Here is a 71,714-nt window from a genome sequence, read left to right as displayed (position 1 = left end):
ATCCTCGTTGTAGGGTTTGCAATATGTTTATGATTCGCTTATGGTGGGTGGCATGAGTGATAGAAGCACAGACCCGAGTAAGTAGGTTGTTTGCGTATGGGAATAAAGAGGACTTGATACCTTATAATGCTATGGTTGGGTTTTACCTTAATGATCTTTAGTAGTTGCGGATGCTTGCTAGAGTTCCAATCATAAGTGCATATGATCCAAGTACATAAATATGTTAGCTTATGTCTCTCCCTCATATAAAATTGTAATAATGATTTACCTGTCTAGTTATCGATTGCCTAGGGACAAATAACCTTCTTGTGACAAAAAGCTCTCTACTAAGACTAACTTAGTTATTTCTTTATATTAGCAGCCCCTACTTTTTATTTACGTGTTCTTTATTTTCTTGCAAACCTATCCTATCACACCTACAAAGAACTTCTAGTTTCATACTTGCTCTAGGTTAAGCGAACGTTAAGCGTGCGTAGAGTTGTATCAGTGGTCGATAGAGCTTGAGGGTATTTGTTCTACCTTTAGCTCCTCGTTAGGTTTGACACTCTTACTTATCGAGAAAGGCTACAATTGATCCCCTATACTTGTGGGTTATCATTCCTCGAGGGGCGGTCTGGCTAGTCGTTGTGAGTGCATCTGGGGAGTGTGGGCTCAAAGGTCTTGTCCTCGAACTCTGGCAATAACCGGCAACATGGGTAACTTTTCTTTTGTCCCCGTTGTTCCTTGCCGCACCCTTATTCGGCAAGGTAGGATTTGGGTCCATCTATCACTGATAGAGTCTTGTCCGACTTTGATTTGTTGTTATTTCATCTTGAGGCTCCGGTCAGTGGCTATTAGTTGCCGCTTGAATCTTTCCTGATCCAGCGGATCTTTGGGGACAATGAAATCCTTGTTTGCGAAACTACACTCCTCTTCGAAAGGAGTGATGTAGTTGCTATCCTCGGAATGGTCGAGGTCCTCGAACTTATCCAGATATGGGTGTCCGTCTAAATTGGCGAGCATGTGTTCGGGAGCAGGGGATCAATAGGTTTCTCTGGGTCATCCGGGGTAGTGTATTCATTGGTTACCGTATTGCTTTCCTTGCACTTATGTTCCTTAGGCTTTTTGCGATCCTCGCGCCTTTGGGGTTCATCGCCACTTTTTTTATTGTTGTGTCGTCATCACTCTTCCCTGTGGCACCATCATCCTTAGAGGTGTCCACCATGTACACATGATAAGTGGAGGTGGTCGTCCATCGTCCAGTCATGGGAGGAGCAGATCTGTCGACATCCGTAAATGTATCTTCGGCCTCATCCAAAGAGAAGTCCAGCATACAAGTTAAATCTTCAATAGTGGCTACTAAGTGGGTGGTGGGTGGGAAATAAAATTTTGTGTGACCAGGCTCAAAACCGACCTAATCATAGGTTGGGGCTGGGACGTCCAAAATTTCCATAGTCCGGGTCTGGGCCATCGTCTCGTTTGACAGCTAAGGATTGGCCGGACTAGTCATCGTAGGTTTGGCGGAGTTGATATTTGGTGCGTTAACACAGAGAGTGTGCTTGGACAAGGTTAACCCCTGGTTTCCTAATGCAATGGTCAGATCCATGCTTGAGGTCGGATCTGAAGCAGGCACAGTCCCAGACACGAAGTCAGGGAGGGGACCCGAAGTCAAGGCTTCAGGGTTTTCGGTCTCTTCGACCGAAGCTGAGAACCCAACGAGGACCAGATTGCCTTGGGCATCGGTGACGTAATCTAGGTCACCGAACTTGATTCCCTAGCCTTGGGCGAATCCGTCGATCTGGTCGTGCTGACGAGTTGCTTCAATATGCAGGGCAATGCTGCCAAACAGGGAGAGTTGGGCGGAGACGAGGATATCCCCGGTGCTAATGTCTTTGTTGGTGACCAAGCGAGCCATCGATCCTTTTCGTGATCCTTCAATGGAGCTCTCAATGAAAGCACCAATGTTGGTGTCAAAACCAGTAGATCTCGGGTAGGGGTCCCAAACTGTGGATCTTGGATTGATGGATGACAAGAGGCAAAGGAGATGATGTTTACCCAGGTTTGGGCGCTCTTGATGGAGGTAAGACCCTACGTCCTGCTCTTGTTTATACTGATGATGGATTATCAAGTACAGAGTTTATCTACCTCGAGATCGTATGTTGTGGTCTAAACCCTAGGAATAATGGTCTTAACTTGTCCTATGAACTAAAGCCCTCCGATTTATATAGATACCAGGGGTACTAGGGCTACACAATGTCGGTTACACAGAAGAGAAAACATGTCGATTAACACGTGGACGTGGGGTGCACGTCAAGTCTTTATAAGAGTCTGTCTTGGATACGACATTGCCTTATATGTCCGGATTCCAATAATAGTAGGACAGCTCAGAAGTTCAGCCCACAAAAATAGGTAAGCGGGCCAAGGACCCTTAGTCCCGGACTGCCTCACTTACCGTGTCCTTAACAAGTTCAATGGACTCAATGAGGATATGCATAACATGGAGTTTGATGAAAATAAGGGCTCCGAAGTGGAGCAAAGTAGTATTTGTGATGTAGGTCATGAAATTCCTCCCCACGCCATAAGAAGAATGGTTGTGGGACACTTCCTACCCATTGAGGAACCCCTTGTGGCCAAAGGAGAAGGACAATGTTCCACGCATGCGGAACTATCACCAATGCAAGATCCACATGCTTCTGAAGAAATATATGAAGGCCCTCAACCAAGTGAACAAGATCAAGGGCAAGATCAACCTCATGATGATGGTAATACACCAACTGGTGCCCAAGATCAAGTTCACACCCCTGAGAAAACTCAAGATCAAGGTCATGCTCAAGATCAAGATCAAGCTCATGACGGCGCTCAAGATAGTCAAGATAATGCTCCTCGACCTTCCATGGAGGAGATTTTAGAAAGACGAGCCACCAAGATTGCTTCCAAGCTTAAACATAAATAACATGTTTTGGAGAACCTCTATGGAAGCTTGAATAAAGGGGTAAGCACTCATAGTCAATTAACAAACTTTCATGCACATCACGCATTTGTTTCTTACATTAAACCCCTAAAGGTACAAGAGGCGTCCGAGGACATGGAATGGCTTGAAGCCATGCACGATGAACTCAAAAACTTCGAGTGAAACGAAATGTGGTGATTGGTACAAAGACCAAAGGAGAATCACAATGTTATTAGAACCAAATGGATCTCTAAGAACAAGCAAGATGTGAACAGTGTCATAATTCGCAATAAGGAAAGATTGGTGGCATAAGGCTACTCCCAAGTCGAGGGTATCGACTATGGTGAAACTTTTTCTCCCATTGCACAACTTTAATATATTCGCATGTGATGTCCCACAAGCGTATGGGATCGCAGCAGTTTTTGAGGGTAGAGTATTCAACCCAAATTTATTGATTCGCTCACCAGGGGAAGCTAAAGAATATTCTCAAGTACTAGCAGCTGAGTTGTCAATTCAACCACACCTGAAAGATTAGTGTCTGCAAGCAAAGTATCAGTAGCAAGGTAGTATGATAGCAACGACAAGTAACAACAGTAGTAAGGAACAGTAGTAGCGGCAGAAGCAAAGTAACAAGTAACAACAGTAGTAACAGCAGCAGCAAAGCGACAAGTAATAGCAGTAGTGACAGCAGCAGCAAAGTGGCCCAATCCCTTTTGTAGCAAGGGACAAGCCTAGGAAAAGTAACGTAGCGAGGACCAATAGTAAAAGACTCGTAGGTAGTGGATCGGTGATGGATGAGTGTGACGGATGTGATTCATCATGTAACAGCTATAACACGGAGAGATATGTAACTCGCTCCCGTTCATCAATCTAATGTAGGCATGTATTCCGTATGTAGTCATACGTGCTTAGGGAAAAGAACTTGCATGACATCTATTGTCCATCCCTCCAGTGGCAGCGGGGTCCTAATGGAAACTACAGGATATAAAGGTTCTCCTTTTAATAAAGAACCGGACCAACGCATTAACACGCGGTGAATACATGAACTCCTCATACTATGGTGATCTCCGGGAGTGGTTTCGACTATTGTCACTCCGGGGTTGCCGGGTCATAACACATAGTAGGTGACTACAACTTGCAAGATAGGATCTAAAACACACATATATTGGCGACAACATAATAGGTTCAGATCTGAAATCATGGCACTCGGGCCCTAGTGACAAGCATTAAGCATAGCCAAGTAGTAGCAACATCAATCTAGAACATAGAGGATACTAGGGATCAATCCCCGTCAAAAACTAACTCGATTACATGATAGATCTCATCCAACTCATCACTGTCCAGCAAGCCTACGATGAGATTACTCACGAACGATGAAGAGCATCATGGAATTATCGATGGAGAAAGGTTGATGATGACGATGGTGACAATTTCCCCTCTCCGGAGCCCGAAACGGACTCCAGATCTGCCCTCCAGATGAAGAACAGGATGTGGCGGCGCCTCCGTATCGCAAAACGCGATGAAACTTTCTCTCTGATTTTTTTTCAGGCGAAACGGAAGATATAGAGATGAGATTGGGGGCGATGGTGCCACGTGGGACCCACAAGCCTGCACGGTGCCTCACGTGGATCTTTGTGCAGGTATTTTTCTTTTATTCCAGAAAAAATCTCCATAAATTTTCCGGACATTTTGAGAACTTTTATTTCTGCACAAAAACAACACCATGGCAATTCTGCTGAAAACAACGTGAGTCCGGGTTAGTTCCATTCAAATCATGCAAATTAGAGTCCAAAACAAGGGCAAAAGAGTTCGTAAAAGTAGATACGACGGTGACGTATCAACTCCCCCAAGCTTAAAGTCTTGCTTGTCCTCAAGCAATTCAGTTGACAAACTAAGAGAGACAAAAGAAAATCTTTGACGAACTCTGTTTGATCTTGTTGTTGCAACTATGTCTAACTCATAACCAGAGTTTCAGCAAGATCACAAGCAAACCACAAAAGCAAATGACATCTAGGTCTCACGGTAAACTCATATCAATGGCATAATCAACTAGCGAGCAAATAATAATAAGCCTCAAATGTCAACACTTCAATCAAAACAACATGAAGCAGTATGAATAGATGGTATCTCGCTAGCTCTTTCTGAGACCACAAAACATAAAAGCAGAGCACCTTCAAAGACCAAGGGCTGACTAAACATTGTAATTCAAGGCAATGAAGATCCAGTCATAGTCACACTCAACACAGTTAAAAGCAAAGCATAAAAATGACAGAGGTGCTCTCTAATTGGTGCTTTTGTAAGAGGAGGATGACTCAATAGGAACATAAATACACAGGCCCTTCGCAGAGGGAAGCATCGATTTGCAGAGGTGCCAGAGCTCAAGCTTTGAAAACAGAGATCATAATTTTGGGTGGCATGCTTTTATTGTCAACGCAATGACTAAGAGTTCTCAACATCTTCCACGCTACACATGCTATAGGCGGTTCCCAAACAGAAAAGTAAAGTTTTGACTCCCCCACCACCAATCAATCACACTCCACGGCTAGCCGAATCCTCGGGTACCGTCCATACCAACATCAATCCTGGGGGAGTTTTGTTTGCAATTATCTTTTCGATTTGAGCATGGAACTGGGAATTCCAATTACCGACCCCTTTCTCATGAATGATAGTGAATAAATACATATCGAGGATAACACGCCTAGCATGGAAGATACCAATAGCCCCCTGTCACCACATGAGCGGTTTGGGCAAGCAAAACAGATTATTTCTTGAAGGTTTAGAGAGTGGCACATGCAAATTTACTTGGAACGGCAGGTAGATACCGCACATAGGTAGGTATGTGTCACGCCCAAGATGCGACACTATCCTCAATTTGGCACGAAGGCCTCGTCAGGGATAGAAGCGCATCTCGTCGTGTCGCAAGAATGGATATCGTTACAAGTACATGTACTGAAAAGAAGAGATATATAATAGAATTGGCTTACACTCGCCACAAGCTACATGAGAGTCACATCAGTACATTACATAATCATCAAGAGTAAGAGCAGGGTCCGACTACGGACGAAAACAAACGAGAAAAATAAGAACGACGTCCATCCTTGCTATCCCAGGCTGCCGGCCTGGAACCCATCCTAGATCGATGAAGAAGAAGAAGAAGAAGCAACTCCAAATGAACAATCAACGCGCTCGCGTCAAGTAATCTTTACCTATACCTGCAACTGGTGTTGTAGTAATCTGTGAGCCACAGGGGACTCAGCTATCTCATTTCCAAAGGTATCAATACTAGCAAAGCTTAATGGGTGAGGCATGGTTAAGTGGTGAGGTTGCAGCAGCGGCTACGCATATATATATGGTGGCTAACTTACGGGTACAAGTAATAAGAGGGGGGAGATCTACGCATAACGGACGTGTCTACTGATGATCAAATGAATGATCCTGAACACCTACCTACGTCAGACATAACCCCATCGTGTCCTCGATTAGAGAAGGAACTCACAAAAGAGACAGTCACGGTTACGCACACAGTTGGCATGTTTTAATTAAATTAACTTCAAGTTATCTAGAACTAGTGTTAAACAAAGCTTCCACGTTGCCACATAACTGCGGGCACGGCTTTCCGAAAGATTTAACCCTGCAGGGATGCTCCAACTAGTCCATCACAAATTACCACAAGCCTCATAGAAATCCTCAATCACGAAGCTCGCGATCTCGTCGGATTCCCTAGTGGAAAACCTCAACTCTGAGATTACCCAAAGCATCACCGGAATCCCGATGCACAAGATATTCCGTCAAAGGTAAAACTAATCCAGCAAGGCCGCCCGACGTGTCGACGATCCCGATAGGAGTCGCATACCTCGTTCTCAGGACACGACGGATGGGTCACACTAGGAGATACCAAACCTCGGGTTGCCCCGCAGTGGCCCGTAGTCTGCCAATTTGGACCAACACTCATGAGGAGCACTGGCCCGGGGGTTGATTAAATTATCCTCGGGTTAATTACTCCCTATGCAGTTATTTAGTTATTAGGCAAAAGTAGTACCAAAGTTGGGCCTTGCCAGACCAGCTTTAATCTAAAACGAATTATCAAGGGGGTCCCCATAACAACACCGATCGTGTTAGGAGCGCTCGTTTATGGAACATAATACCGGTAGCCGAAAACTAAGGGGGCAAAGGTGGAACAAAACACCAGGCTAGAAAGGTCGAGCCTTCCACCTTTTACCAAGTATATAGGTCCATTAAATTAAATAACATTTAAATAAGGTGATATGACAAGGAACCCATGTTATCACATGGAAGCAACTACTCCTGCAACTAGCAACGCTAACAACAGGGTTAAGCAAGCAGTAACATAGCCAATCAGTGGTTTGCTAGGTCGAACAGGTTGAAGGTAATCATGGCATTGTTGAGAGGCTGATATTTAACAGGTGGTAGGCAATGAGACATAAAATATAGAAACGGTAAAACTAGCATGGCAATGATAGTAATGGTATCTGGGGAAAAGATCATCTTGCCTGAGATCCCGCTTGGAAGAAGAACAACTCGGAGAAGTCGGCGAACCAACGTGGTCGAACGGGTCCTCACATTCCGACACGCTTGCGGAACTCTATCGAGACGGAGCAAACCGGAAACAAACATCAACACAAATATTCACCACACGATGCACAACATGATGCAAAACCTACCATGATGCATGATCAGATCAAAGATGCAAGGCATGGCATGGCAATTCACCTCACACAAACACTACACATTAAGTGAAGCTCGATATGCAACGGGTTGCATATCGACGATACTCCACGTTTAATTATTTAATTCACTCCCGATTATTTACACGGCAATATTAAATGTTGTTAACATGGCAAGGGGTGAGCGATGAACCTACATGAAAACCTAGTCGACAGCACGTCGGACTTAGAACGGAGCTACGGCACAAGAACATGCAACACAAGATGTATATGCCATGAATGCGTCATGCATGCGAGTATAAAAACGGCAAGAAGGGAGAGAAGCAGGTATCGCCACGGCGAGCTAAAGGGGAACTATGGTGGCAAAACGAAAACGATGCCACGGCAACGTTCCTATCACGATACTCGTCGAGATATCGTGCCAACATACTGGGAACGCGTGCGGGAACGGTAAGTAAAGATGGGGTGATCCCGGTTACCGGGTTCCCATGTGTCGGGCACAACAAAAGAGGAACACAACGTGCAACGGTCAACATACGACGCAAAACATACTTTCATCCCATACAACACATGTAAACGGTTCACGGCCACGTCTCATCGGTATACCTTCGACGCGTGCATATCGAAGCGGATCGGTTCGTAGCGGACGTCGTGGAAGTCATGGTCATCGTGGTACTCGGGTCTTGTCGACGGTAGTCATTCGCTCGGCGTCGTGGTTCACGGTCTTCGGCGACGGTAGTCGAACTCGTTTTTTCCGAAGATGGTCGGGGTCGTCGAGGACGACGTGGTACTCGCGGCGAACTTGTCGATTCCATGGAGGGGGTTGGTGCACGCGGCGACGCAAGCGGCAGCAACACGCAAGCAAGCAAAGCAAAGCAACATCTACAACACTAGCTATAGCAGCAGCGGCTAAGGCACATCAAGCAACCTAGCAACAATAGCTAGCAAAAACAGCTATCAGGCAACATCAACTAATCGGCGACATCGACAACGACACATGCATCACCAGGAGCATGCGGCAACAGCAAGCAGTAGCAAGGCGCAGCGAGGCAGAGCAAGCAAGCAGCAAAGCCACCCAAGCAACAACCAACAACATGGCACAACAACAACACATGTCCGCAGCAAGTAAAATGCAACAGGGCAGCAGGCAAGCAAGCTAGCTAGCGGCGCAACCGGCAAGCAGGGCAGCAGCAAAGCAACAGCTAGAGCAGCAACAACTAACGCAGGCAAGCGGGCAACGCCTAGCAACAGGCAGCAGCAGCGGCATGCGGCAACACGGAGCAACAGCGGCAACAAGCTACATCACTCGACAGCAACATCAAGCAAACGACAGCAACCCGACGCATCTCGGGGAGGCGGCGCGGGGAACGCGTCCGGCTTTGGCATGGCGAGCTCGCGAGGGGCGAGGCCGGCGAGAGGAGGCGGCCCTGGCGGGGCGGCGCCGACGAGAGGGCGCACGCTGCAGGGACCAGCAAGCCGGCGCGGGCATGGGGGCTCGCGGCAGCCCGGGCTGGTCGGGCGACGGGCGAGGTCAAGCGCGACGGGGCGCAGCACGGCGGGGCGGCACGCAGGGCCGTCGAGCGGGACGAGGGGAGGCATGCGGGTCCGGCGAGCTCGAGGGAAGAGCGGCCAAGGCCGAGGGCACAGGCGGCTCGGGCGACCCGGAATCGGCGTGGTGGCGGAGGACGGCACGGGGGTAGCGCGGGGAACGGCTGCGGCTCGGGGCTGGCGGCGCGGTCACCGAGGAGAGCACATCGGCGCTGGGAGGAGGACCTCCGGCGGGCGGCGACCGAAGGCGAGGCCAGGGCGGCTCGAGGCGGCGCGCGGGGGCGAGACCGAGGCCCTGGAGGCGGCTCGGCAGGATCGAGGGCGGCGCGTGGGGACAGAGGCGAGGGCTCGCGCGGCTCGGGAGGGAACTCCGGCGGCGGGGCGAGCCGGCGGGGCGCAGTGAGCACGGCGGCCTAGGGGGGGATCGGGCAGGAGATGCTCGGGAGGACGAGAGGACGATGACGGCGCGAGGAGGGGGAACAGGGGGATCGAGCGAGGGAAGGGTCCCCTGTCGCTAGGGTTGGGCCGGTTGGCCTCGGGCCTTTCTCTCCCTCTTAGCTTTTTTTCCTCTTTTAAAAAAACAGAAAAACTCCAACAAAAAATGGTAAAGGTTTTTTAAAAAAATAGAAAAATGCTTTTAGCTCCCTTTTTAAAAAATATACCCCAACTATAAAATAGCTTGGGCATTTTAAAACAAATAAAATGAAACCTTTTTAAGAATTAAAATAATACCCTTTCTTTTTAAATAATAAACAAACCCCCTTTTATAAATAAAAGGGTCTCTAGTTTTAAAAAAAATAACAAAGGAAAAAAATAAGGCAAAACCTAGGGGTTGCCCCCACGTTTAATAAAAGGACTTTTATTGAAAAGAAGAAGACGAACCCCTTTTGAATAGGGGTTTAGAACGGGAAACTTTAGCCAACCGCAAAAACGAAATAAGAGGGGAGAGGGGGAGTAAAGGTCTTAGGTCCTCGGTGCAAAAGGGTTTAGCGGTGGCTCTCACGCACGCATTCTCATCACGCTAACAAACGACGTCACACTCACAAAGCACTAACACCCAACAACACGGAGCAACAAGCAACACCGACAAAACACAGTTGACATGATGCCATGCATGATGCGACGATGCAAACTAAATGACGATGCAACAAATAAAACTAATCACACAACGGGAACGGAAATAAAGGGGGAACCTTCTGGAACGTCGGCATCGGGCTGTCACAGTATGGTGGACTCATATGGCACAACTTTGGGTTTATGGAAGTGGATGCACAAGCAGTATTCCCGCTTAGTACGAGTGAAGGCTAGCAAAAGACTGGGAAGCGACCAACTAGAGAGCGACAACAGTCATCAAAATGCATTGAGAGTAACTAACATTGAGTGCAAGCATGAGTAGGACATAAATCACCATGAACATGAACATCATAGAGGCTATGTTGATTTTGTTTCAACTACATGCGTGAACATGCGCCAAGTCAAGCCACTTGAAACATTCAAAGGAGGATACCATCCTATCATACTACATCATAGTCATCTCAACATTCATGTTGGCAACCAAGACAAACCATTATAAGCTCCTAGTTAAATAAGCATGGCATAAGCAACTATGATCTCTAAGTTGTCATTGCAAACATGTTTCTCTCACAACAAAGCTGAATCAGGGATGATGAGCTAGTCATATTTACAAAAACAAAATAGATCGAGTTCATACCAGCTTTTCCAGGCTCAGTCACTTCATCATATATCGTCATTATTGCCTTTCACTTGCACGACCGAACGATGTGAACAATAATAAGAGTGCTCGTGCATTGGACTAAAGCTGGAATCTGTAGGCAAACACAAAGGAGAAGACAAAGTAATATGGCTCTTTGAAAGCTAAACAGGTATGCATGCAAGAGCCACTAAACATTGTAACCAATATCTTCTACCTTGACCCAAAGAAAAAGAAAACTATTTACATGGGAAAGCTCCCAACAAGCAAAAGAAGAAAAAGAAATTTTTTTGGTTTTTCTCAAACTAGACAGACACACGAAAAGAAAACGAGAAAAACAAAATAAACTAGCATGGATGATACAGTGGCAAAGTGTGAACACCGACGAACAAAATGAAAGCATAAGCAAGAATGTAAAGTCGGTGAGAACACATACTCCCCCAAGCTTAGGCTTTTGGCCTAACTTGGTCTACTCCCAAGGAGGGAAATAACCAGCTCCTGGGTACTCCGGAGTGGACTGAGGATGCCACTGCTGTATGAGCACCTCTGGCTCCCACTGATAAACTGGCGTATGGTACTCGACTGGCGGCTCGGGCACGGGCACCTGTGGTTGGGCCAAGCCCCAATATGCGTAGATGTCCGAGGGAATAATAATGTACCTGCCTGCATGAAGATTGAACAAAGAAGGAGCAGGCAAAGTAATAGTCTCACGAGTACCCTGACTAAATACCAGGTTATAAATGATCCTTCTATTTATATCTCTATCAAGAAAGTCATGGCGAACCATGCTATCGTAATCTAGATATCTCTCGGGAAAAAGAATCTCTTCTTCCTCCTCCAGTCTGATAGGTATCTCAAAGTGTCTAGCAAGACGAGTAACGTAGATACCTCCATAGACAACACCCTTAGAACGGTTTAGGTTCAACCGTTGAGCTACTATAGCGCCCAAGCTATAAGTTTTATCATTATAAAGGGCTTCGCGCAAGACTGCAAGATCTGGGGAACTAACTGACCCAGCTTTCCCACGACCAATCAAACATTTTTCCACAAATAGTGAAAAGTACCGAAGCACGGGAAAATGAATGCTAGCAGCTCTAGCGCAAGACACTCCTCTCTCCTCTCCTATAGCAATTGTACTGATGAAAGCTTCCAAATCCCATGGACGAGGTTCATGAATATCCCCAATGTAAGGTAATTTGCAAACATTGCAAAAATCCTGGAGTGACATGCGCTGCGGGATATCATAAAGTTTAAAATCAACCATAGGAGGATTCTTCCTCGCATAGAAGTTAAAGCTTTGTATGAAGATATTAGTGAGGAGGAGGTATTGTGGACACTTATCTTCAACGAAGGCGGTAAGGCCTGCGTTCTCCACCAAGTGATAAAAGTCCTCATAAATTCCAGCGACGCGTAAGAACACGTCGCTTGGCCACTCACACGCTCGAACTTCTGCGACTCGAGGGACCAAATACTTGGGCTTCTTCTCACTCCCCTCATCCTTTGGGTCACGGCTTGACGAGCCTCTTAAGAACCTCCTCATCTTTTCCCTTTCTATCTCTGAAAAATTCTGAAATTTTTAGTGATTCTAAGGGAAGGTGAATAAGGCTCAACGAAACTTGTAGCAACTACTCCAACAAGTGCCTGGAGACCATATTACGCATCAAAAATACTTGGGACCAGCTAGAATTAGCATGCAAAGCTCAAGAACATGGTCACCAAGGCAGCAAAAATACGCGGAGTATAAGGCACTAGAGCAAAAACTAATTGGACCAATGGAGGAGTCACTTACCAAGGAGTAATTTCCCCAAAACAGTTCGGAGAACGGTGATTTGAGCAAAGAGATCAAAAATCCCGGCAAGAGGAGCAAGAACACGGGTTTGAGCTGCGAAATGATTTTTTCTGGAGGTAGGAGAACTGGATGGGAGCAAGAATGAGTGGAGGGGGTGCCTGTGGGCCCCACAAGCCTAGGTGGCACGGCCAGGGGGGTGCCCGCACCCCTAGGGCTTGTGGCCCACTAGTGTGGCCCCCAGACAAACTCTTTGTCCCAGTATTTTTCAAAAAATCAAGAAAAAACCATACTAGATTTTCACAGCGTTCGGAGAACTTTGATTTTCGAGGTACTTTTCTACCGGACGCTAAAACAGAAAACAGGGAAAACTAAACTAAACCTATCATTTTTATTCTAAGCAACGGAAGATGAAATCTTGGAACAGAGGTATGTGACTCCTCGATTCATCCATCTCGTGGTCATCGAAAGAAATCCGTCAATGGGGTTGATCAAATCCCCTCGACAAAACTTTTTCGAATCGCAAAAGAAGACGGAGAATTTCTGAATAGTCACTAGGTCACCTCAATGGGGATGTGTATCTCCCCAACAAGCAAATCATACTTCATCTTGACACGAGGAATAGGGCATTCAAAGCTCCCAATAAGAATCGATGAAGTTTTTTCGATAGCATTGATGCAATGTACTCGATATTGTTTCTTCGAAAAGTGCACCGTATGCTCATTGTCGTTGACATGGAAAGTGACATTGCCTTTGTTGCAATCTATAACAGCCCCTGCAGTGTTTAAAAAGGGTCTTCCGAGGATGACAGCCATGGCATCGTCCTCGGGAATGTCCAAGATAACAAAGTCTGTTAAGATAGTGGTGTTAGCAACCACAACAGGCACATCATCGCAAATGCCGATAGGGAAAGCAGTTGATTTGTCGGCCATTTGCAGAGAGATTTTAGTGGGTGTCAACTTATCCAGTTCAAGCCTACGATAAAGAGAGAGAGGCATAACACTAACACCGGCTCCAAGGTCGCACAACGCAGTTCTAACGTAGTTGCCTTTAATGGAGCAAGGTATAGTGGGCACACCGGGATCACCTAGTTTCTTCGGAGTTCCACCCTTGAAAGTGTAATTGGCGAGCATGGTGGAGATCTCATGATCAGGTATCCTCCTCTTATTAGTCACAATATCTTTCATGCACTTAGCATACGGAGACATCTTGAGCATATCAGTCAAACGCATCTGCAGAAAGATAGGTCTGATCATTTCAACGAAGCCCTCAAAATCTTCATCATCCTTTTTCTTGGATGGTTTGGGAGGAAAGGGCATAGGTTTCTGAACCCATGGCTCCCTTTCTTTACCGTGCTTCCTAGCAGCGAAGTCATTCTTATCGTATCTCCTATTCTTAGGCTGTGGGTTGTCAAGATCAACACTAGGTTCAATCTCCACATCCTTTTCATTGCTAGGTTGACCATCTTCATGAACATCACTATTGATATTATCATTAGGCTCATGTTCATCACCATATTGTGTTTCAGCATCAGAGACAGAGGCATCGTTTGGACTCTCAGGGGTAGCAGCAACAGGGTTGCTAGCGTGCAGGTTCCTATCGTCTTCCTTCTTCTTTCTAGGATGACTAGGTGCATCAGTGCTAACTCCTTGAGAATCTTGTTCAATTCTCTTCGGATGACCCTCAGGATACAAAGGTTCCTGGGTCATTCTACGGCCTCTAGTAACGACTCTGACGAAATTGTCATTCAACTCATTGAGCAAGTCATTTTGAGCTTTAAGTACTTGTTCTACCTGAGTAGTAACCATAGAAGCATGTTTACTCAGAAGCTTAAGATCATTGACGTTTCTGTCCACACAAGCACTTAAATAACTAAGCATACGAGCATTCTTTTCCAATTGTCTGCCAACATAATCATTGAAACTCTGTTGTTTGGCAACGAAGTTATCAAATTCATCCATGCATAAGCTAGCAGGTTTATCAAAAGGAATATCACTCTCATCAAACCTACGCAGAGAATTTACTTCTACTACCTGTATCGGGTTATCGAGACCATGGATCTCTTCGATAGGTGGTAGATTTTTGACATCTTCAGATTTAATGCCTTTCTCTTGCATAGATTTCTTGGCTTCTTGCATATCTTCAGGTTTGAGGAATAGAATACCTCTTTTCTTCGGAGTTGGCTTAGGAGGTGGTTCGGGAATAGTCCAAGCATTCTCATTGCACAAGATGTTATTCAGTAGAATCTCAGCTTGTTCTACAGTTCGTTCCCTAAAAACACTACCGGCACAACTATCTAGGTGGTCTTTGGAAGCATCGGTAAGTCCATTATAGAAGATATCAAGTATTTCATTCTTCTCAAGAGGGTGATCTGGCAAAGCATTTAGTAGCTGGATAAGCCTCCCCCAAGCTTGTGGGAGACTCTCTTCTTCAGCTTGAGCAAAGTTGTATATTTCCTGCAAGGCAGCTTGCTTCTTATGGGCAGGGAAATATTTTTCAGAGCATATCCTGGGGGCTACGCACACAACCAGGAGCAAGAGAAGTGAACCAGGTCTTAGCATCATCCTTTAGTGAGAAAGGAAACAGCTTGAGCATATAGTAGTGGCAGATCTTTTCCTCACTAGTGAATAGGGTGGCTATATCGTGCAATTTGGTAAGATGGGCTACAACCGTTTCAGACTCATAATCGTGAAAGGGATCAGATTCGACCAGAGTGATTAACTCAGGGTCGACAGAGAATTCATAATCCTTATCGGTCACAAAGATAGGCGAAGTGGCAAACTTCGGGTCGTATTTCATCCTAGCGTTCAGAGATTTTTTTTCCACTTGCGCAGTAATTTCTCAACATCATAGCTATCCTTACATGCAAGAAAATCCTCAGCTATCTCTCCCTCCATAACGTAGCGCGTATCAGGCATAACAGGCAATTCAGGCATAGTAGCAGGTTCTACTTCAATAGTATCAGCAATTTCAGAAGTATCATCACATCTAGCAGCAACTCTAGTAATATGTGCATCAAGGAATGCACCAAGTGGCAAAGCAGTATCAGGAATGCACCAAGTGGCAAAGCAGTATCAGGAATAGCATCATCAGGCATAGTATTAAGCATAGCATCATCAGGCATAGTATCTAGCATAGCATCATCAGGCATAGTATCAAGCATAGCATCATGGGCAGCAGAAGTAGCATCATCAAGCACAGGCGACATATCAAGATTTCTAGCAGGAGGCGAAGTCGCAAACTTACTCATAACTGAAGGCGAATCAAGTGCAGAGCTAGATGGTAGTTCCTTACCTCTCCTCGTAGTGGAAGGCGGGATTTTAGTTCTTGGATCTTTCGGATTCCTCATAGTGATCAGCAAACGTAAATCCCAAGTGACTCTGAGAATATAGTTGTGCTTCCTCGGCAACAGCGCCAGAAAAAGCCTTGATGTCCCACAGGCGTATGGGATCGCAGCAGTTTTCGAGGTAGAGTATTCAACCCAAATTTATTGATTCGCTCATAAGGGGAAGCTAAAGAATATTCTCAAGTATTAGCAGCTGAGTTGTCAATTCAACCACACCTGAAAGATTAGTGTCTGCAAGCAAAGTATCAGTAGCAAGGTAGTATGATAGCAACGACACCAGAAAAAGCTTTGACAATCCCCGACAACGGTGCCAGAAAAAGCCTTGTTGATGGGATGTTAGCGCCAACAAAGTCTTGCAACAAGTAACAGCGGAGTAGCAAGGAACAGTAGTAGCGGCAGAAGCAAAGTAACAAGTAACAACAGTAGTAACAGCAGCAGCAAAGCGACAAGTAATAGCAGTAGTGACAGCAGCAGCAAAGTGGCCCAATCTCTTTTGTAGCAAGGGACAAGCCTAGGAAAAGTAACGTAGCGAGGACCAATAGTAAAAGACTCGTAGGTAGGGGATCGGTGATGGATGAGTGTGACGGATGTGATTCATCATGTAACAACTATAACACAGATAGATATGTAACTAGCTCCTGTTCATCAATCTAATGTAGGCATGTATTTCGTATGTAGTCATACGTGTTTAGGGAAAAGAACTTGCATGACATCTATTGTCCATCCCTCCCGTGGCAGCGGGGTCCTAATGGAAACTACGGGATATTAAGGTTCTCCTTTTAATAAAGAACCAGACCAACGCATTAACACGCGGTGAATACATGAACTCCTCATACTATGGTCATCTTCGGGAGTGGTTCCGGCTATTGTCACTCCGGGGTTGCCGGGTCATAACACATAGTAGGTGACTACAACTTGCAAGATAGGATCTAAAACACACATATATTGGCGACAACATAATAGGTTCAGATCTAAAATCATGGCACTCGGGCCCTAGTGACAAGCATTAAGCATAGCCAAGTAGTAGCAACATCAATCTAGAACATAGTGGATACTAGGGATCAATCCCCGTCAAAAACTAACTCGATTACATGATAGATCTCATCCAACTCATCACCGTCCAGCAAGCCTACGATGAGATTACTCATGAACAATGAAGAGCATCATGGAATTGTCGATGGAGAAAGGTTGATGATGACAATGGTGACAATTTCCCATCTCCGGAGCCCGAAACGGACTCCAGATCTGCCCTCCAGATGAAGAACAGGATGTGGCGGCGCCTCCGTATCGCAAAACGCGATGAAACTTTCTCTCAGATTTTTTTTCAGGCGAAACAAAAGATATAGAGCTGAGATTGGGGGCAGTGGTGCCACGTGGTCCCCACAAGCCTGCACGGCGCGACCATAGGGGGTGGACGCGGCCTGTGGGCTTGTGGCCCACTGGCACGCCCCCTCACGTGGATCTTTGCGCAGGTATTTTTCTTTTATTCCGGAAAAAATCTCCGTAAATTTTCAGGACGTTCCGAGAACTTTTATTTCTGCACAAAATCAACACCATGGCAATTCTGCTGAAAACAGCGTCTGTCCGGGTTAGTTCCATTCAAATCATGCAAATTAGAGTCCAAAACAAGGGCAAAAGAGTTCGAAAAAGTAGATACGACAGAGACGTATCAGCATGTTACTTGTATATGCATCTCATCATGATTTCAAATTATATCAAATGGATGTGAAGAGTGCATTTCTTAATGGTCCACCTAAGATGTTGGTATATGTCAAGCAACCCACAGGGTTCGAGGATCCCAAGTTCCCAATCATGTATACAAACTCGATAAGGCACTCTATGGCCTTAAACAAGCCCCATGTGCATGGTATGAGTACCTTAGTGATATGTTGCGAGACCATGGGTTTGAAATTGGGAAAATTGATCCCACTCTTTTCACGAAGAGGGTTAAAGGTAGCTTGTTCATATGCCAACTATATGTTGATGATATTATCTTTGGTTCCTCTAACAAAGCTTTCAATGATGAGTTTGATGCACTAATGACCAAAGAGTTTGAGAAGTCTATGATGGGAGAGTTGAAGTTCCTGCTTGGATTAGAAGCTAGGGAACCTTCATCAACCAAGCAAAATACACTCAAGACATGCTCAAGAGGTTCAAGTTGGATGATGTCAAGCCGGCCAAGACCCCCATGCCACTTAAGTGCCAACTCGACATTGATCCCAATGGTAAAGCCGTGGATCAAAAGGTATATCGCTCCATGATTGGATCCTTCATTTATCTTTGTGCATATAGATCAGATATTATGTTGAATGTGGAAATTTGTGCACAATTTCAAGCCACACCTAAGGAATGCCACTATGTGGTGGCAAGCGAATCTTTTGATATTTGGCTCGTACCCCAAACTTTGGCTTATGGTATCCAAAAGGTGCTTCGTTTGATCTCATGGGATATTCGGACTCGGATTGGACGGGAGGTCGTGTGGAGAGGAAGTCAACTTCCGAAGGTTGCCAATGCCTTGGCAACTCTTTTGTAAGTTGGTGTTCAAAAAAGAAAATTGTGTTTCTCTCTTGTCCATCGAGGCCGAGTATGTAGTCGTCGCAAGTTGATGTTCACAGTTTTCTTTGGATGAGGCAAACTTTAAAGGATTATGGTGTCACTTGTGACAAAGTGCCTCTTTACTGTGACAACGAGAGTGTGATGCTTGTGATCTGCGTTGGGTTTTCTGTGAAGAGGAACGGGTGATGCAGCACAATATAGGTAAGTATTTCCCTCAGTAGAGAACCAAGGTTTATCGAACCAATAGGAGTAAAAACCATCCCCCGTCTTCAGTGATTGCACACAAAAGAACCAAACACTTGCACCCAACGCGGGCAAGAGGGTTGTCAATCCCCTTGTATTGTTATTTGCAAGCAAGTAAAGTGTGTATATAGATGTTGCAAAGTGAAAAGTAAATAAAATATAAACAAAGGTAGTGAGGAAATTATAATGTTTGTAAACTTATAAGTGAATAGAACCAGGGGGCATAGTTTTCCCTAGTGGCATCTTTCATGAAAGTAAGCATACGGTGGGTAAACAAATTACTGTTGGGAAATTGGTAGAAAAGCGCATAGTTATGTGATATTAACGACAATGCTCATGTGTATATAGGCATCACGTCCATAAGCAAGTAGGCTGACTCCTGCGTGCACCTATTAATATCACTCCACCAGCGAGCACTATCCACCATGCATCTAGAGTATTATGTAAAACGAAGTAATTCTTGGATAATGATGACATGATGTAGACAAATAGAATTCAATTAATATGAACTATCGACATCATTTTATCCTTAGTGTCAACAATACAAAGACGTATCTTGTCCCTTTCTGTCACTAGGATATAGGAAATTGTTAGATTGAACCCGCTACAACACACCCCTCTCACTAAAGAAAGATCAATCTACTTGGCCAACACAAATCAATAGATCGAAGAGATTTACGAAGCTATGTTGATCATGCACATAAGAATCATACTTAGAATTCAGAGAAGGCTCAAATATTTACCATGAATAATCTGAACACAAACTCACAATTCATCGGATCCCAACAAACGCATCGCACAAAAGACTTACATCGAATAGATCAAAGCGAAGTTGTGATGATCATTGTATTGAAGATCAAGAGAGATATAGATAGCCATATAGGCACTAACTACGGACCCGTAGGTCTATGGTGAACTACTCACACATCACCATGGGAGAAGCAAGGATCATGTAGAGGCCCTACGTGATCGACCCCCTCCGACAGGGCACCGAAAAAGGGCTCGAGATGGGCACATGGCGAAACAGAGACTTGCGGTGGCGGAAAAAGTGTTTTGGGTTGCTCTGTAGGGTTTTGGGGATATCTGTGAATTTATAGGACGAAGAGGTACGCGAGGAGGCAGCCCAGGGGAGCACTAGGCAAACAGGGCGCCCCTTACCCCCTGGTCGCGTCCTGTTGGCTCGTGCCTCCCTATGAGGCCTCTGGCCTCCTCCCGAAGCTTCCAGGTCTTCTTTTGATCCAGAAAAAATGACCAAAAAGTTTTGTGGCAATTGGACTTCGTTCAATACTGTAAACCTGAAAAGCCAAAAACATGTAGAAAACAACAACTAGCACTGGGCACTGGGTCCATAAGTTAGTGCTCAAAAATAATATTAATTGGTAAATATACTCCCAAAAGTATCCTAGAATGATAATATAATAGCTTGGAAGTATAAAAAATTATAGATACGTTGGAGACGTATCAGAGTGCTATCGAGATCTCCAACAACCCGGTTCAACACTACATGACGAAGCATATTGAGATTCGTCAGCACTTCATCCAGGAGCATATCAAGCGTGGGAAGATTGATCTTATTCATCTCAACACTAATGATCAACTTGCATATATATTCACGAAGCCATTGGATGAAGCACGATTTCGTGAGTTAAGGCATGAGCTAAATATCATTGATTTGAGGAATGTGGCTTGAAGTATTGCACACCCCACCACACTCATCATATTATCTTGTTTAGATGCAGACATGGGCATAGGGGTGTATTGTTCTCTCGATGAACTCTCCCTCCCCTTATTATGCATAAATCGATCAAGTCTTTCACATCATCCATTTTTTATGGTACTTGTGCCTCAAAGACGAGTATTGGTCATGGGCCCAAGGTTAAAATCTTCGCGGTAACATACCAGTTGGCTCAAACATACGTGGCTTCGGCACCCCCCTAGTGAGGCACTCTGTTTTGAGAGCTTATTTGTGTTTTATGTCACTCCAAGTTTGTTTTTCTTCGTTTTTGAGTCTTTAAACATGGAGTGTCCCTCCCATTTACTGGTTTCTGAGTCTCCAACTCTCATCTAAGCCTCATAAATTGCATAAGCCACCATTCATAGTGTGTATTTGCCTTGTGTTCATCTTAGGTGGTACTACCGGGGACTTGGGAGTTACTACCTCTTATCAGTGGTACTACTGCCCCACCGCGGTACTACCGCTTGGGCGGGTGCATGAGGGGGTTATGGGGCGGGCAGGGGAAGTTCACACTCCCTCATACCCATTCACCCATTTCCTCCATGTGCTTCTCTCTCCACGCGACCCAAGTGCTCTGGAGACCGCCGCCTGATCTCCGTTTCTGCTCGTTCTTCCGTAATTCTGACCGCTGGACTCAATCCCCACCTTCTCCTCTTGCCATTGATACCAGTGGTGGCAACTCTGCTCAACGGGAGCATAGGATGAACCCAAGTCATGAGAGCTCTAAGCGCTACTGCTCCTTAGAGGAGGACAGTTCCAATTAGCCACCTCCCAAGCAAAAGGCCAAATAGCATGCAACCAAGCCTAAGAAGTCTCAGTCAATGGCTCAGTTGCCCAGCAAAGAGATCTGGCTCATCCGCCATCGCAACTCGTCTGAGGAACCCCAAGATTAAACTATTCGCAACCGCCCCTTCTGGACCTGGCAACAGGTTTCTATCTATAATGATATACTCAAGCACAAGGAGAACCTGTATGTTCCAAATGTCAAGTCCATTGATGTGTACTATCTGGATAAGAATGCCTAATACTTTGGTGATGCTCTTAGCATGTGTGAGAATCTTGATATTACCAACCTTATGAAGTTCAACAAGGACTTTGATGCAGAGTTGGTGGGTGTGTTCTTTGCTATGGTCCATCTTGGAACCGATGAGGACAGGACTTTGACCTAGATGACAAATGAAGTTGTTGTCTACTACTTAGAAGGAGTTCATGTGTCTGCTAGGCTATGAGGATAAGGGGCTCCATAAACCAATTGGATTTCGCCCCCACAAGGAGACCACATCCATTCACAAGAACCATCTCTCGCCCTTCAGCATTGTGAAGATCTCCTCCACCACTGGCAAGTCAACCTATGTGCTTGAACCATTTCTTGACATTTTGCATCGCATCTTCACGCACACTCTCTTTCCCTGTGTTGGGAATCTGGACCACGTACACTCATATCTGGTGGATATGCTGCTCTGTCGTGAGTTTTGTGAGGAAAAATGATGAGGTGGAGGTTTTGGATGTGTAACATGTCGATTTGTAAAGACCTTTCCAGGCGTCATGTTTGAATGTGCTGAGTTGGTTCCCCACAAGATTGTGTAGCTGAGGCACAAAGACAAGTGGTCCACTCATGCGGCTCCTGAGATCGATCTGCATGAGGATGAGGATGACGAGGATGATGATGACTATGTGGCCGAGGGTGGCGCTGCTTCCAGTTTGGCGCCCTCTCATGCTGAGCCATCTTAGGCTAAGAAGCTCAAGGAGAAGATGAAGAAACTATTTTGCATGGAGGCACATGGTCAGTATAAGGCTCGTGTTGTAGAGAAGGAGGCTAGGAGCCGACACAAGGTGATTGGCAGGCAACCAGGGCTGAGATAAGGAGTGGGTCTCGGGACTCTATCACCAAGAACTGCAAGTGGTATTCCGATGTTGATCAGCCCAGCGCAAAGCTCCGTCTGGCACAATAGCTCCGCCCGGCACCACAACTTTCAGCCCAGAGTCCGGAGAATACTGAAGATGGTCCCATGAGTTGCTACCACCTCGGGTCATCTTACTTTTCTCTGCCCTTATAGTGTCTTGATGCCAAAGGAGGAGAGATTTTAGGGATTTTCCGAGTCACGAGTGCGTCTTAGTTGCTTGTGTTTTCTACAGTCGTGGACTCTTCTATCATTTGCTTTGTTTGGTTTATGTGTGTGAGACTTAAGTGACTGCATCATATGGTGCGATACATATGCTACCCTTTAATTATCTCTATATGTCTTAGTATGTGAGTTATGCTTATCTTGTGCCCTATGTTTATGCTCACATGTCACTTCTTGCACTTATATTTATCTTCTATTCTCTTAATGCAAGTAGTGCCTATCTATAGAATATAAGGGGAGTGTTGATCCTAGGTGTGTGCTTTGCATTCCAAAAGCATATCAAATATAGCGCACACATCTAGGGGGAGCCCGTCTATATTTTGTAGATGTTGGGATTTGCTTTATGTCTCATGATGTTATTTGTGCAAATCCCGTGTTGTCATCAATCCACCAAAAAGGGGGAGATTGTAAGGTTATTTCTACCCTAGTGGTTTTGGTGATTGATGACAATGCATTTGCGGACTAATCATGTGCATTAAGCCTTTCAGATATTTCATCATATGGCAGAAGACGATTCTTGCCCCCTCGGTGGATTAGAGTGAAGACGGTTTCTTTCCGCATTTCATTTTTGGTGGATTTTAGTCGTAGGAGAACCGTACTATTAAGAGGGGTTGGCATCGGAAAGGTTTGGTGGAATCACAACGTACACTCATTTGCACCCATGTTCCTTTCCCGCATTTTTGGAGCTCCGATTTTATCCTTATTCTAGTCTATAAGGAACCAAGCGGAAGTACCGCGCAAGGCATCGATACTACCCCTTATCTACGGTAGTACCGCTCTCGGCAGCGGTACTGCCCCTTATCTACGATAGTACCACTCCTGGCAGCGTTAGTACCGCCTATGGGCGGTAGTGCCCTTGCCTAATGTCGCGCGCTATACCGTTGGCTTCGGGGTCTCAATTTTTTTCGTGTCGGACTGAGTGATTTCTGGCTGATAGTACGGCGTGGAAATACCGCTCTCGAGCAGTAGTACCACCTGTTACTACGGCCCCACTTCTGCCCTTCTTTCTGAGCCAGGAATCCTCGATGGACTCTAGGCAGTACCAGGAAGCGGTACCACCTCTTATCTGTGGTAGTACCGCTCACGCGAAACTGCCTCGGCTTCTACTTCCTCTCTGTGTCTGTAGGGCTGCTTCACTACAACCCCAATGGTAATGTTGCGGGGGTGAGCGGTAGTACCGCTCTGATGACACTATCGTCCCATGGCCTCATGCCATTTTACTGTGTGGTTGGTTCTGCCGCTCTAGCGGTAGTATCGTTCTCAGGAGCGGTAGTACCGCTTATGTGCGGGTTGAGTGGGGATAACTGCTGGATTTGTCCCCCCCACTATATAAAGGAGGTCTTCTTCCCCAAGAAGATAACCTCTCCTAACCCTAAGCTCCATTGTTGCTCCAAGCTCCATTTTCGCCCGATCTCTCTCTCTAGCCAACACAACATGTTGATGTTCTAGGGTTTGCTTGAGAGGCCTTGATCTACACTTCCACCAAGAGAAATTTGGTTCCCCCACTAATCCCTTGTGGATCTTGTTACTCTTGGGCGTTTAAGCACCCTAGACGGTCGAGGTCACCTCATAGCCACAATTCATTATAGTGAAGATTCGTTCTGTTGTTGGGAGACTCCAATTAAGCTCTGGATGTTGCACTAACCTTGTTTGTAAAATATTCGGTCATCGCCTTCAAGTGCACCACTAGTGGAATCACGACATCTCGCGTTGTCTGGGGGCATGAGGAGACTACGGTGGCCCTAGTGGATTCTTAGGGAGCATTGTGACTTCACACCGCTCCAACAGAGACGTACTTCCCCTCAAAGGAAAGGAACTTCGGTAACACATCCTCGTCTACATCGGTTTCACTTGTGGTTACCTCTTACTTTTACTTTGCGCAAGCTTTACTTGTGTTGTATTACTTTACTTGCTTGTTGTGGTTGTTGTTAGCATCATATAGGTTGTTTACCTAGTTGCATATCTAGACAATCTATTTATTGCTAAACCTAATTTGTTAAAAAAAGCTAAAAATTGACAGTTGCCTATTCACCCTTTTTTAGTCAACCATATTGATCCTTTCAACAACCCATTTGGTTGCGCGTGATTAGAGGGAAGGAATACGAGTTTAAGGGTTCTCAGATATAAAATCACTTGTTTGGTTGGACTGATGGAAATTCATGAAAGATTAGACGCAAAGTTTAACTTTCACCATTTTATTACATATGAGAGGATGAGAATTGGGAGGAAGCTCAGATATGGAGAACATTTTAACCTTTCCACGTAACATAATTAGAAGATAGACGACCTTGCCGCTGGAATCAGTTGCCATATATTTCAATAAGATTTAGTTATGTTGAATATAAATATTTAGGTTAATAACATGTGGACTGATATTAAAATTACATACGACATATTATAGTTTATTATGTATGGTTGTAAAATATTTATCTAATATAAGTAAAATAATACTCCCTCCGTTCCAAAATATAAGATCTTTTAGGAATTTCACTAGAAGACTACATACAGAGCAAAATGAGTGAACCTATACTCGAAAATATGTGTACATACATCCGTATGTAGTTAATAGTACAATCTCTAAAAGGTCTTATATTTAGGAACGGAGGGAGTATAATGCAAAATATTTTTTCATGCACGATTACATGTGGTGGTGGTGGTTATTTTTTCATGCATGGTTGCATATTGAAGTGAGCCTTATCTATCCATAATTATATGACAATCTACATACTTTCATGTTGAGATAAATAAGTTAATGGGGATGCTAAAAAAATACAACCAAATAAAGGATGTATAAGAGATGTATCATCCTTCGGTCATCGGATGAATTCCTACTAATAACCAAATAAAGGAATTAGCATCTCCTTCAAATTCTCACATGTAATATTCTCTGATATCAAACAAGGGATTGAAAGTAAAATGTCATTTCCCATGTACGACCCCTTCTCTAAATTCCTATTCCCCTTCTAAAAAAATTACGAAACGCGTTAGGGTAATAATAGAGAAATGGAGGGAGTAGAGTACTACTCTGTGTTTATCGTGATGCGGTCAAATGTCATGGCAGGGAACGATCTGAACCATCAAAATACATGTTCCACTCGGCAGCCAGACTTTTCCCCCTCCACCATCCCGTACCTTTCCTCTTCCTTCCCGATCCACTCCTCTCCCACGCTGCTCTCATACTCTGACCTACCCAAGCCCAAGCTCCAATCCATCCAAACCCAACGAGCTCCTAAAATCTCCTCCCATACGCCACCGCCGCCGTGCCCTGGAGCTAAGCGTCACCGCCGGCGCCTCACCCACCCAACTCCTTCGCCCCCCACGCGCGTCGCCGCCATCGCCGCCCTCGTTTCTACCCCGTCGCGTCACCGCTGACTCCACCCCCGCCTGCATATCCGACATCGGTTCTTGAGGTACGAGCTCTTGTTCATACGGTGATTGCTCAGTCCCAAGCTAACCTCCACAAATTCCCGGTGCGCGCACCATCTAGATCCGCCCTGGCCTCCTCGGCGGCCGAGAGGAGCCGCTCCGGGCTCGGGTCAGGTTTCCGGTACCTCACCGGAGCCGCCACCGGGTGGTGGGACCGGTGGATGGTCATGGGAGCCAGCGGCTCCAAGCTCGAGAAGGCCCTCGGCGACCAGTTCCCTGAAGGCGAGCGCTACTTCGGACTCGAGAACTTTGGCAACACCTGTTACTGCAACAGTGTACTCCAGGTCTTCATATCCTATCCCGGGAACTTGTGGCCTATAGATTTTTTGCGCCTTGCATGCTAAGCGGTAATCTGTGCAGTATACATGTTTAAATGATTCTGTTAGGTGGCAGTTCGATAGCCTCTGAGGCGGAGGCGCCTTTGTTTTTTTGCGGTTGGGTTGAATGTGCTCCTTGTTATGTTGGCATAGTAGATGCTCACTAGATTCAGCGCCGTGTTGGTATAATGTGAAATATATATGACGATATGGGTGGGGGGAATTTTTCGACGGCGCAACTCCCCAAACTGAGCTATGTGACACATGGATGTTTGGTTATGATTGCACTGTGTTCACATAGTATGTCGTTAGCGTGTTTAAGAATTTATTACAGCCAGGTATAGTAACAACATCCTACCGTTTGGAATACCGGTATGAGCTTGTCTTTTACGAATACATTGATACCTCCAAAATCTTTTGAATTAAACACTGTACATCCGAAATAGATTTAAGTGCGCCTGGTCAATATCCGAAATTGATGCATTTATCCGAAACACACCTTTTTACAAAGATTAAATGCCTTCAGCAAGATTGCTTCATTGCTTGCAAGTTAGAGGCGTGTCAAAATGCCTCTATTTATCTGCTTCAAATTAAGAGTGTCCACTGGGTTGTTTGTTCTCTATTTTGATGATTTGCTGTGGTAACTTGTCTATCTCTAACCCAAGCTCCTAGTAGAGCACCCACATGCTCCCCCATTTATTGGTCAGTTGGCTTAGCCCCTACTCAAGCTATCTCATCTAAAAGGAGGTAACATGACAAATCGTCGAGAGATCACTATCCATTCTCAATTGCTGCCAGACCCTTGTTGTGTCTCATATACTTTTTTAGGCTCATTACAGACACACCAAGCAATTGTTCGCCAATGTGGTCTCTAACCTTCTTTATACAATTCTGCTCCCCCATGATTACATTAAAGTTACTTTTCATCACTAGGAGAAGGTTCAGTGTAAAACTGTAAGATGTGTTTTGGTGCATATTGTGGATATGCAGGCAGGCTAGATTATATTTTGTAGCTATCACTATCCTCATATTATCCATGACATAGAGAAGATCTAGGATAAAACTTTTTTCTCCCGAGATTGTGTTAGTTTTGTTTAATGCAGCAATGTTTTTTCATGCTTGGGAAATAAATCTTTTTGTGTATTCTCTATTCACTTGTACACGGTACACCTTTTAGCTGCCAATTTGCACAATGATGTAGCTATGATATAGGAGTAGCGTTTTCTGGCTTGGATGGACTTCCATGATGTGCTATCTTAGCTTTCATGTAGGTTTGTACTGTTTACATCCTACTACTGTTATCATTCTTATGCCATATTTTCTCCAGTTTAGTTATGTTCTGTCCTTTCTTTGTGACAAATGTTTTGCTCATATCCTGCTCTTATCAGATAGTTGTTTGCCATGCTGTGTAATCGACTGTTCTAACACATCTGAATTATTTACATGAACCTTACCCATACTTCTGTTTCAGGCACTTTATTTCTGCACTCCGTTCAGGGAGCAGTTACTCGAATATTATACGAATAACAAAAATCCTGGAGACGCAGAGGAAAACCTTTTGACTTGTTTGGCGGATCTTTTCATGCAGGTAAACCGGAGAAAAAGATAAGCTTAACCTAGTGATATGTAATTGTGTTTGAGCAATGGGCATGTTGTTACTTTTGCAAATTGACTTGGAATTGTATAGTGCTTTGGCCATGTTCTATCATTATTGATTGAGGTTTGAAAAATGAATCTACACAATCAGCCTTCAATGGTGATTGCTGTCAACAGATCTATATTACCGTTTTAGCTTCTCATTCTCGAGTTATTGGATGATGAACACCTAGTGACCAACATATATATAATGTCTTTGATACGAAGTTGTATACCAATGATGGCAAGGTGTCTTAACCACCAATTCATCCATGTGCATCATCGTTGCTCAATGGTCTTCTCTGTATGTTTTATGTGATATGAAACTTGTGGCAGGATATTTCCGTTTGTACTGAATTAATGAAAGCTCATAATATTTCCTGAAAGTATGACAGCTGATAATATTTCATGCAGGTAAGTCAATCCAAGAAAAAGACAGGCGTTATTGCTCCAAAACGTTTTGTCCAAAGAGTGAAGAAACAAAATGAATTATTTCGCAGCTACATGCACCAGGTAATTTGATACATATCATAGCAGTACATGTCAGTGGTTGTGCCATGATATCCTCATGATGATCTTATTGATGCAACTTTTAGGCAGCCTCTGTAAATATAGAGTTCTGAATGTTGGTTGCAGTGATGTATCCAAGTGATGGAGTGAGGGTAGTGTTTTAGATAATATTCTGTGATATTTCACACGGCAGACCCAGCCATGTTATATGTAGTAGTATTTGTCTTCTCAGGCATGTGCTTTTATCTGCCATTTTTCTTTAGTTTAACCGTGCTACCTTTGTAAAACAGTCTCTTAGGAATAACCTTCGAAGTAGTCATATTCTGTTATATTTCACACGGCAAACCCAGCCATGTTATACTCCCTCCGTCCCAAAATAAATGTCTTAAGCATAGTACAACTTTCTACTAGAACTAGTATAAAGTTGAGACAGTTATTTTGGGACGCAGGGAGTATGCAGCAGTCTTTGTCTTCTCAGGCATGTGCTTTTATCTGTTATCTTTCTTTAGTTTAACCGTGCTGCCTTTGTAAAACAGTCTCTTAGGGAATAACCTTCCAAGTAGTCATTGGTACAATTGAGAAAGCAGTACTTGTAATTACCTATCTTGAGTAACAAATGTGTTCATAATATTTCTGTAGGATGCTCATGAGTTCTTAAATTTTCTCCTGAATGAGCTTGTTGACATTCTGGAGAAAGAGTCCAGTGCTGCGAAGGACTCCCCCCAATCATCATCTCCTGAAAAGGTTCCAAATGGGCCAGTCCAACCATTGGCCAACGGAGTTAAAAAGGAGCCGCCTGTTACCTTGGTTCATAAGAATTTCCAGGTGACTGAACTTAATGAAAATGACTTGGACATAATGTTTACCTAGTTTCCTTTCTTCAAGTTCCTATTCGGTGTTATCTTTATATATTTATTATTACAACCTACACAGGGCATACTGACCAATGAAACCAAATGCTTAAGATGTGAGACAGTAACTGCAAGGGACGAAACGTTTTTTGATCTGAGTGTTGACATTGAGCAGAATAGTTCCATTACAAGCTGCCTGAAAAATTTCAGCTCCACTGAGACTTTAAATGCTGAGGACAAATTCTTCTGTGACAAATGCTGCAGGTTATTACTATTCCATATTTGCCTTCTACTTCCTCCGTTCCTAAATATAAGTCTTTTAAGAGATTTCGCTAAGGGACTACATACGAAGCAAAATGAGTGAATTTATACTCTAAAGTATGTCTATATACATCCGTATGTAGTTTTCTAGTGAAACCTCTAAAAAGACTTATATTTAGGAACGGAGGGGGTACTATTTTTCTTGTTGTCATCATGCAATATGGTTTGCTTTGACCTATTATTGGTTTGTGTTTCTACTAGACATCTCCATTTCATGCCTTGAGAGTACCCATTTTTCTGATATACGTAGGTAACATCATAAAGCCCCGAGTAATCTCCTTTTATTGTATATGCGGGCAAATATCATAAAGCCCCGAACGATCTCTTTTCTTCATCCTTGTGTCAAAACATATTTTGTGATGTGCATTTTGGCTGAAATGGAAAGAAATAATTTTTCTAGCTACCATGGGAGGAAACATCAGTTTAACTTAATTTGCTGAACTCAAGTATCTGGTCTTGTTCCAGTTTGCAAGAAGCACAGAAGAGAATGAAGATCAAGAAGGCTCCCCATATATTGGTGATCCACCTAAAGCGCTTTAAGTACATTGAGCAGCTTGGGCGGTATAAGAAGCTTTCATATCGGGTTGTATTCCCCATGGAGCTGAAGATGGGCAGTACATCTGATGATGTAGATACCGAGTATTCTCTCTTTGCTGTAGTGGTCCATGTTGGAAGCGGCCCCAACCATGGCCATTATGTTAGCCTCGTTAAAAGCCACAACCACTGGCTGTTCTTCGATGATGAAAACGTGGAGATGGTTGAAGAGTCGACCCTGCAAACATTCTTCGGTTCTTCGCATGAGTACTCAGGCAACACAGATCATGGATACATCTTGTTTTACGAGGGCCTTGGTGGGAAGAGTTTAGGTTGATTTTCCCGGTTGTTTTTCTTTTCTTTTTTCTTTGGAGCATGCAAGCTTACTGTTGTATGTACACAGCTATTTCATCACCTCCATGGTAAATTGTTAATCTCAGAGATTGTGAGTACGAACTGAGGAAAGCCAGATTTTTTGTGGTTCTAGTGTACAGCGGAAAATGGAACCTTGCTCCAGTGATGATGAAATAAGGCGCAAGTCATAAAGTACGCTCGACTATACTTTGCACCGACATTCTTACCAAGGAATGTAACAATGCATTGGGTTCTGTATGTTGGTTCTAATTTGAATTTTTTGTGCACTAGATGTAGCCATCTGATGTCCTAGCAGTGCCCTTCGAGGCTTGAAATCATATGCTCAGTTAGAATTACAATGTGGTGTATGCTTGACTTTGTGATGGTTGAATTGATTTAGTGAGTTCTGCTATTGAGGTTACTTTTGAATTCTCGTATCTCATGTGTTTCTCCAGTTACGTGGATGCAAAAACTATTTCATAGGAAATGTACGTCTCATTTGGGTTATCCCAACCTGCTCTCATGGGACAAGTTGCTACTTGTGCCAATGGCAATCAATGGGCATCTCAGGTTCGTTTATAGACACATTTGATGTAATAACACCTTATATTATGCGGCGGAGTGAGTACATGCCAATCTGTATGGAAGCTACGCTGCTTTCTGCTCTATTTATGGGGCGTCTAGGGCTTAAAATTGCAGTGGTCCTCGCTCCAAGGGTAGCAATACTTAGTGGGGCATCTCGTGATCTTAGTCCCCGCACATATGCTGCGTGCGTTTTCCACCGCATATATTCATAGCCCAGCGCCCATCGCCATCAAACAAAATTGCTTTCAATCCACATCACAGTTAGGTATAGCAGCACATGTAAGGTCAATATATACATTCTGATTGCACAAAACCGTCCAGGAGTAACCAAAGATTGCCAATCACACAGGGGAGTTTGCAGCTATATAGACATATAACACACCCCTACAAAAAATATAAGCATCCCCCACTAGGAAACCCTCAATTGTCTGATGATCAATAATACACATCCTTTTTTCGACCAACTCTAGCAAAGCTATATATAACGCATATATCCTTGCAGGTTCTAGAGGATTAGATTTACATAGCTATTATCACTCCCACGAAGACGCCTGCCTTGCATGCTCCTCCGACTATACATCCCAGTTTCGTGGATCTCCGCTCTGCGTCCGGAAAACTTGTTTTCTAACCGATGTAATTTGGCTGCACGGAGTTTTCCACGTCCCTGCCTGTTGTCCTGAAATTCAACATTCTTCATATATCAGATCGTATACGAGTGATAGCCGATTAGCCATGCATGTTGGTATCAATGTTGCAAAAGGCAATGCAACAGTGTTGCTGCAGCGATGCTACATTTTTGTGAGAACAGCTAGTTAGCATTCATTCATAAAAGAAAAAAAAAACTAGTTAGCATTCACACACATGAGTTGGCGACGGAGGAAATAACTGAAGACAAATAATGAGTAATTCACTGCTAAATGCAGAATCGGCGTTTGTGAGCATTATATAGTGTGAATCCTAGATGCGGAGTGGATGCAAGAACACAGAATGTTGTGATACACCCAGTCAACCCTACAGAAAATTGGCTAGCACTGATTTTTGTTTCTTATGTTTTGGCCAAGGTTGGCAAGAACCTTCAATTGTAATGGCCAAAAGGGCAGGGCCATGCCAAAAAGATTGGCAACCATCCAACGGAAAGCAAAATGTTGTACATGTTAAAAAAAATGGTAGGGCAGATTTGGGCGCTTGCCCTAAGATCTAAGCATCAGAAGAAAAAAAGCATACAAAAGTAGTTATTGGAGAGATCTGTCAAGTTCCAATTCCACCAACACAATAAACTGAAAACTCATGTGCAAACCGAGGTAGTAAAATAAATAGTTTGTTCCTCCTATTCAACTGATTTAGGAATTGAAACTGCATCAGATCATATGGCACTCTAGCACCTAGATTCTTGATCTTAAAAGAGCATGATTTTAGCCCTTATGCTGCTTCACATATAAAACCATTTTTTATATTTTTTTGTATTTCTTTTTATTTTTGGCAGACACTTTGCTGGCATAAAGTACCACTAACGTAATCTCATACTATCGTGAAAAACTTACAAAACTGCAATGCAAGGGCAACATCAATGTAGTTCACCGAGAATAATGAGTTACCGTGTGTGTGACTTACAGTGACTGTGATAGCTGATGCCAGTTCATTATCCGGTGCGACTGAGGATGCCTATCCAAATAACTCCTACTAGAAACATCAGCTTCATCGGCTCCATAAGTTTCAGAATGGCCTGATGCTGCAGGAGGCGACCAAACTGGGACCACGCCACCATCTCTCCCGGTCCAGCTACTTGATGCTTCAGACACAGATGGCGCAAAAATATTTCTCATACGGTGCTGAGGTTGCTGAAAGTTATTGTGATGGTGAATGCCATTAGTTCCAACTGCATTGCCCGTGCTTTGAATAATTTCCTCCCTCTCAGTCCGTGGCTCAAAATGCATGCGGAATGGCACCTCTGCTCTACTATCCACGCTATTCCCCAAATCAGCAGAAATTTCTGTTTCAACCCTGTTGAGTGAAGTTGTCATGGTAGGCACCATCTGATCCTGGCGTCTCTGTGCAGTTGTGAGCACATTGGGCGCTACCCGCGCTGGTTCCCAATGGACTTCCATCTGCAAATCTTGAGGAAATTCGATTGGTGGCACCTCCGAGGAGTCGCCCAGGCCTTCCTCCATTCCAGTGTCCATTGCGGCCCTGGATGCTGCCTCAAGCTGCCACATTTCTGACAGAGCTTCTTGCAGCCTGACTTGGGCTGTATCTAGCTCAACTATGGGGAGAGGATAGTTGGAGCCTAACTCAACTCCTGCAGCTTGCAGCACAGACGCAGGTGCATCCCATGGGTGGTGTATCCATTCTGTTGGCAGCCTTGCAAGTTCAGGAAGCCACCGTCGGACATATTCCCCATGTGGATCAAACTTGTAGCCTTCGAGCTGATATAATTCATAAAGATTCACATGAGAAGCATCAGTATTCAGTACTATTCGTCATTGCCAAGTTGTCTCGTTTTATATAGAATTAGTACTTGCACGTACCTGAGGGTTGTCAATGTGGTCGAGCTCCCGGCTATCAGGGAGAGAGCCAGAGATGTACTGCCAACCAAGTGCATCACTCTCAAGATCAGCATCCAGTAAAGTGTCCCAAAAATATTTCATCCCCCATCGCCATGGTAGTTGAAGGACCTTGACGAAAAAACTTGAAACCACCACACGTATCCGATCATGCAGCCACCCAGTCGCCCACAACTCCCTCATGCCAGCATCAACAAGAGGGTAACCAGTCCTTCCCTGGCGCCAAAACTTGAAGGTGCTTTCGTCGACAACCCAAGGGAAGAATCTGAGGTGTGCAAGGAGGGGCTTCTCATGGCTGCATGGATGGTTGAAGCAAAGATACCGGGAGTACTCCCGGAGACCGACGGATCGGAGGAACAGGGTGCAGCTCTCCTCAGCTGCGTGGTTGCCCTCATTGCTCCACACGAGTTGCTTCATTCGAACAAGGTGGAAAACCTTGCGCACACTCAGCTCACCAAAATGCAGGTAAGGTGAAAGGAGGGAGGTGTTTGCGCTGTCCGCCTTCTTGCGGTTCACCGAGTAGTCAATCAAAGGGCCGTTCAGGAAGGCAGATAGCGCCTTATCCGCGTTCTGCCAGCCTGGTGACCATGCTCGTGCCAGAAGGGCATTGCTTCCCCTCTCTGACTCATCCTCGAAGATCAGATCGTCTGACGGGCACATCGATAGGTCACCTGTTGAATATATTTTTTGCCAGTGAATCAACTGAAGAATACATTCCAGCCTCAACTTGTGGTGCAGTGCTTGTTATAAAAACATTATGCTTTAAACACAGAAGGTTGAAACCTTTTATTCTGCAGAATAAGTCTATCACTTTGTCTACTTATCATGGCTATAAAAATATAGTACTCTATCATGATTCATGAACCCAAGAAGTGACTGGAAACACTTTCCTGAGCTGCTATTAGTATAGTACTTATAATGTTTCAGTTGGGCAAGCACCTGAATTGATTCTCTTAGGGGGCAGCAGTGGCGCGGGGGGATCATACGGCATGCTGAGGCACCTATTCCAGAACGGCATGAACATGTTGAACGGTTGGCCGTCATCATCGTTGACCTCCCATGGATCATACAACAGGTCTGCGTTGAAAGACTGCACGACGATGCCCTCTGACGTCAGCATCTCCTTGAGCCGGTGGTCCCTGACCAGCGAGATCGGGTCTGAAAAAACATGGCCAAGACACAGTGATTGACTGATTGTTGAGTTAGATAATGGACGAGGGTTCTCAGCACAAGCAATTAACCGAGACTGTAGTAGAAAGTGCAAGTGCCTAGACAGAGAACATAGCTAAATACTGTTACTGCCTCGTTGGATCGGCAGGTTGGTGTGCCCACAAAAAGGAAAAAAATGATTTGGTTGGTGGGTGGAATCAAGAACTTTTGGCAATTAAGGACGGAGTTGCTGGAAATGTTCATAGTTTAGACTTAGTTAATATGGAAAGCGTAGACGCAAGATTGCTGAACTGGGACTCGCTACTCCAATTGACTCACCATGAGTTGTACCATATCACCGGAGCGGAAAGCATAATAAATTGAGATGTGATATGACATGATAACATGGTACTACTGTGTACTGTAGTATAGTATAACAGATCTGGTTCAACTTGAGAAAATCAGATGCAAGCCCAAAAACAATAAGAACAACAAATTAAATTTAAAGAATCTGCTTCGTATCATCTAGCCAAGGTAAAGAAGTTGAAGCAAAACAGCGTTAATAAACCACAAACTTGGGCCCATCAACGTCTACAAAGAGAAGGAGATCTCGGCCGACAAGAGTAGCAGTGTATTTTCTTGTGTTGTTTATTCAGATAGAAAACGCGCGCACGAGCAGACACAAGCAAGGCATATGTTGAACCGAAAAAAAAGGGGAGCAAACCGTAGAGATGGTTGAAGAAGAGGTGCGTGGCGCCGGTGTCGCGGACGAGCTGGAGCAGCGCGGCGACGGAGTCGGCCGACCTCCGGGTGACGAGCTTGCCTGCGCCGAGGCGGTGGAGCGAGGCCTCCAGGTGCTTGAGGCTCTGGCTGAGCCACCAGCGCGACACGCGGCCGGGGAAGTAGGGCCCGTCCTCCTCCGGCGACCACACGTAGGCCGGCACCACCTCCCCGGCGGTGCGCGCCGCCGCCGCCAGCGCCGGGTTGTCCTCCACCCTGAGGTCCCTCCGGAACCACACCACGCACTTCATCCCGGCGTCCCCGCCGCACATAGACGAGGACGACACCGACATGGCCGGCCAACCCACAACCCTATCCTCTCTCCTCTCCCCTCCTATCCTATCCAAGAACCACCACCACCTATCCAAGAAAGCCTCCTCGTCCTCGGATCAAAGGCACGTCGGAGAAACCATGGAGCCAGCCAAGAACCGGGCAGCTCAGGCTCCCTCTCGAATCCCAGGAACAGCAGCGCTGCGCTGCGCTGGATTGGATTGGGTGAGGCGATTTTTCTTTTCTCGGAGTGAGCGCAGGCGCACGAGCCAGAGGAGTGGCCTGTTTTTCCTCCTGCTATTTTCTTGGTGCGTAACTTTCTCGAGTGGTGATTGGTTTTTTGTTTGGTGCCTGGGCTTGGTGCGGCGGGAGGGGAGGGGAGGGGAGGGACGGGTCTTGGCCGTGCGCTTCTGGTCCAATGGAATGGAGGGGGAGGTTGAGGATATCCGGATTGCTTGGCTGGATTTGATCTAACCTTTCGCCCCCTCCATTTATCTTGGCGACCCAATAATATTCCCTCTGGTATTTGTACCCATCTTGTTTTCCCCGCGAAAGATCAACTGATGATGAGCATGAAAGATTCCAGATGACACCCGGCCTTCCGCCATCCACCATCCACCATCCACCGGATGCGCCCAATACCAGGCTTTTCATCTTGATACCATGGCATACTTACTCCTACTTGGTTTGCTTATGTGACCCTAAGATCTTGGAAGCCCATGCTAATTCTCTTCTTAGTTGGAATCGATCTGAAATTCATTTTGAGGGCGGGTTACTTCTTTTAGTTGAAAAAAAATCGATTTGAAATTTCAGAGGGACGGAAAATTGCCCACACAAGTAAAAATCATTTCCTCCAAAATAAGTGGCCATGCCATAATGTTGTCTCTTCTGTTGTTAGATAAACTTATGTTTCCTATAGGCCGATAAGTACCGCCCTCTACCCACCATCCCACCAAACAAAATATACAGCTAATTCCTTGTCGCTTCTTACAACCGCTCTTTATAACGGTGGTCGGCATACGGTGACGACCCATGTCCGCTTCTTCATGCGTACACTTTTGTAATGTCATGGGAGCTTGCATCCTTTTGCCCTCCGGGGCTCCTATACGTGTGCCTAGCACCCTTGAATTGGTGCACCAAGGTACTTCCATGCCATATTATCCTCTTCCTTGCACCGATACCTTATCTGAAACGTAAACTTTATGTGAGTGACATGGAAGAAAGAAGGAAAATATATAATTTGCACCGAGGCATCCAACATGTGAAGCTAGCAGAGTTCAAAAAGTTATAGAGGTAGCCAAATCATTTCCCTCCATCACTTATTTTACTTGACACACATGGTGGATGGACTTATGTCCCTTCATGTTTGGTGATGCCGAGGACAACAAATCTAAATCATAATTATTGGGTACCCAAAAATAGAGTCAGCCCAACCGCCGATGAAAGAGAGGGAAAATTTGTTGGCAACCACTTTTTATAATGAGAATTTGTTAGTTTTTTTTGAGCTGGAGAATTTCCCTGCTTAGGTAGATGCTTAGGTAAAAGATTACCAACTCATGTCTATTTTTTGATAGTCAACTTCTGATGCTATTATGAACGGGACATTTGTATTAATAAAGTAAGTTCTCGTCACAAAAATAAAATTAAGTAATTGATATACTAATTAGTATACATAAATAAAACATCATGTAAACACAAAACAAAGAAACATCTAAAAGCTCGGTTGTTCAAAAAAAAAACCATTTAAAAGCTCGGAGCATCTTCTAAAAGACCCGAGCAAGACACTTACAACCTGTTTGATAAACTTTGGACAGTGGAATAAAAATTCAACATGCTATCCTTTGTTACCGGGGCAAGGGAAGTACATAGAGCCAGAAATTATACGATTTGTTGCCCAGCTTCTCATAAGATCATTCCTTGTTGTGTGTGGCATATAAGTATATACTCCCTCCATTTTTAAACACAAGTCTTTTTTAAATATTTTTACTAAAAACTACACACGGATGTATATAGACATATTTTAGAACGTAGGTTCATCTATTTTGTTCCATATGCAGTTCGTAGTAGAATCTTTAAAAAACTTATATTTAAGAATGAAGGGAGTAGTAAGCTACAATATTTATCAATGCTACTATATAGTGTATGAGTTTTGAATTGTTGCTACAACATCAATCCTAGCCGTTGGTCCCATAAATCTAACGGTTGAGGCTTGAAGGATTCGCAATGAACAGTAGGCAGCAGCTGCATCTGCATGTTTCTAGAACCATCGCGTGTTTGCATCACACCTCCTGTCTTCTCCGCATGTTCCATGTGCCAGGGCAAACAGCTACGGAAGAAGTATTGTAGGAGAAAGAAAACTAAATAATTTGCGAGTTCCATCACGTACATCCTTATATTTTTCCTATGGAAATTTCTGGATGTCACTATGCCGCAGGCGAATTATGTCATACCAATTATCAAAAAAAAAACTTTTCATTTATAAATAGAAAAAAATCTCTTCATTTATGCATGCATACATGGCAATGTTCTTTTTCTATGAAATCCATTGCAAATTACTATACGTCTTTTTTCTTTTACCATAATCATCATCGGAACAATATTGTTAATACGGTGATTTTGTAAATCTCAAAATGATATGTCGGCTCTGTCTTTCAAACGTGTCCATAGGGATAGAGTGTGTGTCTGTGCGTTTATAGAGGTAAGTGTATGGACGTATATATGAGCACTTGCGTCTGTATTGTATTAAAAAATCATGCATTACACGTGTATACATACTAGTATAGACAGGTATATATGATACCGGTTCGAAATTTCTTTACCGTGAGAGTTGTGTTCTTTTACGAGACATGCCAAATAGTCCATTTTGTCCGTCCGCGAGTAATGATTTACGCGAGAAAGAATAATCCATGCCAAATTCAACATCTGCCTACCGTTGCAAAATGCCGCGTTTTTACATTATTACAACGAAGAGGGGGGAAATCCGTAAAAAGGAAAAAAAAGAATACGAAAAAGAAGCAGTGAAATTTGTCCTCCCGTCGCCGCGTCATGTGTTCTGTTTTTTTTTGCTGTTGTTGTTGTGAGGAATAGCTCAGTGCACAAGTTATAGGAAAGTCATGTTTAAGCCTTTTTGGCCACTGCTCGTAAACACCACACCTTGCAACAGTGAGCTAAAAAACCTTGGCACGCATGATAACATGATGAATCATTGGGTGCTCCTCCTTTGGATCAAGCGACACCGCACTGAGCCAGGATGCGGAAAAGCCGCGGAGCTTTTTCACATGGGTGCATGCCGTGGCATGGGCGCACCGCGCCATCCCTGTAACGCGGGACGAATATATTCCGGCGCGGCGTGGACGGCAGGAGAGCCACACGATCGGTTGCAGGCAGCATGTCAAGCAAGAGCCCCCCTGCGCATCATCCGGCGGGCCCAAACTGAAGCAGAGCTCGCCGTCCGATCGAACGGGGGTGCGCACGCGGTGGCGCCGGCGCGTGTTTAATTTGCTGGGGCTCTGAAGGGGAAGGAGAAGGGGATCGTTGCTGCTGCTTGCTGGTGGTGTCAGGCGTGGGCGTGGGCGTGGGCGTGGGCGTGGATGCCACTTGCGCTCGGGGGAGCCGGGCCGGGGCCGGGGCCGTCGCCGTCGCCTCCCCGTGGGCTCTGGCATGGGGCGTGGGCGCGGGCGCGGGCGAGCGCGACGGCTTCGGCTGCGTCCCCCGGGCGCCACTCGCCGGATGTGGACCGGGTGCTCATCTACAGCTCCCTCGTGACGTGCCCCCTCCCCTCTGCTGTGGGATTCTTTGGGTCCTTCTCCTCATCCGGCATAGTCATCGGCAGGTTTCGAGACAAGTTTTTTTCTTTTCTTTTTCGAGACAAGCTATTAGCAGCTCTCACATTTGGGCTGCATGGCCCGATAGGGAAGTGGCCCGGTGGGCGGGCGTGCTGGAAGACCCTGATGGTCATTTGCTGGGAGCCCAAGCCCAAGCACGGCCTGGATGGAAGTGGACTCTGCTTTTCCTTGGCTTCTTTTTATCTGGTCCTCTCGTAAATTCGGCAAAGAACCTCATGCCATGCGATGCCACCATGTAATGTAATGGAGCATATAAATATGTTTACTCAAAAGAAACCCAGGCGAATACCGATTTGAGTTCCGCTGACAACAACGCGCCAACCTTACTCGTACGATGAGTGAGAATCGTACTAGCAATATGCCGGCTTCTTCTCACCTAAAGTACTACTAGAGTACTTCCGTGGATGGAGGGAGCATTCACAGTGCTTTCCTAAACTCTTTTAAACAACACCTAGAGGACTCCCCTTTGAACAAAACTAATTTAGGCATATTTTCTACTTACCGGCAAAGCATCGCGGTTCAGAACCTCTCCTCCTTTATTTTTTTTGCTGGGAGGAGCAAAAGCCGTGCATAAAACCTATGAATTGCGTAAAAGCTCGCCGAGTTCCTTTATTTTAATTTTGAAGAAACGACTAGTTTTTTCCACACACGGTATGGCGTGCAACGACCCTAAAAAAAAAGAAATATAGGGAGCAACGGACTGAAGCGCAAGCAATCAACGGTCCTGTTTGGATACTCTAACCTGGTTAGAGTTAGAGCTCTAAAGGTGTTTGGATGGGAGGGTTAGATGGACAATAAATGCTCTTTTTTAATCATTTGAATACTTTGGACCTCTCTCTTTCCCTGGACCCCACATACTCTAACCCAAAAAAGCACCTCTTGGGTGGGTTAGAGTTTTTGAATGGGTTAGATGCATCTAACCAACTCTAACTCATCTGTTTGGATCTTTGAGGGTTAGGGCATCTTCAATAGTCGTATGATCATTGTTGGTAAAATTGTCACATAGACGATTTTAATGACATGGCACATAATAAAAGAAGAGAGAGAATGAAATCGTATGAACTTGAAGCAACGGTTGAGGCACAAGCTCCGAGGTAAGCATGGTCATTTCTTCAACATTTAGTGGACCCGCTTAGTTATTTTACATACTGTTAACATACACTTCATTGAAGAGCGTGTATGATGTGCTGTTGGTTGCTGACATGGACATTTATACCAACGATTGAACATACAGACTGTTGGAGATACTCTTAAATGGCTTAAATCTAACCCACTCTAACTTTAACCATTCAAACAGGGCCAATTAATTGTCCACCTCATTATTCTCTCGGTCTAACTTCCCAGTCGTCGCCTGCGTCTGCCTGCCGCCGAATTAAATTTCCCGCAGCGCCGAGCAGAACATGGTCCACAGGACCCAAGCCCCAACGCCGCGCACCCGTCCGCCACCGGTCCATAGACCCTGTTCCCTGAGAAACCCAAGCGCTTGTTTTGTCTCGTCTCTGCCCCTGGACAGGCAAGTCAAACCGGCGCGCCCCGCTCCCTCCGCCCAAGTCTTTAATTCCCGCGCCTGTGCCCTACCTCCACGGAACAGCAGCACATGACGAGCAGGCCCCACGCATCCAGGCCCACACGTCGGCGTGTGGAGCTGGATTTTTCTCGCTTGGACCCGTCAATTACGACCGTTTCTGCTCCCCTGTCGTCCCCACGACGCAAGCCCGTTCGCACACACCTGGTCTTCAGATGGAAGCATCCCCACCGTCGATTCAGCTTGCGGAGTGCGGCCACGGGCGGTACGATTGATCTGGTGTATGAACCAGGTCTATGTCAGCGTGGGCCCGCCGTCTGTACCCTGCCGAGTGTTGACCCCCGGAAAGGCATAGACTTCCTCGTCCCCACGCGCAAACCTGACGGAAGAAAAAATACCCAAACCCGGAGCTCCCCCCGACCCTGAGAGAGAGAGAGAGAGAGCGGCTCATCTCAGCTCAGCTCCTTCGCTTCCATCGCTCAAGGCCTCGAGCTCTCCTCCACCTCCGCCCCCTGGGAATCTCCGAGCTCGTCCACCGCTGGATCGATCGGTGAGTCGACCGACCCGCTTCGCCGGAGAAAAAATCATGATTTTCTTTTCTTCTTTTCTGTGGCCCTTGTTTAATTCTGCTTGTGTCCACGCTACCGGATCTGAGGTGATCGAATTCTCTGGCTATCCTTTTTTTTGCTTGCCGTCAGGGTGCAGAGTTCCATGAAAGAGGCGCGGTTTTGGGAGGCCGTTGCAACCGAAGCCGGGCCGCGTGGTGTCCCGAGACGGGTCTCGCTGGCGGCGGGGGCTTCCTATTATTCTTCGCCCTTCGGCTGCTCTATCTTGTTCTAGCTCACGGGTGGGAGCTGGTAGGGAGTTCACGAGAGAATATGGCGAGGTTTTGCTGCTTCGGCGCTGGCTGCTCCGAGGTAAGCTTTGTTTTCCTTGTCCCGGTATTTTCTTTGCTAATTGCATCATTTTTTTCTGTATAGATTTTCTATTTTTACTGTGAGGTTATCTGTACGGAATATCATGTAACAGTTCGGCAAATTAGGTACTCTTAAGAATTACGATGATATTTACAGCACATGGTTCCTAGTGAGCAAAGCTGTACTTTCTTCATGAATTGCACTGCCTTTGATAATGATATGGTACAAATTTCACTGCCGGTGACATATGCTTCGTGGTAATAATGTTTTAATTGACTAAAGTTGACTTACTGGACACAAAAGTACACCAGCCCTCATCCTTTTTGTCTTCTGAAACTAGCCCTCATCTTCTGATGACATGATTTTCGTTAGTTGTTGACTGGACTATACCTGCTCTGTGTTTCCTTTCAAAAAGGAGAAAGAAGAACTACACCTGCTCTAATATACTTTTTATAGTAATCCCAGCCAGAAGTAAATTGGTACATACTCGAGCTTTTTAAACTAAAAATTGTTAGAAGCTCGTCAAATGCATTGGTTAGAAGCTATATTGGTTAATTTATTACTCTTGCTGACTGCTCTGTTTCAATATAGCTGACAGGGCATGCATCGGCCTCCTCTGGTAAAGGGAAAGGCTGTCAGGGCCAAGTCAAGGTTAGCTACGGGTTTAGCCTTGTAAGAGGAAAGACAAACCATCCGATGGAGGATTTTCATGTCGCAGAGCTTGCTGAAGTGAAAGGAAACGAGCTTGGTCTTTTTGCTATTTATGATGGTCATTTAGGTGACACTGTTCCTGCATACCTACAGAAAAATTTGTTTCCTAATATTTTGAACGAGGCAAGTTTTTGGCATTTGTTTCAATACAAAAATGCCACATTCACTAGTATTTTTGGTGATCTTATTTTTATTCTGTCATTTCAGGAAGAGTTTTGGACACATCCAGACAGAGCAATCACAAAGGCTTATGAAAAGACAGACCAGGCTATTCTGTCACATACTCCAGATCTGGGACAAGGTGGCTCCACTGCTGTAACTGCCATCCTTATAAATGGCAGGAAGTTGTGGGTAGCTAATGTTGGGGATTCACGGGCTGTTCTTCTGAAAGGAGGCGAGGCCATACAGATGTCAATTGACCATGATCCAAATGCCGAGCGTGGCGCTATTGAAAACAGGGGTGGTTTTGTTTCAAATATGCCAGGTGAGACACTGATTTCTCTATTTTAACATTATTATTTTTGATTGAAATCATCGTTACAGACTTGCAGCCAGTTGTTCATCTGTTATTTCATTCACCCATCTTGTTCCGGAGTATCAGGATACCACAAACACAGAATATTAGTAAAATATTTGTCCTAGTGAAAAGTTCTTAGCGATGTCAAAATGAAAAAGGTATCTGCTACTGAATACTTAGATTAGTGATATGCTTGCTACATTCTTGTTTGCCATTCTTTATTGTTAAATTATATGAAAATTTTGACCTGCGATGTAAAGTACTCCCTCCGTTCCTAAATATAATTCCTTTTAGAGATTCCACTATGAACTACATACGGATGTATATACACATACTTTAGAGTGTAAGTTCACTCATTTTACTCCGTATGTAGTCCATAGTGAAATCTATAAAAAGTCTTATATTTAGGAACGGAGGGAGTAGTTAGCTATTAAATTATCCAGAAAATGTTATAATTTCTTTACTTTTTAAAATTTATACACATTTGTAGCAAGTGGATACTAAGCCCCATGGTCAATATTGAATCACATAAATGATAAAACAACGTGTAAATGTTAAGTATTGTGATTCTAATACAATTAATACTATTATATGCATGCCGCAATTATTTTCCGACTACTTTAAGGTTTTCTTTGAATTTGATAATATTATTACAGCACTGCTCTGTATTTAGCTAATCTTAAAGTGTCTGAACAAATGAGAAGTACTAGTGTTACAACCAATGCAAAAATAGCGCGTTATTGCGTTCTGAGCAATTTCTCGCTAAATGAAATCAGTGTACAATTGTTCACTATAGCTGATTTTAAGGGCCGCACTATTTTGTCATAGCATGCTATTTTTTTCTTAGTTACAACTCAGAAGGCAGAAGGCTTTGTAAATCCATCCTTGTCGATTCATTTTTTTAAAACTCTTGTTGATTCATTCTTGAGAAAGTGGCAACAGTACACCATCCCTAGCCTTATGTATTATTTTTCACGTAAGTTCCACATGGCCCTAGCAAGAAAAGCCAACAGAATATCTGCTCTCCGCCATATATTAAAGTACCAGTATGTTCATCGTTGTTGCCCTTTTCCACCACCGCCATACGGGGAATGAGAGCAACTATAGGGATGATCGAGATTTCCTTGTTGCTTGAATCTTGTCAATTACATGCCATCCTTTAATATTAAGCTTGGGTGGCATCCACTGTTGTTTCTATACAATTGCCTGTTAACTCTATGCATGAGTGTGTGTTCTCCTAACTGCCTAGATTTTTTGTGTGTGTGTTTGTGCCTAAATATGATGCTGTAATTTACAGGAGATGTTCCTAGAGTCTGTGGTCAGTTGGCCGTGTCCAGAGCTTTTGGGGACAGGAACCTAAAATCACTTTTGAAATCAGAGCCTGATGTGAAAGTCGAAGATATTGATCACACTGCTGAGCTAGTTGTCCTTGCAAGCGATGGAGTTTGGAAGGTGTGGTTTGTTATCTATCTATTGGATTGCTGGGATAAAACCTAGTACTAAAATTACTTGTCTGTGACAGGTAATTTGGGATGGAGGGAGTAGTATATTTGGTTGATATATGCTTACACTTGTTTATGTCAATCAGGTAATGAACAACCGGGAAGCAGTTGATGTGGTGAAAAAATACAAGGACCCACAAACAGCTGCCAAGCAATTAATCGCCGAAGCGGTGAAAAGAGACAGTAAAGATGATATATCATGCGTAGTTGTTCGGTTCAAGATGTAAATTTGTTGCAGGTAACTCGTGAAGAATTGTCACCGAGAGCAGAAGGAATTATAACAGCAAAACATCGCCTGCCTGACAAGGATAGTGGTAATGCAAAAGAATAATACTCTGGAATGCTGGCTGTAAATGATGTGTTAGTTCGATTGTAAGTTGATATATAAATATGCTAGAATTCTTTGTTTTGCGATTCCAGGGTACATGCGAGTGGGTCCAGATAGCTTTATTCTGTAAATAATGGTTTTCGGATATTCAAAGTTCACGGTGCTCTGTTGTGAGAGTAGCCATTTGGTTGGTTATCTTCATCTTCCAACTTGGAGTTTACCCAAATTTGGGTAAAATTGATTTTAAAATGGGCTATTTTCCTGCTTAAAATCAAGGGCAACTAATTGCTTCTGGAAAATGCACAAGTACGCAAATGGTGATTGTGATTTCGTGTACTTCCTCCATTTATAAATACTCCTTCCGTCCCAAAATTCTTGTCTAGATATGAATGCATTTAGATACTAAAACGTGACTAGATACATCCATATCTAGACAAATTCAAGACAATAATTTTGGGACGGAGGAAATATAAGTTTTTTTAAAGATTCCACTAGGGGAGTACATATGGAGTAAAATGAATGAATCTACACTCTAATGTATACTTATATACGACTTATATTTAGGAACTGAGGGGTATGATATAATGCGAATAACTCCCTAATTTTATGAGCATGTACATTATTTGATAAAAATGTGAACCTGAAATTTTTAGGCAAAACTATATACACAGACACGATAGAAGAAACCGTGCACACTGTTTTATACCCTCTTCGTTTCCTACAATGAAAGTTTTAGGCAAAACAATGTACACTGTCTTTTGGTACAGCATTTCACAGGTTCATAGTTGGGCGGACACGTGCATTCATAAAGCTTCTTAGGATAGATTTTCTTTTTCAAAAGGGAGGCAAAAGATTTGCTTCATCTCATTAATAAAGAAAGGGTTTGAAACATAGTTTCTAGGTCCATTGTCCACAAATGGCCGAAAACACAAAAGCACACTCATGGAACTCAATTTCTTTACCCCGACAATCGTTCAATTCTCGAGTCGCTCCCCATCCGCTCCCACACCGGAGTCACTCCAGCGGGCGGGCGGGGCAGGCCAACCCTAGCCACCGGCAAGGCCCCCTCCTCTCCATTCCCTCTCCTCACCGCCATCGGGGCACGCCGCCGGGCAAAGCCCGATCAGGGTCGGCGGCTGCGGGAGCTCCTCTCCCCATGACTGGTGGGTCCACCGCGGGCGGGCATCTTCAGCATATGGCACCGCGCTGGCGGCGGGGTGTGACAGCGCGGCCATGGGCGTCGGTGGCGGGGTCACGTGCGTGCCGCACGCCCGCATCGGCTCCTGGTGGTGGCATGGGGGACCGTCCGTTGCACGCCCGTGGTGGCTGTCGTTGTCCGATCTGGTGCAGTCGTATCTGGACACCGGCACCTCGGGTGGCGCTGGGCTCCCCACTAATGGTAGTGGCGACCCCTGGATGGGCTTTCCTTCCAGTGATGGGTGCTGGCTCCGACTGGGTCTTCCTGTGCTTCGGTTCGGCGCGATGGTGGCATCTCATGGGGGCTGCACGGTCGTCGACAGGGGCGCGACACGTCGTTTGATGCTGAACGACAGGATGCGGGCGGTTGTGACCTCCCTTCTACTGGGTACAGGTCGACGACACATGCTTCGCGCTCGTCAAGGTGGCTACTAGCTAGGGTTTGTGCTCGGCGGACCATATCTAGGCCCGAGCAGATCGGAGCTTGTGCTACTCCGGGTAGGTGAGGTTGGCTGCGGTCCGGATGGTGCTCGCAGGAGGTGCCCGTGCTCTTCTCGCGGGTGCATGGTTGGTGGTGGTGGTCGTGATTCCGTTGCGTCGTTACACGAGTCAGTGCCGCGACCGCGGACATGGCGTCGTGTGAGCTCGCCCGACCAGACTTAAGGCCTGCTCACCGACGGTCGTAGGGAGTCATGGAGTCGTGCCCCCTTAGTCCACGGCGACTGGCTGGGCCGCATTCATGGGTGCCTCCTACGGTGGAGGCGCTTATCCAGACTCGGTGGCTAATGCCGGGCATAGAGTATGTGGTGTGCATAGATAGTGTGCCTCTGCTTTCCCGATCATGGTCAAGTGTGTTGTGAAGTGTGCGATGTACGGTGTCTTGTGACAGGGATGTCGGGGCGGCGGCCCCGGATGGCGGTCCGCATGGCTTGTTCTCCGGCGGGCAACATCGCGGCGGTGGTGGCTCTTCTTCCGGGCCGTGTGGGCGACAGGGGGTGTAGTGGTGGATGGCTCGAGTGTGCCCTCTTTCTCGCATGGGTGATGCACTGATCCAGATATGGGGTTCTGTCCTTGTCGCGCTTGTCTTGGAGACCTCGTGGTGTGATGGGTGAGTTGCCGAGCAATACTTTGCACCTTGTGTCGGTGACAAAACCGGCTGATCTTGAATAGGGGGTCCGCAATGTGGATCTTGGATTGATGGATAACAAGGGACGAAGGAGACGATGTTTACCCAGGTTTGGGCCCATTTGATAGAGGTAGACCCCTACGTCCTACTCTTGTTGTATTGATGAAGTAGTACACAGTACAAAGTTGATCTATCTCGAGATCAGATGTTGTGGTCTAAAACCCTAACAATAATGAACTTAATCTGTCCTACTAACTATGCCCCCGTGGTTTATATAGATACCAGGAATGCTAGGGTTACACAAAGTCGGTTCATCAGGAAAGGAATATGCCGATTACTACGCCGCCTTGGATTGCACACCAAGTCTTCGGAAGAGACCATCTTGATTTTAATACCACCAATGATGATCGAACTATGCGGGAGTCCCGCCCATGGGAATAGATAAGCGGCCCGAGGACCCCTTAGTCCTGGACTCCCTTAGTAGCCCGTGAACTGGCCTCCAACACCGAAACCTTTAACCTCCGACTGCTTCATATACATAAATTCTTCGGCTTGCGAGGCGAGTTCCCCTCTTCCTTTGATCAACGATAGTTCGATTGTCGATAACCTTCCTTCCTTCAAACATATAGATACATATATACATAAATGAATTTCAATTTCGAGGCTGACCATTCGACCGCAAATAGTGTTTTTTCCTCTACTCGAAAGGTCGCGACTGGTCAAGGCCTATAACCCTTTATGAAAGAGCGGTTCTAGACCATTTTTACTCACATGTTCCATCACGGAGATCGTGCCCCTCTTTTCCAGGGACATGGGTCCTAATTCGGGTTATCCCATGCACCCATAACTGCACGATTTTATCGGGAAATGTCGAAGTTCACGACGCAGTGGTGGGGCTTTTGGTATTTCAGCGAGTCATAAAAGGTAGAACCACCATCATAGCCCCCTCACACATTCCGGATTTCGCACCGTTGTTGCCATTCCCTACCTCCAAAGCTCGAGTGCTCAAGCCCTCTGTTAGGGCATATTTCTCCCTAAGTGGTTTTAGTGATTGATGACAATGCATGTGCGGACTAATTGTGTGCATTGAGCATTTCAGATAATTCATATCTAGGCACAATATGATTTGATGCCCCTCGGAATCTCTCGAAGACGGTTTTCTACGTTTCTCTTTGGTGGATTTGAGTCGTAGGAAAGCCGTACTATTAAGAGGGGATCCGCGTCAGAAAGGTTTGGGTGGAATCATCACACACACATTTAGTGCACCACCTTTTTCCTAGCTACAATGGAGCTCCATACTGATACGTCTCAAACGTATCTATAATTTTTGATGGTTTCATGCTGTTATCTTGTCAACTTTGGATGTTTTATATACCTTTTATATCTTTTTTGGGACTAACTTATTAATTCAGTACCAAGTGCCAGTTCCTGTTTGTTCTCTGTTTTTGACTCTTTTCAGATCTGATTTTGGAACGGAGTCCAAACGGAATAAAATCCCCGAAATAATTTTTTCCAGACCAGAAGAAGATCGGGAGGCTTGAGGGCCAAGGCAGGGGGCCCACAGGGAGCCCACAAGCCCTGTTGCCGCGGCCAGGGGGGCCCGCGGCAACCAGGCTTGTGGCCTCCCTGGCGCTCCCCCGCCCTAGCTCTTTGGCCTATAAATTCCCTAAAATCGCAGAAAAAATCAGGGCATCCACGAAAACACTTTTCCGCCGCCGCAAGCTTCCGTTTCCGCGAGATCTCATCTGGAGACCCTTCCCGGTGCCCTGCCGGAGGGGATTTGGAGTTGGAGGGCTTCTACATCAACATCATCGCCTCTCCAATGACTCGTGAGTAGTCCACTTCAGACCTACGGGTCCATAGTTAGTAGCTAGATGACTTCTTCTCTCTCTCTCTTGGATCTTCAATACAAAGTTCTCCATGATCTTCATGGAGATCTATCCGATGTAATCCTCTTTGGCGGTGTGTTTGTCGAGATCCGATGAATTGTGGATTTGTGATCAGATTATCTATGAATTATATTTGAGTCTTTGCTGATTTCTTATATGCATGATTTGATATCCTTGTAAGTCTCTCCGAGTCTTGGGTTTTGTTTGGCCAACTAGATCTATGATTCTTGCAATGGGAGAAGTGCTTGGTTTTGGGTTCATACCGTGCGGTGACCTTTCCCAGTGACAGAAGGGGCAGCAAGGCACGCATCGTGTTGTTGCCATCAAGGGTAACAAGATGGGCTTTCATCATAAATTTGAGATTGTTCATCTACATCATGTCATCTTTCTTAAGGTGTTACTCTGTTCTTTTGAACTTAATACACTAGATGCATGCTGGATAGCGGTCGACGTGTGGAGTAATAGTAGTAGATGCAGAAAGTATCGGTCTACTTGTTTTGGACGTGATGCCTATAGATATAATCATTGCCATAGATAACGTCACGACTTTGCGCGGTTCTATCAATTGCTCGACAGTAATTCGTTCACCCACCGTATACTTGCTTTCATGAGAGAAGCCACTAGTGAACACTACGGCCCCCGGGTCTATTCACAACTATCGTCTCCACTTTCACTTTTACTTTGCTTTGTTTACCTTTTGCTTTCAGTTCTCACTTTGCAAACAATCTATAAGGGATTGACAACCCCTTCATAGCGTTGGGTGCAAGCTCTTTGTGTTTGTGCAGGTACTTGTGACTTGACGCGATCCTCCCACTGGATCGATACCTTGGTTCTCAAAACTGAGGGAAATACTTACCGCCGCTGTGCTACATCACCCTTTCCTCTTCAAGGGAACACCAACGCAAGGCTCCAAGGCCGCGAGGAAATCCTTTGCATATTTGCCAAGGAAGTCCCTATAGGCGTAGCCGTAGCAGCAGGATTCCTGGCGCCGTTACTAGGGAAGGTCTGTTGTCGCAGTAGCACATACCCATCTTTATTGTCTATGCAAAAAAGGCGAGCGGTAGTACCGCTGGTGTCAGCGATAGTATCGCTGGCACAGCGGTAGTAGCGCTCTCAGAGCAGTAGTAATTTTTTACTACCGCTCCAAGAGCGGTACTACCACCCTCAGAGTGGTAGTAATTTTTACTATCGCTCCGACGGACTTTTTCGCATACTTTTCCCCCCGCAGTAGTAGACAAGGTAGTAATTTATTACTACCGTGGTTGGTGAGATGCAGAGCGGTAGTACCGCTTGGCTATTCCTGTGGTGGGTGGGTAACGGTTGGATATGACCCCCACTATATAAAGGTGTCTTCTTCTTCGAGGAGCTAACCTTTAACCTCTCCAAGATCCATTGTTGCTCCATAAGCTTATTCTTGCCCGATCTCTCTCCCTAGACAATCAAACTTGTTGATTTTCTAGGGATTGCTTGAGAGGGCCCTGATCTACACTTCCACCAAGAGATATTTGATTCCCCCACTAATCCCTTGCGGATCTTGTTACTCTTGTGTGTTTGAGCACTCTAGACGGTTGAGCTCACCTCGGAACCACATTCCATTGTGGTGAAGCTTCGTGGTCTTGTTGGGAGCCTCCAAGCTTTGTGTGGAGATAGCCCCTACCTTGTTTGTAAAGGTCCGGTCGCCGCCTTCAAGGGCACCAATAGTGGAATCACGACACCTCGCATTGTGTGAGGGCGTGAGGAGAATACGGTGGCCCTAGTGGCTTCTTGGGGAGCATTGTGCCTCCACACCGCTCCAACGGAGACGTACTTCCTGTCAAAGGGAAGGAACTTCGATAACACATCCTCGTCTCCACCAGTTCCACTTGCGGTTATCTCTTACCTTTACTTTGTACTTGTTGTTGTTGTGGTGTATTCTTTGATCAGACTTATTATCCTTGTAGTTAGCATCATATAGGTTGCTCACCTAGTCGTTCATATAGAGAAGCTTTTGTTGCTAACGCTAATTTGTTAAGATAAGCTAAAAATTGGTAGTTGCCTATTCACCCCCCTCTAGTCAACCATATCGATCCTTTCAATTGGTATCAGAGCTATGTCTCTTTATTAAGGGTTTCACCACCCGAAGAGTGTGGTTGACGATGGTGAGGTTCGGCCCGAAGGGTCGGAGGCCGTGGAGGTGGTTTCGGTCACACCGGACGACTTGAATGAGGCCATGGCTTCACTCAAGACGTCCGTGACTACCGAAGTCAAATCCATGCTTAAAGATTTCTTGAGGGGATGAGAAATTCACCCGACCCGTTGCTTGTGGTTAAACCCACCTCATCGGTGTCGGAGGCCAATTCCAATAAGGAAGCGGTTAAAGGTACTCAAACCTCCTCCTCTCTTGACAAGAATGGGAAGGGGGCTTTTGCCTCGGTTCCCCTCCCCCGGTCTATGGAGGACCGGTTCCTACCCCGCATATTAATAACCTAGGACCTCCTCCAAAACTTGTTAAAGGTGATTTCGCTAATTGAGTTTTTTCTATCAAGTCTCATTTGAATCACAGCTCAACAAATCTTTGGAGGATAATTGATCAAGGTTATTATTCTCATGATCCAAGGAACCTTACTCCGAGAGAAGAGTCGGACAACCAATACAATCATTCCGCATTGTTCATCCTTCAATCCGCAGTTCCACCAGAAGATCCTCCACACCTGCGGCCCTTCACTCATGCAAAGGAGTGTTGGGAGCACATCATGGTGCTATACAAGGGAAGCTCAAGCATTCAACTGTCAAACTTTGAAGTGGTCCTTGATCAGGCTGATGAGTTTGTGATGCTAGAAGATGAGGACCCCCGTGATATCTATTGGAGGGTGACTGCCCTCGCTGTTTCTCTCCAAGATCATGGGAGCAAAGATACATATGACACATGGATCAAGCGCAAGTTTCTCATGGCCATCATGCCTTTCAACAAAGCCATGTCTTCCGTCATTCGACAAATACCAGATTTTCACTCCTTGTCCTCAGGCGAAGTGTTGGATGAGTTCATTGCTATAAATATTATGAACAAGACCGCCGACAATGCACTTTCTCGTCTTCGGTCAAAAACAACATCACCCAACCTTGCCTTAAAGACCAAGGTCATTGTTGATGAAGAAGAAGAGGAAGAAGATGGCTGCCCCGAAGACACAAAATACGCTTATCATGAGCACATGGCTCTTGTTTCAAGGTAGTTTTGGGGAAACAAAAGAAACTAAAGACCCAACTTCTCCAAGGACAACTCAAGTGGGTCCAAGAACAAACAACGAGTACGGACATGCTACAACTGCGGCAATGTGAGTCACTTTGTCGCAGATTTTCCCTATGAGAAGAGGGAGGACAACGGGGGCAAGCTCATTCGCAAGGATAGGCCCAAGTCCTTCCCTAACAAGAACACCTTCACCAAGAAGACTCATCCAAGGGGCTTGGTGGCCCACGAAGAGTATAACTCCGATGATGATGAATACGATACAGGGCGTGAGGGGATGACAACGACCACCGTCGCCATTGCCACTTCCTCCCCCAAGGTATCTCTATTCGGTGCCACCAACTAGAACCGTATCGCCAAGTGCCTCATGGCCAAATGTATCAATAAGGTAACCCCTAGCACCAAGACCACTTTCACTACCTCTCCTTCATTATTAGACTGTGTTGATAATAGTGAGGTAGTAGAACTTGATGAAAATGAATTTGATAAATTCTTGTGTAAGATCAAGGGTGAAACCAAAAGACACTTTGTTGCTCTTTTGGAACAACTTGGTGAAGCCAATGATCTCATTGAGACTCATGAGGATACTATCTCCAAGATGCAAGAACATAGTCATGATTACGCCGATGAGATAACAGAACTATCCATTCCTCTAGAAGAAGTGCTCACTCCTCCCTTAAGGAGTCTCATGATCAACTCCAAGTAAAACTAACCAAGGAGATTTCTAATTGTCATCCGTTTGTTTTAATTGATAATGCTTGTGATACTAAACCTTGTTGTGAGCATGTGCATCTTGTGGAGGAGAATGCCAAGTTGAAAGAACAGCTTGAGAAGGGCCTCGTTACGTGCATCTAAGGAGAGAAAAATCTAAATGATCTTTTGAGTAATCAAAAGGAAGTTGCAGGAAAGAAAGGACTTGGGTTTGCAACCAAGTCTAAGAAGAGAAGGAAAAACAAGACCAAGCCATCTTCCTCTCTTAAGGACATCCTTGTCAAAGAACAAGGAAGGGGGTGACAATGTCAAGAAGTGCAAAACCACTCCCACCAACACTGCCGGCGATTTTAACCCCTCTTATGTTTTATGCCGTGCTAGTGATGGGCATGTTTATGCCAAATTTGTTGGTTCTTATTATGAGTACATCGAGTAGGATATTTGGGTTCCTAAGACCCTTGTTTCTAACATCAAAGGACCCATTCAAAAATGGGTACCTAAATCCAAGCATTGATCTCTTGCAGGGGTTTGCTTCCGGTGGAGTGTCATGGTTGCTCGATAGTGGAGCAACAAATCATATGACCGAGAGCAAGGACTTGGTGGTGGATGTGCATCCAATTCCATCTATGCCCACCCATGTACAATTTGTTGATGCCTCAACATCTAAGGTAATGGGATTTGGTAAGGTGGTCAACTCTCAAGATTTATCTATAGAGAAGGTCATGCTTGTTGAGTCCCTTGCATACAATTTGCTTTTCGTTCGTCATCTTGCAATTATGGGCTTTGTCACATTATTTAATCTTGATACCGTGGCCCTTTTGTGGAGCAAGACTCCTAAAGTAGACTTTGTTGGATATGTCGAGAATGGTCTCTATGTAGTGAACTTTTTGGAGCGACCTACTAAGACCGCGATTTGTCTAATGGTTAAGGTTGATGTGGGTTGGCTATGGCATCGCCGACTAGCCCATGTCAATATGAGATCTTTGCAGAGACTCCTCAAAATGGACCATGTTCGTGGACTAACAAATGTGAGTTTTGCCAGAGACCGTGCTTGCAGTGCTTGTATTTAAGGAAAGCTTCATGAAACAACTCACCGTCCCACAACTGTCATCTACTCTAAAAGGCCTTTGGAGCTCCTTCACATGGATCTCTTTGGACCTCCCTCTTTTGATAGTCTTGGGGGAATAAAGTATTGCTTGGTGATCGTGGATGACTACTCAAGATACACTTGGGTATATTTCTTCAAGAATAAGAGTGAGACTCAACAAACTGTCATCGATTTTGCTAATGAAGCTCAAGATCAACATGAAGCAAAGATACTGATGATTAGAAGTGACAACGACTGAGTTCAAGAACTACACCTTAAATGAGTTCCTTAGTGATGAGGGGATTAAGCATCAATACTCAGCACCCTATACCCCAACAGAAGGTGTTGCGGAAAGGAAGAACAAGACATTGATGGACGCGGCAAGAACCATAATGGTGGAATTAAAATCTCCGTACAACTTCTGGGCTGAAGCTATTAGCACCGCGTTTCATGCATCCAATCGGCTCTACCTCCGCAAAGGCTTGAACAAGACTCCGTATGAGATTCTTACCGGGAACAAGCCCAACCTCAAGTACTTCCGGGTGTTCGGTTGTAAGTGTTTCATACTCAAGAAAAATGTTCGTTTGTCTAAATTTGAAGCTAGAGCTCAAGAGGGCATATTTGTTGGTTATGCTACAAACGCCCATGCTTACCGTGTTCTCAAGAAGTCCACCGGACTCATTGAGGAGACATGTAACATGGAGTTTGATGAGAATAATGTCTCCCAAGTGGAGCAAAGTGGTCTTTGTGATGTAGGTGATGAAATTCCTACTCAAGCCATAAGAAGAATGGGGATTGGTCAAATACTCCCCATTGAGGAACTCCTTGTGGACGAAGGAGAAGGACAATGCTCTAATCAAGTGGAGCCATCACCCTCGCTAGACCCACACGCTTCCGAAGAACAAAGTGAAGGCCCTCAACCCGATGAACCTGATCAAGGACAAGATCAACCTCATGGAGATGGTGTCACACCAAATGATGTCCAAGATCATGCTCGAGATTCTGAGCCGGCTCAAGATCTAGTGCAACCACAAGATCAAGGGAAATCTAGTGAGAAAGCTCAAAACGGTGCTCAAAGTGTTCAAGAAGAAAGCCCTAAATTATCAAGTAGGGAAGTCATGAAGCGCCGTGCTGCCAAGATAGCCAACAAGCTCCGAGTTCGACAACACATCTTGAAGCATGTGCTTGGTAGCTTTAATAGAGGGGTAACCACTCGTCAACAATTATCAAAGTTTTGTATGCATCACGCGTTTGTCGTGTGTTGAACCCCCAAAGGTAGATGATGCGCTTGATGATGAAGATTGGCTTGAAGCTATGCATGATGAACTTACCAACTTCGAGCGCAATCAAGTTTGGGAATTAGTGCCAAGACCAACGGAGGAACATAATGTCATTGGAACCAAATGGATCTTCAAGAACTAGAAGGGTGCAAATGGTGTAGTCATTCGAAACAAGGCAAGACTGGTGGCGCAAGGCTACTCCCAAGTCGAGGGTATCGACTATGGTGAAACCTTTGCTCCTGTCGCTCGTCTTGAATCTATTCGCATGTTACTTGCTTTTGCTTCTCATCATGACTTTAAATTGCAACAAATGGATGTGAAGAGTGCTTTTCTTAATGGTCCTTTAAATGAGTTGGTATATGTCAAACAACCCCCGGGATTCGAGGATCCCAAGTTCCCCACTCATGTATACAAACTCAGGTAGGCACTCTATGGTCTTAAACAAGCCCCACGTGCGTGGTATGAGTACCTTACTAAGTTGTTGAAAGACCGTGGGTTTGAGATTGGGAAAATTGATCCCAATCTTTTTACCAAGAAGGTCAAAGGGGAGTTGTTCATATGCCAACTATATGTTGATGATATTATATTTGGTTCTCCTAACGAATCTTTCGATGAAGAGTTTGCTGCACTAATGACCGAGAAGTTTGAGATGTCGATGATGAGAGAGTTGAAGTTCTTTCTCGGGTTTGAAATCAAACAAGGAAGAGAAGGAACATTCATCAAACAATCCAAGTACACAAAAGACATGCTCAAGAGGTTCGAGCTCGAGGACGTCAATCCAGTCAAATTTCCCATGCCAACTAAATGCAAGTTCGACAGTGATCCCAATGGTAAAGCCGTGGATCAAAAGGTATATCGCTCCATGATTGGATCATTGCTTTACCTTTGTGCATCTAGACCCGATATCATGCTGAGTGTGGGAATCTATGCACTGTTTCAATCCACACCAAAGGAAAGCCACTATGCGTCAGTCAAACAAATCTTTCGATATTTGGCTCATACCCCAAACTTTGGCTTATGGTACCCCAAAGGAGCAAGCTCCATTTTAGTAGATTACTCTGACTCATATTGGGTTGGAGACTGCGTTGGAAGGAAGCCAACCTCTGGAGGATGTCAATTCCTTGGTCGTTCCTTGGTAAGTTGGTCTTCAAAGAAGCAAAACTCTGTGTCACTTTCTTCCACCGAAGCTGAGTATGTAGCTGCTGCAAGTTGTTGTGCTCAAATATTATGGATGAGGCAAACTTCAAAGGATTATGGTGTCACTTGTGACAAAGTGCCTCTTCTGTGTGACAATGAGAGTGCTATCAAGATATCCCTTAATCCGGTACAACATAGCAAGACCAAGCAAATTGATATAGTCATCACTTCATTCGAGATCATATCAAGCAAGGAGATATTTAGGTCCTTTTCATCAATACTCAAGAGCAACTTGCAGATATTTTCACCAAACCTCTAGATGAAGCCAGGTTTTGCGAGTTAAGGCATGAGCTAAATATCATTGATTCAAGTAATGTAGATTGAAACCAGGCACACCACACCTCACTCATCATTATATTTGGTTGTAGATGTAGGCATGGACATAGGGGGAGTGTTGTTCTCTCAATGAACTTCTCCTCCCCCTATTATGCATAAATTGATCAAGTCTTTCACACTAGCCATTGTTGATGGCACTTGTGCTTCAAAGATGAGTTTTGGTCATGAACCCAAGGATAATTCTTCGCGGTGTCATACCACTTGTCTCAAACATTGGTGGCTTCGGCCACCGCCCTCTCTCCATCAAGAGATTCGGTTCTGCGTTTACGTGTTGCTTCTCATCCTTGTTTGGGTTTTCTCTTCTTTTTAAATTGATCACTGGAATTGTTCAAGTCCTTTTTATTGTCGAGCAGAGTAGAGCAAGTTTCTTTGGCAATTTTGTCAATAGAAGCACGATACTACCACCCCTAGCATATTAGTAAAATTTTACTATCGCTGGGAGAGCGGTACTACCGCTGACCAAGCGGCACTACCGACCCTAGCACGGTAGTAAATTTTTACTACCGCTGGCCCAGCGGTACTACCGCAGCGACTGTGGTACTACCGCGCCGCCACGACCTCGGGGGTATTTAAAGGGCAGGGGAGGCAGTTTCCCCCTTTTCCCATTCATCCCGAGTTCCGCCTCTTTTTTCTCTCTCTCCCTTCTCAAAGTGTTGCCCAAGGGACTCGCCGGATCTCCATCTCCGGCCACCCTTCTCCAATTCTGATTGGTGGGATCCTCTCCCACGTGCCATGGACCTTGGTACTGACCCTCTTTCCCTTTGTTTTTGCTTAGTTTTTGTTGAATCTAGGGTTAGGGGCATGTATATGTTCTTCTCTTCATGGCACCCAATCCTCTTCCTAGAGGGATTGGGGAGTTCTTGGGTAGCATATTCTTCTTGTAGTAGGGTGTATTGTGTGTAGGGATGCCGAGTAGTTCCTGATCTGAGGTTTTGTTTCGAAGGAATAGGGATTTTTGGTTTCATGGAACTGTGAGATATGGCACTCTGCCTCCCGTGCGGTACTACCGCTCGAGCAGTGTTACTACCGCTGTCAGAGCGGTACTACCGCTGCCAGGGCGGTAGTAAATTTTTACTACCGCTCGAGCAGCGGTACTACCGCTGCTAGAGCGGTAGTATATTTTTACTACCGCTCCAGCGGCCGTACTACCACCCTTCCTTTTGCACACACATTACCCTCTCCTTTTTGGGCCTTTTCCGTTGATTCTTGATCTTTGCCTTGGTGTCTTGTGTCTTTGTGTTGTGTTTGCTTTTTGCGTATCATAGGTGGTCGTTCCAGGCGTTCTAATCCCCCTCGGGATGCGAGCTCCAAACGTCCCCGCTCATTAGATGTTCTCAAGGGTTCTAAAGCTCCCAAGCGCAATTTCAAGAAGACTGCTCAGAAGTACAAGAACACTGTTGACTGGAATACCATGCCACTGGGAGAGTTTCAGCGGCGCCGAAGGATCAACCCCTATAACAGCAATAGGGAGAAGTTCCCTGGAGGTGAAATCTTCTGGAATAAAGATCAGTTTCTTATCTTTGACGATGTCCTCAAATCGAAGAAGAATTTATATGTTCCTGTGCAGTGGATTGATATCAACCATCTGAAGAAAGACCCTGCATATTTTGGTGATGCTCTGTCCATAGTGGACCAGCTTTAGATTCTGGAGCTCACCACTTTTCAGCAAGATTTTGATTATGAGTTGATGGCACACTTCTTCGCTATTGTTCACTTTCACACTGATGATGATCGCACCATGACCTGGCTGACAAATGGGGAAGTGATGTCTGCTAAGTGGAGGGATTTCATGGATCTTCTGCATGTCCAGGATGAGGGGCCTCACCACCCTGTTGGCTTGCGCCCACATGCCAACCCTACTGCTATTGCCAAGGAGAAGTTGCTACCATTCTATATTGTGAAGCAAACCCCATCTGGTCAGGTCTTCTATGTTATGAACCCTTTTCTGGATGTGATGCACCACATTTTTCGCAACACCATGTTTCCTAGAGTTGGCAACAAGGACCAGGTCCACTCTTACCTGGTAGATATGCTCATCATGTGTCAGAAGGGGCGGACTCGCCCCTCTGGACCACTGGATGTCTCTCATGTTATGTGGAACGAGGTGTACTCCGCTGTCTTCCACCGTAAGATCCCAATCTATGGTCCGTATCTGTTTTACTTCATCAAGATGACTTGGGCAAACACCTCAACTACACCTGTTGCCCAGCTGTTGAGTTTCTTGCTCCTAATTGGATTCGACATGAGCCCATCAAACTGCGCCAGAAGGACAAATGGGCAAACACCTCAACTACACCTGCTGCCCCTAGGGATTCTGATGACGATGTGGCTGCCGCTGAGGATGAGGCTGTTCCAGAGTCACACATGCCTTCCTGTGCCGAGCCGTCATGGGCCAAAAAGCTCACCAACAGGATGAATACCTTGTTTTGCATGCAGGCCAAGGGACAGTACATGACCCATGTCACTCAGAAGGAGAGTCATCAGCGTGGCAAGATGATCACGAGGAAGCTTGACATGCACATCTCTAGTGGATCTGAGCGAGAGATCACCCCGGAGGCTGAGTGGATGCAGAAGAACAAGCTGTAGTGGGCTGCGTCTGACCAGGGCTCTGAGGTGGGGACATACGATGACTTATATGAGGAGTATGTTCGGGAGGAGACCGAAGACTGATGGCTACATTCTCTCCAGTTCGAGCTACCACCTATGTCGTAGGTGTCCTCTCTGCATTTTGGTGTCCCGATGCCAAAGGGGAGAGAGTGCAGTATTTGCTCGTTTTCTTGTTTTCGTGGTCGTTTTATTTGTTTAAATTTTAGTTGCTTTCACTGGTTTTCTTTGCTTTATGGGTGAAACTATGAGACGTCAGACTTTATCATATGGTGTGAGGCACATGCTATATCTTCCCTATCCTTTATCTCATTATTATCTATTTTATTAATAGCTTGTCAGTCTTATTATCTTGTGCCTTTATCTTCATGCTCACATGCTATGCCTTGCTTCCATATATAATTATCAACTCTTTTATATTGCAAGGATTGCTCAGTCTATAAAATCTAGGGGGAGTGCTTTGTCCTTGGTTGTGTGTTGGTATGCACACACCCAGGGGGATCTTGTCTCTAGTTTCTAGATTTTGGGTTTTGCATATGCTTTCTCTGTATCCTTTATGTGCAAATCATGTATTGTCATCATTCCACCAAAAAGGGGGAGATTGTTAGGGCATATTTCTCCCTAAGTTGTTTTAGTGATTGTTGACAATGCCTGTGCGGACTAATCGTGTGCATTGAGCATTTCAGATAATTCATATCTAGGCACAAGACGATTCGATGCCCCTCAGAATCTCTCGAAGACGGTTTTCTATGTTTCTCTTTGGTGGATTTGAGTCGTAGGAAAGCCGTACTATTAAGAGGGGGTCCGCGTTGGAAAGGTTTAGGTGGAATCATCACGTACACATTTAGTGCACCACCTTTTCCCTAGCTACAATGGAGATCCATACCCATCTTTATTGTCTATGCAAAAAGGCGAGCGGTAGTACCGCTGTTGGAGCGGTAGTAAAACCTCGGAGCGGTAGTAATTTTTTACTACTGCTCCTATGGACTTCTTCACATGCTTTTCCCCCCGTAGTAGTAGGCACGATTGTAATTTATTACTACCGTGGTTGGTGAGATGCAGAGCGGTAGTACCGCTCTTAGGAGTGGTAGTACCACTCCTAGAGCGGTAGTACCGCTTGGCTATTGCTATGGTGGGTGGGTAACACACTAGTGGAATTCTGTTTTTTGCCGTCTGCCAAAGCTTTGCCGTCTGCTAGGTGATGGCATAGAGTGTCTTTGCCGTCACCTGACACAAAGCGGACGACAAAGAACTGGCTGATGGCATAGAATGTCTTTGCCATCAGTCACTTCTTTGCCGTCAGCCGCGGACGACAAATATTAGGACAGTAGACGGCAAAGCTTTGGACTGGGCCCACCTGGTGAGGGAATGTTAGGTCAAACTAAAGTCCCTTCTTTGCTGTCTGCTAGCGGACGACAAAGAGTCCGGAGGCAGACGACAAAGAGTCTAGACCCTTTGCCGTCCGCCAGCAGACGACAAAGCATTAGTATTCTGTAACGGCCGTCCCGCCCCCACCCCGGCCCTCTCTCTCTCACTAATGTCTAACGGTCGTTCCTCCTTCTCTTCTTCTCTTCCACTCCTCCCCCGACGCCCACCGCCGCCACCACCGTCGCGTCGCCGCCCCCGACGCTTCCCCGGTGCCCCACAACCCCGCCGCCGCCGCCCCCGGTGCCCCACAACCCCCGAGCACCGACGCCCCACCGCCCCCGGCGCCGCCCCGCAGCCCCAACTCCCCCGGCGCCGCCCCGCCGCCCCAACACCCCCGGCCCCGCCGCCCACGACGCCACAGCCGCCCTTGCCGGTGAGCCACCACACCCCACCCCTATATATGGATCTATAAAGAAATTTTCATTCCAACATTCCGAAAATGACACTCAAAATGTTCTTGGAATTTCTTGCAGCATATATATTTTGTTGAGATTTGGTTATCCAGAATATGAATATGAGATCGAAAAATGTAAATACATATGCTTTATTGAACTTGATTATAACTTTTTGTAAAATATTTATAAAGTATAGTATGTAGCATTTTCCATGCATATTGAGAGAAATATAAGTAGTGGAGTTCATGAGGTGGTATGTATGGTCAAGTGACATGTGTTCATATTGAGACAAATAAAAATAGTATTGCAAGGATCAACTATATATATAGTATTGCAGGAATCAACTCTCTCTCTCTCTCTATACACACACACACACACACACACACACACACACCCTAGCTGCATATAGGTGGTTACTAAAATACATTGATGTTGACATCTAACGGGAGTGTTATCTTGGCACTTGCGGTTTCCGCTAGTGATATAGTGGCAATTTTCTCCTGATAAATACATTGATGAACAAAGATGAACAAAAAATATAGGTGCATAATTTAATTAAGCAAACATCAACTGTACATGTATGTACACGAGAAAAGAGAGGGAGTGGGGCTGGGGTGTGATTGTACAACAGGGGAGGGGGAATTTAGCCGAGAGAGAAAAGGTCCAGCCCACTACGCGGAGAGTCTGAAAGCGTTTTAACTTGTTCTGCTTGTTAGTCCGGTTCCACAACTGCTTAGCTTGTTCCTTTTGGTGCTTTATTCATTGTGCTAATGCGGTTCCTTTTAAGCTAGTATTAATCTGGCTTTATTTACAATGTTTTGGCTTTGTTCCATGCTTTGTTTCATATTTAGCTTCGTTGTCAAATGATAACTCTAACCATATAATTTGTGATGCATATTATATATTTTTTATTAGTTAAATAAAAGTCCTAAAACCTCATGCGTGACTTATAAACCCAATCGAGATGCAACCTCCGCTCTAGGTATAAATGTGCAACTAATACCATCCAATAGAGATGAAGAAAATAACAAAAATAATTTCACAACATTGACATAAGATTTGGAGTTCAAAGTAGATACACATGCTCCAGCAAAAAAAGTGATGATGTAATCACTGTGAATAGTTAATGGATACTACCGATAGCAGATTTTAGTTTCTTGGCAGATTTTAGTGATGATGATTATTAGTTTGTAAGATTCACAACTTAAATTATATATGTACATATTATTATTCATGTCAGTTATTCAATTTTTTTATGTTGTACTAATTTCTTTTAGTCTTTATCATGGCAGGTCAGCAGGTGTTAAAAAATGGTGGGCGCGGGTCCAGATCGCTCGGCAGGTTCTTCTTCGGCGGCCCGCACGAGGGGTGGTACTTCCATTCCACCCTATCTCTCCGTAGAGCCTTGGAAGACAGTCTGACGACACCACCAGCGGGTGCTTCTTCGTTGGCGGCATTGCTCACTGGGAGAGGCGCTGGTCGGGTAGGAAGAAGGGGAAGGTTACAGGGAGAGGTGGTGGTCGCGGAAGAGGTAGGCGGACTATTGCGCCGTCCTTGCCACCACCACCAGCTCATTCACCCGAGCACATGACTACTATGGTGTACCCGTTTGAGGAGGGGGCTACGGGGACTCCGGTCCAGGAGCCTCGGGTGGACGGGCATTCGGCCCATGAGACTCCGGTCCAGGATCAGCCTCGGGTCGAGGTGCCTTCGGCCCACGAGACTCCGGTTCCTGAGGCTACGTTCCAGGAGACTCCTGCCACACACGCTTCGGCCGACGTGGAGAGGTCTGGATGGGGTGCCTGGTCGGATTGGACCGAGGTGCCGGATTGGACCGAGGGTCCGTGTGGCTGTTCTGTTGATGGCGGGTATGAGTTTACGGATAGTGAGGGCGACGTGCAGGTGGACGGGGCCACCGTGTACAAGCATGGTAGTACACGTCTCCCGGTCGTGCCGGCTACCCACGAGCAGAGGTCGGTGATTAAGCCTGAAGGGGATAGGTAAGTACATTTACTCTTTTCTTAGCTTTTGCCTTAAAGTTTCTTCAAATATCTAATGCGTTGACCTTATCATACTGCAGGGGATGGGCACACCCTCGTGGAGTCCGCAAGCCGAACAGCGTCCTTGGTGTGCTTTGCCGGACAAATTTTCTGGGGTTTGTCACGTTGCCTGGTGAGGGTCAGGTTCCTACACTAGGATTTTCCTAGGAGCACTACCAGGATGCACATGCCCCGCCGGAGGAAATTATAGATGGTGTCTTGTGCCACACGAGGGCCGAGATGGTGATCAAGAGCTTTTGGGTAAATTATCCTTTTACACAATCTAAAATTAACAATATAGCTAATTATTGTACTAATCGGTGTTGTCTCGTTTGATTGCAGACCTTCTATAGGTGTGAGGAGGGATATGAGGAGGAGGCGGCCAAGGTTCTCGAGGCCGAGTGTAGGCGGTTATTATAGAACTTGCGCCACGAGGCTCGGCCGCAGGCTATTCGAGACTACTACGCCATGCGTGGTATTAAGAAGCAGAAGGAGTGCCACAGAAAGTATCTGAAGAAGGAGCAGTACATGAAGGTAATTACCTATTCTTAAGGCCTTCTACGTAGTTTTCTTGATTTGATTCATAGGCATATCGCTCAAAATTCTTTCTAATAACTTATAGGTGCCCCCGAGATGGTGTGCGGATAAAATGGATTGTTGGGAGGCGTTGGTGGATGAGTGGTGCATAGGGAACTCGCAAGCCGTCCACGACAATGCGAAGGATCGGCGTAGCCAAATGGTTGGTGTGCCACACCATCAAGGCAGCGCCAACTTACTTCAGTTCGGACGAAACTGGGTATGTGGTTTGCTTCATGATTCATGCAATTCATTCTTCATGCTAGCTTGAGCCCCTTACTAATACTTTGTTCCTCTCTTTTAGGCGCATCACAATAAGACGGAGATGCCACACTCGTACGACCTTTATGGCATGGCCCATAGTGCCTCCTACAAGAAGGCGAAGGCATTCTCTGAGTCTGACCTGGACGATCCAAATAACTTCACCAACATATCATCCCACCACAAGCTCGTGACATACAGGGACACGAGGAAGGCTAGGAAAGGGGATGACTTTAACCCGAGCCAGGAACCTTTGGACCCAGAGCTGGTGATGATATCTGGTGGAGGGAGGCCCCATGGCTCGATAGCCATTGGAGATGGGATAATACGTTGTCCACTCACTCTCCCGGAGATCAAGGCACGCCAGTCGAGCTCATGTCCTGAGATAACGCCTCGTCCACGGCTAGTCGATCTTGCCATCGAGGTTAGTTATACGGACTCAGAAAACTTTCATCCATTTCATTATGTGTGTGACCATCGATCATTACTGTGGTAACGAGGAATGGTGTTGCAGGCTGCTCTTCAGAAAGAGAGAGCAGCAAACTAGGCTGCTCTTGAGAAAGAGAGGTTGGCAAGCCACGCTGCTCTTAAGGAGAGGGACCGGACCACGACACGATTGATTTGAGGAGGAGAGGGCCCGGAATGACGCGGGTCAACGGGCCCTGTACGAGCTTTTTGTGGTAAGTTTTTTTTTCACATCAGCCAAATCATGTGTGTAATGTTTGTTTCATTACTAACTAATAAGACCGACTCTTCACAGTATGTGCGAGAAGAACGGTCAAGTCCCTCCGCCGATGCACGTCTTCTGTGTGATTGGCACAGTGAGTTTCATTTTAATGGTCATTATAAATTAGTATTAACAATTGAGTGTCATCATGCTAGCTGAGACATTGCAAAATATGTTTTCTGCAGAATAACTCCCGAGTGGCATCGCACGACACTTCTCGAGGGCAACCGTCTCCAAACGAAGCCGCCGCGAGCAACCCTGGTGTTTCTCCTCGTTGATGACCACGATGGTAAGTTTTCTCTATTTCATTTTTGACATAATTAGATAATTTAGCTCCGAGAAGAGGAGAAGAAATAGGAAAAATGAAAAGAAGGAAGAAGAAGAAGAAGAGAAGAAGAAGGAGAAGGAGGAGAAGAAGGAGGAGAAGGTGGTGACCTTCTCCTCCTCCTTCTTCTCCTTCTTCTTCTTCTCCTTCTTGTTGATTTATTATTCTTCTTCTCCTCCTCCTCTAAAATGACATATTTAACCCAAGTTAGCTCTAAAACGACATATAGTTAGCTTGGCTTCCACCTAAATGACATAATTAGCTTAGTTAGCTCCAAAATGACATATTTAATAAAAAAAGACCTATACTTAGCTAAGTTCTCTCCTAAATGACATAATAAGGCTTACGTAGATCCAAGATGACCTATTCCCCCTAACTTAGATATTAAATGGCCTATAATTAGCTTAGCTAGGTCCAAAATGGCTTAATAAGCATAGTTTGCTCCGAAATGACCTATTTTACCCAAGTTAGCTCCGAAAGGACCTATAGTTAGCTAGGCTTCGACCTAAATGACATAATTAGCTTAGTTAGCTCCAAAATGGCCTATTTAATAAAAATGGCATATACTTAGCTAAGTTCTCTCCTAAATGACATAATAAGGCTTACGTAGCTCCAAGATGACCTATTCCCCCTAACTTAGCTATTAAATGGCCTATAATTAGCTTAGCTAGCTCCAAAATGGCTTAATAAGCATAGTTAGCTCCAAAATGACATATTTTAGCCAAGTTAGCTCCAAAATGACCTATACTTAGCTTGGCTACCACCTAAATGACATAATTAGCTTAGTTAGCTCCAAAATGGCCTATTTAATAAAAGATGTCCTATACTTAGCTAAGTTCTCTCCTAAATGACATAGTAACGCTTACGTAGCTCCAAGTTGACCTATTCCCCCTAACTTAGCTATTAAATGAGCTATAATTAGCTTAGCTAGCTCCAAAATGGCTTAATAAGCATAGTTAGCTCCAAAATGACAAATTTTACCCAAGTTAGCTCCAAAATGACCTATAATTAGCTTGGCTAGCACCTAAATGACATAATTATCTTAGTTAGCTCCAAAATTGCCTATTTAATAAAAAATGACCTATACTTAGCTAAGTTCTCTCCTAAATGACACAATAAGGCTTACGTAGCTCCAAGATGATCTATTCCCCAAACTTAGCTATTAGATGACATAATAAGGCTTACGTAGCTCCAAGAAGAAGAAGAAATCAAGAAGAAGGAGAAGGAGGAGAAGGAGGAGTAGGATAAGAAGGAGGAGAAGAAGGAGAAGGAGGAGAAGACCTTCTCCTCCTTCTCCTTCTTCTTCTCCTTCTTCTTGATTTCTTATTCTCCTCCTCCTCCTCTTTCTTCTCCTCTTTCTTATTCTCCTTACCTTATTTTCCCCAAAAATGACATAATTAACCCATTTAGCTCCAAAATGACATAATAAGCTCAAAATGGCATAAAAACCTTGGTTAGCTCATGAATATTATATTCGTAGCTTGTTTTCCTCTAAAATGACATAATTAGCCCATATAGCTCCAAAAAGACATAATTAGATAATTTATCTCCAACAAGAGGAGAAGAGGAGAAGAAATATGAAAAATAAAAAGAAGGAATAATAAGAAGAAGAAGAGAAGAAGAAGGAGAAGGAGGAGGAGGAGAAGCTCCTCCTTCTCCTTCTTCTTCTTCTTCTCGATTTCTTCTTATTCTTCTCCTCCTCTTTCTTCTCCTCTTTCTTATTATCCTTACCTTAATTTCCCCAAAAATGACATAATTAACCCATTTAGCTCCAAAATGACATAATAAGCTTAAAATGGCATAAAACCTTGGTTAGCTCATGAATATTATATTCTTAGCTTGTTTTCCTCTAAAATGACATAATTAGCCCATATAGCTCCAAAAAGACATAATTAGATAATTTAGCTCCAACAAGAGGAGAATAGGAGAATAAATAGGAAAAATGAAAAGAAGGAAGAAGAAGAAGAAGAAGAAGAGAAGAATAAGGAGGAGGAGGAGGAGAAGAAGGAGGAGAAGAGGGAGAAGGAGGAGAAGACCTTCTCATCCTTCTACTCCTCCTCCTCCTTCTCCTTCTTCTTCTTCTTCTCCTTCTTCTTGATTTCTTCTTCTTATTGTCCTACTCCTCTTTCTTCTCCTCTTTCTTATTCTCCTTACCTTATTTTACCCAACAATGACATAATTAGCCTATTTAGCTCCAAAATGACATAATAAGCTCAAAATGGCATAAAAACCTTGGTTAGCTCATGAATATTATATTCTTAGCTTGTTTTCCTCTAAAATGGCATAATTAGCCCATATAGCTGCAAAAAGACATAATTAGATAATTTAGCTCCAACAAGAGGAGAAAAGGAGAAGAAATAGGAAAAATGAAAAGAAGGAAGAAGAGGAAGAAGAAGAGAAGAAGAAGAAGAAGGAGGAGGAGGAGAAGAAGGAGGAGGAGAAGGAGAAGGAGAAGGAGGAGAAGACCTTCTCCTTCTCCTCCTCCTTCTCGTTATTCTTCTCCTTCTTCTTGATTTCTTCTTCTTCTCCTCGTCCTCCTCCTCTTTCTTCTCCTCTTTCATATTCTCCTTACCTTATTTTCCCCAACAATGACATAATTAGCCCATTTAACTCCAAAAGTGACATAATTAGCTGAAAAACATCATATGTTGTTCTTCTTCTGACTTTCTTATTCACATTTTTGCAGGATGTACTACATGCGTGGAAGCTGGCATTCATGGAGTGCCTTATTAGTTCTAGTTTTCATTTGAGTTGATGAATAATGTCGAACTATATGTATATGTATCTATGGATGAACAGTGTAAAACTTTGTATGTTGGTTCTTTCGATATGTGGGATGTACATTGATGAACTTTATATGTATATCATATATGTGTGGTGAACTATATATATCTGTGGTGAACTATATATATGTGTTGTGAAATATATATCATATATGTGCTGAAATAATAAAAAACAAACAAAATAGAAGCTATATGGGCTCTTTGCCGTCTGCGGGCTGATGGCAAAGGGCTTTGCCATCAGTTGGACGACGGCAAAGGTGCCACATGGCACCCAGCTGTGCACCGTGGGGGGTAGCACAACTGGCCATTAGCTTCTTTGCCATATGCTGCCCGTGCGCGCAGATGGCAAAGGGGATGAGGGAGGCAGACGACAAAGGGGATGAGGGAGGCAGACGACAAAGGGGATGAGGAAGGCAGACGACAAAGCCTCCGTTAGCCCTAACGGAGGCATCGCTTGTCGGCTGCCGTCTGAAATTATTTGCCGTCTGCTTGGTGCCAGATACTGACGACAAAGAGCTTTGCCGTCCGCTTTGGGTAGGCTGACGACAAAGAAGTTACAATGTCGTCGTAAGCTGACGCAGAATCTTTGCCGACATGTGTTCTCTTTACCGTCTGTGGATTAATCAATGCCATCGGCGGAGTCCTCTTTGCCGTCTGTTATGGCTGACGACAAAGAAGCTGATTCCTGTAGTGACGGTTGGATCTGACCCCCACCATGTAGCTGCTCCAAGTTGTTGTGCTCAAATATTATGGATGAGGCAAACTTTAAAGGATTATGGTGTCACTTGTGACAAAGTGCCTCTTCTGTGTGACAACGAGAGTGCTATCAATATATCCCTTAATCCGGTACAACATAGCAAGACCAAGCAAATTGATATAGTCATCATTTCATTCGAGATCATATCAAGCAAGGAGATATTTAGGTCCTTTTCATCAACACTCAAGAGCAACTTGCAGATATTTTCACCAAACCTCTAGATGAAGCAAAGTTTTGCGAGTTAAGGCATGCACTAAATATCATTGATTCAAGTAATGTAGATTGAAACCAGGCACACCACACCTCACTCATCATTATATTTGGCTGTAGATGTAGGCATGGACATAGGGGGAGTGTTGTTATCTCAATGAACTTATCCTCCCCTATTATGCATAAATTGATCAAGTCTTTCACACTAGCCATTGTTGATGGCACTTGTGCTTCAAAGACAAGTTGTGGTCATGAACCCAAGGATAATTCTTCGCGGTGTCATACCACTTATCTCAAACATTGGTGGCTTCGGCCACCGCCCTCTCTCCATCAAGAGATTCGGTTCTGCGTTTACGTGTTGATTCTCATCCTTGTTTGGGTTTTCTCTTCTTTTTTATCTTGATCACTCGAATTGTTGAAGTCCTTTTTATTGTCGAGGAGAGTAGAGCAAGTTTCTTAGGCAATTTTGTCAATAGAAGCACGATACTACAGCCCCCAGCACAGTAGTAAAAATTTACTACCGCTGACCAAGCAGTACTACCACCCCTAGCACGATAGTAAATTTTTACTACCGCTGGCCCAGCGGTACTACCGCTGGCCCAACGGTACTACCGCGCCGCCACGACCTCGGGGGTATTTAAAGGGCAGGGGAGGCAGTTTTCCCCCTTTTCCCATTCATCCCGAGTTCCTCCTATTTTTTCTCTCTCCTCTCTCAAAGTGTTGCCCAAGGGACTCGCCGGATCTCCATCTCTAGCCACCCTTCTCCAATTCTGATTGGTGGGATCCTCTCCCACGTGCCATGGACCTTGGTACTGCCCCTCTTTCCCTTTGTTTTGCTTAGTTTTTGTTGAATCTAGAGTTAGGGGCATCTATATGTTCTTCTCTTCATGGCACCCAATCCTCTTCCTAGAGGGATTGGGGAGTTCTTGGGTAGTATATTCTTCTTGTAGTAGGGTGTATTGTGTGTAGGGATGCCCAGTAGTTCCAGATCTGAGGTTTTGTTTCGAAGGAATAGGGATTTTTGGTTTCATGGAACTGTGAGATATGGCACTCTGCCTCCCGTGCGGTACTACCGCTCGAGCAGTGTTACTACCGCTGCCAGGGCGGTAGTAAATTTTTACTACCGCTGCTAGAGCGGTAGTAAAATTTTACTACCGCTCCAGCGGCCGTACTACCGCCCTTCCTTTTGCACACGCATTACCCTCTCCTTTTTGGGCCTTTTCTGTTGATTCTTGATCTTTGCCTTGGCGTCTTGTGTCTTTGTGTTGTGTTTGCTTTTTGTGTATCATAGGTGGTGGTTCTAGGCGTTCTAATCCCCCTCGGGATGCGAGCTCCAAGCATCCCCGCTCATCAGATGTTCTCAAGGGTTCTAAAGCTCCCAAGCGCAATTTCAAGAAGACTGCTGAGAAGTACAAGAACACTGTTGACTGGAATACCATGCCACTGGGAGAGTTTCAGCGGCGCCGAAGGATCAACCCCTATAACAGCAATAGGGAGAAGTTCCGTGGAGGTGAAGTCTTCTGGAATAAATATCAGTTTCTTATCTTTGACGACGTCCTCAAATCGAAGAAGAATTTATATGTTCCTGTGAAGTGGATTGATATCAACCATCTGAAGAAAGACCCTGCATATTTTGGTGATGCTCTGTCCATAGTGGACCAGCTTCAGATTGAGGAGCTCATCACTTTTCAGCAAGATTTTGATTATGAGTTGGTGGCACACTTCTTCGCTATTGTTCACTTTCACACTGATGATGATCACACCATGACCTGGCTGACAAATGGGGAAGTGATGTCTGCTAAGTGGAGGGATTTCATGGATCTTCTGCATGTCCAGGATGAGGGGCTTCACCACCCTGTTGGCTTGCGCCCACATGCCAACCCTACTGCTATTGCCAAGGAGAAGTTGCTACCATTCTATATTGTGAAGCAAACCCCATTTGGTGAGGTCTCCTATGTTATGAACCCTTTTCTGGATGTGCTGCATGATATGTCTCCGTTGTATCTACTTTTCCAAACTCTTTTGCCCTTGTTTTGGACTCTAATTTGCATGATTTGAATGGAACTAACCCGGACTGACGCCGTTTTCAGCAGAATTGCCATGGTGTTGTTTTTGTGCAGAAATAAAATTTCTCGGAATGTCTTGAAAATTTACAGAGATTTTTTCTAGAGTAAAAGAAAAATACGTGCGCAAAGATCCACCTGAGGGGGCGTGCCAGTGGGCCACAAGCCCACAGGCCTCGACCACCCCCCTAGGCCGC

The 71,714-nt window shown here is 45.0% G+C and overlaps 3 protein-coding genes across 3 annotated transcripts; 2 read left to right on the top strand and 1 right to left on the bottom strand.

Moving 5' to 3' along the window:
- The first annotated feature begins 25,747 nt into the window (after positions 1-25,747).
- LOC123426880 (ubiquitin carboxyl-terminal hydrolase 4-like) lies at positions 25,748-30,745 on the top strand. The gene is made up of 7 exons (XM_045110783.1): positions 25,748-26,075; positions 26,153-26,375; positions 27,880-27,996; positions 28,458-28,556; positions 29,193-29,378; positions 29,487-29,668; positions 30,191-30,745. Exons 2-7 carry the CDS (start codon positions 26,253-26,255, stop codon positions 30,594-30,596), a joined length of 1,113 nt encoding a protein of 370 aa, XP_044966718.1. The 5' UTR covers positions 25,748-26,075; positions 26,153-26,252; the 3' UTR covers positions 30,597-30,745.
- Positions 30,746-31,478: 733 nt separating this feature from the next.
- On the bottom strand, positions 31,479-36,450 carry LOC123426879 (cryptochrome-1-like). Its single transcript, XM_045110781.1, has 5 exons — positions 35,633-36,450; positions 34,699-34,917; positions 33,724-34,430; positions 32,810-33,621; positions 31,479-31,874 (listed from the first exon to the last, which is right to left on the bottom strand). The coding sequence occupies exons 1-5, from the start codon at positions 35,979-35,981 to the stop codon at positions 31,823-31,825; spliced, it is 2,139 nt and encodes a 712-aa protein (XP_044966716.1). The 5' UTR covers positions 35,982-36,450; the 3' UTR covers positions 31,479-31,822.
- Positions 36,451-41,696: 5,246 nt separating this feature from the next.
- Positions 41,697-45,498, top strand: LOC123426878 (probable protein phosphatase 2C 41). The gene is made up of 6 exons (XM_045110780.1): positions 41,697-41,878; positions 42,027-42,245; positions 42,837-43,079; positions 43,164-43,440; positions 44,771-44,925; positions 45,062-45,498. The coding sequence occupies exons 2-6, from the start codon at positions 42,207-42,209 to the stop codon at positions 45,200-45,202; spliced, it is 855 nt and encodes a 284-aa protein (XP_044966715.1). The 5' UTR covers positions 41,697-41,878; positions 42,027-42,206; the 3' UTR covers positions 45,203-45,498.
- The last annotated feature ends 26,216 nt before the right edge of the window (positions 45,499-71,714 follow it).

Source organism: Hordeum vulgare, chromosome 2H, assembly GCF_904849725.1.
Source record: "Hordeum vulgare subsp. vulgare chromosome 2H, MorexV3_pseudomolecules_assembly, whole genome shotgun sequence".
NCBI classification, from domain to species: domain Eukaryota; kingdom Viridiplantae; phylum Streptophyta; class Magnoliopsida; order Poales; family Poaceae; genus Hordeum; species Hordeum vulgare.
The sequence above is the reverse complement of the archived record's forward strand: the minus strand, read 5'-3'. Positions and strand labels throughout refer to the sequence as shown.

What these genes read in the sequence shown, in the direction of transcription:
- LOC123426880 (XM_045110783.1), top strand. Translation starts at nt 26,253, where the DNA reads ATGGTCATGGGAGCCAGCGGCTCCAAGCTCGAGAAGGCCCTCGGCGAC. An exon ending in TTCGCAGCTACATGCACCAG is followed by an intron (nt 28,557 to 29,192) that starts GTAATTTGATAC and finishes ATATTTCTGTAG; the next exon opens with GATGCTCATGAGTTCTTAAA. An exon ending in TTCTGTGACAAATGCTGCAG is followed by an intron (nt 29,669 to 30,190) that starts GTTATTACTATT and finishes GTCTTGTTCCAG; the next exon opens with TTTGCAAGAAGCACAGAAGA.
- LOC123426879 (XM_045110781.1), bottom strand. Translation starts at nt 35,981, where the DNA reads ATGTCGGTGTCGTCCTCGTCTATGTGCGGCGGGGACGCCGGGATGAAG. An exon ending in CCCTAAGAGAATCAATTCAG is followed by an intron (nt 34,431 to 34,698) that starts GTGCTTGCCCAA and finishes TATATTCAACAG; the next exon opens with GTGACCTATCGATGTGCCCG. An exon ending in CATCAGCTATCACAGTCACT is followed by an intron (nt 31,875 to 32,809) that starts GTAAGTCACACA and finishes GTTGAATTTCAG; the next exon opens with GACAACAGGCAGGGACGTGG.
- LOC123426878 (XM_045110780.1), top strand. Translation starts at nt 42,207, where the DNA reads ATGGCGAGGTTTTGCTGCTTCGGCGCTGGCTGCTCCGAG. An exon ending in TCGGCGCTGGCTGCTCCGAG is followed by an intron (nt 42,246 to 42,836) that starts GTAAGCTTTGTT and finishes GTTTCAATATAG; the next exon opens with CTGACAGGGCATGCATCGGC. An exon ending in TTTTGTTTCAAATATGCCAG is followed by an intron (nt 43,441 to 44,770) that starts GTGAGACACTGA and finishes TGTAATTTACAG; the next exon opens with GAGATGTTCCTAGAGTCTGT.